Here is a 72,089-nt window from a genome sequence, read left to right on the forward strand (position 1 = left end):
GGAGTAGAGGGAGAAGGGGAGCTCAGTCTGGGAAGGCCTCTTGGAGGAAGTGAGTTTTAAGTAAGGTTTTGAAGAGGGGAAGAGAATTAGTTTGGCGAGGTGAGGAGGGAGGGCATTCCAGGACCGCGGGAGGACATGGCCCAGGGGTCAACAGTGGGGTAGGTGAGACCGAGGGACGGTGAGGAGGTGGGCGGCAGAGGAGCGGAGCATGCGAGGTGGGCGGTAGAAAGAAAGAAGGGAGGAGAGGTAGGAAGGGGCAAGGTGATGTAGAGCCTTGAAGGCTAGAGTGAGGAGTTTTTGTTTGGAGCGGAGGTTGATAGGCAACCACTGGAGTTGTTTAAGAAGGGGAGTGACATGCCCAGATCATTCATGCAGGAAGATGAGCCGGGCAGCGGAGTGAAAAATAGACTGGAGCGGGGCGAGAGAGGAGGAAGGGAGATCAGAGAGAAGGGTGACGCAGTAGTCTAGCTGGGATATAATGAGAGCCCGTAGCAGTAACGTAGCCGTTGGGTGGAGAGCAAAGGGCGGATCTTGGCGATATTGTAAAGGTGAAACCGGCAGGTCTTGGTAACAGATAGGATGTGTGGGGTGAACAAGAGAGACGAGTCAAGGTTGACATCGAGATTGCGGGCCTGAGAGACGGGAAGGATGGTCGTGCCATCCATGGTGATAGGAAAGTCTGGGAGAGGACTGGGTTTAGGAGGGAAGATGAGGAGCTCAGTCTTGCTTATGTTGAGTTTTAGGTGGCAGGCCGACATCCAGGTGGAGACATCCTGGAGGCAGGAGGAGATGCGAGCCTGAAGGGAGGGAGAGAGGACAGGGGCGGAGATGTAGATCTGCGTGTCATCTGCATAGAGATGGTAGTCAAAGCCGTGAGAGCGAATGAGTTCACCAAGGGAGTGAGTGTAAATGGAGAACAGAAGAGGGCCAAGAACTGACCCTTGAGGAACTCCAACAGTTAAAGGATGGGAGGGGGAGGAGGCACCAGCGAAGGAGACCGAGAAGGACTGGCCAGAGAGATATAAGGAGAACCAGGAGAGGACAGAGTCTGTGAAGCCAAGGTGAGATGAGGTATGGAGGAGGAGGGGATGGTCGACAGTGTCAAAGGCAGCAGAGAGGTCAAGGAGGATTAGAATGGAGTAGGGGCCATTGGACTTGGCAAGAGGGAGGTCATGGGTAACCTTAGAGAGAGCAGTCTCGGTAGAGTGGAGGGGATGGAAGCCAGATTGGAGGGAGTCCAGGAGAGAATGGGAGTGAAGGAATTCTAAGCAGCGATTATAGACGACTCGTTCTAGGATTTTGGAGAGGAAGGGTAGTAGGGAGATAGGGCGATAACTGGAGGGGGAAGTGGGGTCAAGAGCGGGTTTTTTTAGGAAGGGGGAGATGTGGGCATGTTTGAAGGCAGAGGGGAAGGAGCCATTGGAGATTGAGTGGTTAAAAATAGAAGTTAAGGAAGAGAGGAGGGCAGGGGCGATGGTTTTAATAAGGGGAGAGGGAATGGGGTCCGAGGCGCAGGTGGAGGGGGTGGCACTTGCGAGGAGGGAGGAGATCTCCTCTGAGGATACTGCAGGGAAGGATGGAAAAGTAGGGGAGAGTGTTGGTGAGGGGGAGGTGAGAGGCGGAGGGGTGACTTTCTTGGTGCTGATTTAATCCGTCTGACCTCAAACCTGCTCCCCAGTCGTAACGCTTGGAAGCCTTAGACTGCTTGAAATTCCTAATTCTCATTCGGAGCCCTAAACCAAACTGAACACTAGTCCTTCTAGGCCCTTAGCTACTAGGGTTTCCCGATTTGGTTGAACCTCAATATGCTTGAAGTCTTGATTCCAACCCAGGTAGAATTTGCTCTGTGTTCAAATCCTTCAGCACCTGTTGCTACTGTGGGTCCTGTTCTCCCTCTGTGTCCTCGAGTGGATCCAAGGCCTAATCCCACTGAACTCTAAGATGATCAGACTCCTGTCGGTAGAAGGCCTAATAGCTCTGGGTCCTTCATCATCTCTGGGCCCTCCTAGGCCTGAGCCCTAATTTGATCTGCCCTCAAGCCCTCTCTGAGTGTCAGTGATTCTCCTCCCTAAGATGCTCAGCATGTCAACCTCTCACTGTGATCCCAATATTTGGGAGCCCTCAACTGACTTAGAGATAGCTCAGTTTTACCAAGAGCCCTAACTCGACTGAGCAGAAGAGAAGAATCAAACCTCTGACCAAGATTAGAACTGTGTCTTTGTTAAACACTTGAATCCTTAGCCTTCCCCAGCCCTCCATATATTGCCATAAACATGAATCCTTCTGAGCCTTTAAATTCTCTGAATCTAAATTCATCTGATCCCTGACTCTGCTCTGAGACTCAATGCTTCTGAGTCCTACACAACTTTGAAACCAATGGTTTAATTTCCCCCACCCTGCCATCTACAGATTTAAACACACACACACACACACACACACAAGCACACACGCACAGACACACACACCCCGTACTCACAGGTACTCGCACACACTCACAAACTCTCACACCCCATCTCACATGGGTACGCAAACACACTTCTCTTCAAATCTTTCAAAGCACTTCCTTCTGATATTCTCTTGTCCTGTCACTTATCCAATGGACAACAGCAAGAATATCCCTCGTCTTTTCCTTTGGAAGCCTGCTTATACATCTGGCAATTCACATTCCACGTAGGTTTCCATTTAATGCTTCATAACTTTTAGCACTCTCTTTCTGGCCCGTGAGATCGAGGAAACTGTACGATAATGGTCTCTGGGGACTGTTAATAACCACCACAGCCCTCCAGTAGCTGCTGGGACCATGAATCCTCCTGAACCCTGAACTGATTCATCTGAGCCCTCCAAACCACCCTAAGCCGCAGCCATTCAGAGCCCTCATTAGCCCAAATTCTGAATTCCTCTTAGCCCTAAACAATGCTTGGGCATAATCTTTACCTGCCCTGAACCAGTCTGAGCCTTTGTCTCCCTGACCCTGAATCCAAGCTGCGGGTTCACCTCTCTGGGTGACTTCAATTGTTCCATACCCTAAGAAGACACTCTAAGATATCAGGCTTCATTTTGGCCATGAGAACAGTCAGAGACCTCAGTCTGGGCAGAGGCCAAAAACTGGGCAGAGGCCTGATCCTTCTGAGCCCCCTTTTGAGTGGGGGCTCCTTCTTCTGAGATCTAGAGCACAGTTTGCCTTGATGGTCCTCTGCCCTCCACCGCTCTAAGGCCTATCTGTCTGAACCTTAGTCTGCCCTGACTTTCAACCTCTCGGCTGAGATTACCGCTTTCAGAGCTGTGTCATACTCTGGGGCCTGATTATTCTATGCCCTTCAGTTACCCAGAGCCCTAACTGATTGTTCTATGCCCTTCAGTTATCCAGAGCCCTCACGCTTCTGGATATAAATCTGCATGGAGCCCAAATCCCCTGGAACCTGAAACGGCTCCAAACCCTCTATTTGCTCTGAGCTCTAAAGCGTTCTATGGGTTAATCCTACATGAGCCCTCAGACAGATTTGAGTATACTTGCCCTTGAACCCTGAACCCGTGGTTTGGGCCTAATCCTCCGGAGCACAAAAATGGGTCTCATTCATTCATTCATTCATTCATTCATTCATTCATTCGTATTTACTGAGCGTTTACTATGTGCAGAGTACTTTACTAAGTTCTTGGAATGTACAATTCAACAACAGATAGAGACAATCACTTCCTAGTGATGGGCTCACAGTCTAATCGGGGGAGGCAGACAGCAGAGCAAAATGGAAGGAAAAAACCAAGAAAACCTCATCAAGATAAACAGAATCAAGTGGGATGTACACCTCATCAACAAAATCAATAGAGTAATCAATAATACATACAAATGAGCAAAGTGCTGAGGGGAGGGGAAGGGGGAAGAGGTAGAATCAGAGGGTCGGGGGGGAGGGGGAGCAGAAGGAAAGGGGCGTTCAGTCTGGGAAGGTCTCTTGAAGGAGGTGAGCTCTCAGTAGGACTTTGAAGAGGGGAAGAGAGCTAGTGTGGTGGATGTGAGGAGGGAGGGCATTCCAGGACAGAGGTAGGATGTGGGCCAGGGATCAATGGCGGGATAGGCGTGAATGGGGGACAGTTAGGAACTGAGTGGCAGAGGAACGGAGTGTTCGAGGTGGGCAGTAGAAAGTAGGGAAGTGAGGAAGGAGGGGGCAAGGTGATGATGAGCTTTGAAGCCAAGAGTAAGGAGTTTTTGTTTCGTGCGAAGGTTGATAGGCAACCACTGGAGGTTTTTGAGATGGGGAGTGACATGCCCAGAGCATTTCTGTAGGAAGATGACCCGGGCAGCAGAATGAAGAATAGACTGCAGTGGGGAGAGTCAGGAGGATGGGATATCTGAGAGGAGGCTGACACAATAATCCAGTTCGGGATATCATGAGAGCTTGTACCAACACTATAGTCATTTGGATGGAGAGGAAAGGGCGAATCTTGGCCATATTGCAAAGGTGACACCGGAAGATGTTGGTGACTGATTGGATGTGTGAGGTGAATGAGGGAACTGAGTCAAGGATGACACCAAGGTTGCAGGCCTGTGAGACAGGAAGGATGGTTGGACCGTCCTTAGGGACAGGGAAGTCAGGGAGAGGACAGGGTTTGGGAGGGAAGACAAGGAGCTCAGTTTTTGACATGTTGAGCTTTAGCTGGTGGGCAGGCATCCAGGTGGATAGGTACTGGAGGTAAGAATCGATTAGAGTCTGGAGGGAGGAAGAGAGAACACGGGAGGAGATGAAGATTTGAGTGTCATCTTCATAGAGATGATAGTTGAAGCCACGGGTGTGAATGATTTCACCAAGGGAGTGAGTATAGATGGATCACTAAAGGACTGAATCAGTCCTGATCCTGATTCAGAAACTCAGAGAGACATTTGAGCGCCAATCCTTCTGAGCCTTGCAGTGTCCTGAGCAGAAATCCTTCTGAGCCCTAAATGGCTTTTGGCTCCACTCCCTCTGAACCTTCAACCCATCGGGCCTCTGATTGGGCTGATCCTCCAGGTCACCCTGAGGCCTAAGACTTCTACTAATCTCGGTCCAGAATTGCTCCCGATCCTAATCCGCCTGGCCACAAACCTAGTCTCCAGTCCTAATGCTTCAGTGTCCTGTAGAGTTTGAAACCTCAAATTCTCATTCTGAGCCCTCCAGTACTCTGAATCCTAATGTGGCTGCACGTTGCATCTCTCTTCAGTGGCAATCCTTTTGAGCCCTAACCCACTCTGCATCCAAGTTATTCCACTCCCTTAAAACAACTCCAGGTGCTACTCCAGTTGACCCCCAACCCACTATGGGCTCCAAATCCTTCAGAGCCCCCAAACGCCCTGGGCCTTCTGGTAGTTTTCTGTGCCCGAAATCAACCTCAGTGCTAATCCTTCTTTGACCTTAGTCACATGGGCGTCCTGATTTGATTGAAACCTAATGTGCCTGAGACCCTGATTTCAGCTCAGGTGCAATTCGCCCTCAGTCCTAATTCTTGGGTGTCTTCCGCTGCTCTGGGCCCTCTTCTCCTTCTGTGCCCCCAAAGGGCTGCAAGGCCCAATCCCATTGAGCTCTGAGGAGATCAGAATCCTGATGGTAAGAGGCCTAATTGCTCTGGGTCTTTAAACGTCTCTGAGCCCTAACAGACCTGAGTCCTAATTTGATCCGTCATCCAACCCGCTCTGAACACCAACAGTTCTCATCCTTAAAACGCTAAGTATGTAATACTCACTGTGTCCCCAGTTCTTTGGAGTCCTCGATCAACTCTATATGGGCCCTCATCTGCTTTAAGTCCTAACCAGGCTGAACCCTACAGAAAGATCAGTCCTCTTATCATGACTGGAACTAAGTCTCGGGGGACTGATAAACACCCAATCTCTTAACCTTCCCCAGCCCTCCATTAATTACAGTGAGCCCAAGTCTACCTGAGCCTTTAAATGCACTGAATCCAAATCCATCTGACCCCTGACATGCTCCCAGCCTCAGAGCTTCTGAGCCCTACATAATTCTGTACCCAATGCCTTAACCCCTGCCCGCTCTTCCCCACCCCACCCCAGATTCGTGAGGGAACACACTCCTACACACACACACACACACACACACACACACACACAATCAGAAGGACTAAATCTCTGGAGAAAATACTAATGCTAGGGGAAATTCAGGGAAAACGTAGAAGGGGCAGACCAGTAGGTAGATGGGTAGACACCATAACAACACTAATGGAAAACCACTGGAAAGGTTGCAGATTATGGCAGAGGATAGGACATTTTGGAGAAAGTATATCCATGGAGTCACTACAAATTGGAAATGACTTGATGGCACTTAATTATAGTAATGATATCATAATGATAATAACATTGATAATTAAAGATGAAGAGATAGAGGTGTAGAGACACAAGGAGTTCCAGGCAATGGGCTCAGCAGGATTAGGGCCCCGGGTGATATTCAGTCCAAAAACCTGAGTTCTAAGTGAGCTTGAGGGTTCAGAATTGATTGGGTGTCTACTGGCTGAGGGCCCAGGGCAGCCTGGGGCACCAAGGGATTACCACCCTTAATCCAATTAGGTCTGAGATAGAGTTGGGAACCCTGGGCAATATGTGCTTTGAGGATCTTGGGCCCTGAGCTCTGAAAAGTAGAGAATTCCGAGCTAGCTGGGGTTCAGGCCAATTAGGATTCAGAGATCTTAGGTCTCAGAGATGTTAGGGAGGAAAGAATTAGGTTTCCAAAGACTTGGGGCCCAGTGTCACAAAAGCCAAAAAGGTGCAGGACCTCCGGAGAGTTTTACGGCTCAAAAAAGAAGAAAGGGTAAGCGTTGTTTTGGACTCAGACTAATTTGGATTCTGAGCAGTTGGCAGGCTCTGGAGGGTCAGGGCCGACAACAGTTAAGAGCTCAGAAGTTTTCGGGATAGGAGCAGTTGAATGGTCCAAAAGATTTGAGCGGAAGTATGTGTGTCTGTCATTTCATGACATTTTGTTTGTGTGCCTGTGAATTTTATGTGTGTGTGCATGTGTGCGTGTGTGCGTGTGGGCGTGCGTGCGTGCGTGTGTGTGTGTGTGTGTGTGTGTGTGTGTGTAAGACTATACAAATCTGTAGGTGATGGGGTGTGAGAAGAGTGGGCAGAAGTTAAGGAGTTGGGTTTAGAGTTGTATAGGTCTCAAAAGTGTTGGAAGGGTGTTCTCGGTCATAGGGATTCAGATTCAGAACACTTAAAGGCTCAGGGGCATTCGTGTTCACAGCTGATAACGGAGGGCTGGGGAAGGCTCAGGAATCGGGCGTTTAATGATCTCCAAAGACTTAGGTCCAACCGTAGTCCGAGGATTTTTCCTTCTGAAGGACTCTGAGAGGTCGATGAAGGTCTCTGCTGTCTGAGGACTCCAAGGTGGGTGTTACAATCTGGGCCAGGAAAGGGGCTCAAACAGTGAGAATGCAAAGCCAGCGAAGGCATCTTCCAAAGATGGAGGGCCTGAAGAAGAAGAAACAGTGGCATCTGAGTGGAATGGGTGTCTTGAGCAAGTGAATGTTCAAAGGAATTAAGGTGCTGTGTGGTTGGTTGGGGTGTCAGAAGGATTAGGGCCCCGATGGGTGAAAGTTTGCCAGAGGGCTCCAGTTGAAGAGCACTTTTAATGAGGCAAAGATTTAAGATTCAGAGCACTTTGAGGGCCCCAGGGATTCAGGCCCAGAGTGGTTTCAAGGTGGCCGAAAAGATGCGGACTCAGAGTGGTTTAAGAACCTAGATGGATTGGGATTCAAAAGAGGTGCATTGTGATGAAGAATTAAGCATCAGAGAGGTGTAGAGTTCGGAAGAACTGTGTAGCTCAGTACTGTTTGAGGGCAGCGACCGATGTGGAGGTACAAGGATTTATGGGTTCTGGGCTCGGTGGGATTGGGGCCAGTGCTATTTTTGGTCCAAACGACTGAATCCAAAGTATTATTGAGTGTTCAGAATTCCACGGGATGAGGGCCCAGAATTGTCCCCCATCAGTGGATTAGGTCTGAGGAAGAGTAGAACACCCTGGGTGATGAGTGCTCTGAGGGTCTTGGAGAGCCCGAAACATGTGGGCTCTGAGAAGCTAAAAATGGTGAGTGATTTGTGGTTTGAGGCTCCTGTGGCTTCCTTGGCTTCAAGTATCATCTCAGTGTGGATGAAATGTAAATCTATATCTTCTCCCTTTTTCTCTCTCCTTCTCTCCTTCTCACATCTCCTCCTCCCTTCAGGACCCCTCTACTTGGATATTCTCCCACCACCTAAAACTCAACTTGTCTAAGACACAGCTCCTTATCTTCTCTCCCAAACCCCCTCCTCTCCCAAACTTTCCTAGTATTGTTGACTGCACAACCATCTTTCTTGTCTCACAAGCAGGCAGACTTGATGCTATCCTTTTCTCTGCTCTCTCATTCACCCCAAATATCCAATCCTTCCTCAAAGCCTGCCCAGCTCACCTTCACAATATCACTAAGTTCCACCTTACCTCTCCATCCAAACCGTTACCACGTTAGTGCACTCTCTCTTCCTATCTCAGCCAGAGTACTGCATCAAGCCCCTCTCTGACAACCCAACATCCTGTCTCTCCAGTCCTACTTCAGGTCTTACTTCATTCCACTGCCTGAATTATCTCTCATGTTCAGGGCATGTCAACCTCCTCCTCAAAAATCTCTAGGGGTTGCCTTTCAACCTCTGAATCAAACAAAACCTCCTCACTATTGGCTTTAAAGCTCTCCATCATCTTGTACCTTCTTATCTCCCCTCCCTTCTCTCCTTCTACATCTCACCCCACAGAATCCTCTCCTTTGGTGCTAACCTTCTCACTGTGCCTCGACCTCTCCCAACTCATACAGAATCATCTCCTCTGGTGCTAACCTTTTCAATGTGCCTTGATCTCTCCTGTCTTGTTGCTGACCCCTGGCCCACATCCTACGCCTGGACTGGAATGCCCTTCCTCCTCAAACCCCCCAACAATCATTCTTCCTCCCATTCAAAGTCTTTCTGAAGGCACACCTCCTTCAAGAGGCCTTCTCAGACAAATTCCCATTTTCCTCAGATTCTGCTGCCTTCTGAGTCACCTCAATTAACTCCCTTTGCTCTTACTCCCCTTCCCCCACAGTACTTGTATATATATATATATATATATATATATATATATATATATACATGTATATACATATACGTGCATAAATCTATAATTCTATTTCGTTATATGATGTCTGTTCACTTTTTTGATGTCTGTCTCCACCCCACCCCCCATTTAAACTGCAAACCCCTTTTGGGAAGGGATTGTCTCTCTTTATTGTTGCATTGTAATTATCAAGACTTAGTACAGTGCTTTGCAAACTCAAAGTGCTCGATCAATACGATTGAATGAATGATTAAATAATGAATTCAGGATTTGGGGTTCAGGCCAATCAGGACTCAGAGATCTTAGATCTCAGAAGCGTTTGGGAGGAAACAATTAAAATTTAAAGCGAATTAGGACTCAGGAAGACGTGGAGTCCGATTCCACAGTGACCCAGAAGGAGGAAGGCAACAGGAAATTTTGAGGGCTCAAGGCACTAGGAGGATTAAGCTCTGTTTATTTAGGACTCAGAGAGATATGGATTCAGAGCACTTGGCGGTATCCAAAGGGTGAGGACACATGGCAGTTAAGGGCTCAGAAGGTTAGAGGTCGGTGTGGTTGAATGGAACAAAAGATTGGAATAGAGGCATGCATGAGTGTGTGTGCGCTCAGCAGGGTGTGATTGAATGTGTGTGTGCATCTGTTTGTGTGTGTCTGTGAGTAAACGTGTCTGTGTGTGAGAGAGTGTGTGCCTGTGTGTGCACACGAGTGTGTGTGTCTGTGTGTCTGTGTGAGTGTCTGTGTGTGTGTGTGTCGGTAGGTCCGTAGATAGCAGGGTGAGGGAAAATTGGCAGGAGTTAGGATACTGGATTCAGAGTTGTCTAGTGATCAGAATCATTGAAGCTCGGAGCTGTGTCAAGGGTCAGACTCATTCGGATCCAGAGTTTTTAAAAGGCTCAGGAGGATTCATGCTCGCAGCAGTTCATGGAGGCCTGGGAAAGGCTAAGAATTCGGGTGTTTCATGGTCTCCAAAGAATTAGTTCCAACCGTGCCCATAGGATTGGTCCTTCTCTAGGGTTCAGTTGGATTAGGGCTCCAAGTGGAGGCAGGCACACTCAAAGTTGCTTGAGGGCTCCAAAGGATAAATTTCACAAGCTGAGAATTTCCCGCGGTGAATTTCACATGTTGAGCATCTTAAGGATGAGTATCACTGGGATTCCGAGAGGACTGGAGGACAGAATGAATTAGGGCTCAGGCCTACTGAGGCCCAGAGACGTTTAAGGGTCCAGAGCCGTTAGGCCTCCACCTGTAAGGAGTCTGATTGACTTAGAGCTCAGTGAAATTACTCCTCGGAGTCACTCGAGGGCACTGAAAAAGAACAGGACCCAGAGCCACGAAGGGAACCTAAAGACTGGGACTCGGAACCAATTCCATCTGAGCCACAGTCATGGCCTTGAACACTTTAGGCTGCAATCACATTGGGAGCAATGGTGGTTAAAGGCTCAGAAGAATAAGCACTGAGGTTGTTTTAAGGTACAGAAGGCTATGAGGAGGGCCGAGGACATATTGGGGCTATGATGGATTAGTAGTTGAAAGTGACTTGGGGACCAAAAGGTGTTGCTCCCAGAGTGGTTTTAAGGGGGCAGAAGAACAAAGACTTGGGAGTGAGTTAGAGCTCAAAAGGATTGTGACTAAAGAGAGATGCAGTGTGCAGCCAGATTAGAACTCAGAAGGCTGCAGGACTCAACATGAGAATTAGGGGTTTCAAGCAGTCTTGGGCTCCAAAGCTTTTGGACTGGGAGTGAGTAGGTTTGAGTCCAGAGGGACTAGGACCGGAAGCAATTTGGCGCGGAGATTATTAGGATTCTTGGGGCTTAGAGGGGTTTGGCCTGGAGGGACGGCCAAATTGGAGGTCAGATGCTTTTAGGGCTCAAAGGGGAGCAGGGTCCACATCCATTTAGGGCTCAGAAGGATTAGTGCTCGGGGCATAGCAGGGCTCAGAAGGATTGGCACTCTTGGGCCTCTGTGGGCTTCCGCATCAGGATCAGGACTCGGGAAGGAATAGGAGCTGGAAGTGGCTTGGGGCCAGCAAGGATAGACCATCAGAGTAGTTTGAACGCAGAAGAAAAGCTAAGACGGTGGCGGAGGGCGCCAAAGGATTAGGACTCAGAGTGAATTCCCCCTGAGCCCAAATTAGGAAATTGAGCTCAGTAGGGTTCAATCAGTTCTGCTTCCACTGATTCAACTGTGCATCTCTATGAAGAAGACACCGAAATCTTTATCTTCTCCCCTGTTCTCTCTCCCTCCTGCCAACCTCATATCTTCTCCTGCCTTTAGAACAACTCTATTTGGTTGTCCTCCCGCCCCCTTAAAACTCAATATGTCCAAGACAGAGCTCCTTGTCTTCCCGCCCAAACCCTGTCCACTCCCTGACTTTCCCATCAAGATGGATGGCACAAGAAACCTTACCCGTCACACAAGCCCACAACCTTGATATCATTCTCCACTCAGCTCTCTCATACACCCTACATATCCAATCCGTCACCAGACCCTGCCAGTTTCACCTGCACAACATCACCAAGATCTGCCCTTTCCTCTCCACTGAAACCCCTACCATGTTAGTGTAATCACTCATCCTATCCCAACTAGAATACTCCTTCAGGCTCCTCTCTGACCTCCCAGCCTTCTTTCTCTGCCCACTTCAGTCCATACGTCTCTCCACTGCCTGGATTATCTTAGTACAGAATCATTCAGGACCATGTCACCCTCCTCCTCAAAAATATTCAGTGGTTGTCTATCAACCACTGGATCAAACAAAAACGCCTCACTTTTGACTTTAAAGCTCTCCATTCCCTTGCCTGTTCTGATCTCCCCTTGCCCTCTCCATCTACCTCACTGCCCACTCACTCCTCTCCTCTCGTGCTAACCATCTTACTGTGCTTCGATCTCACTCGTCCCGTCACCTCTCCCTGGTCCATGTCCTACCTCGAGGCTGGAACCCCCTCCCTCCTCAAATCTGCCAACATCACTCTTCCCCCCTTTCAAAGCCCTACTAAAGGAAAATCTCCTACCACGGACCTTCCCAGACTATGACTCCTTTTCTACAGCTCCCACATGAGGGTACAGCCTCTTCCACTCCTACAATTTCAATTACCATCTCTATGGAGATGACATCCAAATCTACAACTCCTCCTCTGTTTTCACTTCCGCCCTCCAGGCTCACATCTCTTCCTGCCTTCAGGACACCTCCGTTTGGATGTCCTCCCTCCCCCTAAAACTCAACTTGCCCAAGACACAGCCCCTTAGGATCCCTCCCAAACTCTGTCCTCTCCCAAACTTTTCCAACCTGAGTGGATGGCACAACCATCCTTCCTCTGACACACACACCTACAATCTTGGGGTCACACTTGACTCAGCTCTCTCATTCTCCCCACATAACCAATCCAACACCAAAGTCTGCCAGTCTCACCTGCACAACATCACCAAGCTCCACCCTTTCCTCCAAGGATTAGGCTGAGGGAATTGCAGGATCCGAGAAGGAATTCTGAATCATTATCAAGATGAAGCACTTTTTCTGTCTCCAGAGGATTAGGCCTAAATCGTGCATTCCGAGTTTTAGGGGAAGTAGACTGAAATCCATTTGAAGGCTCAGGTTGGATTAGCCCTCAGAGCCCACTGGGGCTCTGAGAGATAGGGGGCTCAGAGCTTTTTAGGCCTCCACAGGATTTGGTCTCTGAGAGGATTTATCCTCAGAAGTGTGAGGCTCCGGGACTCTTAAGGGCATGGAATCATCAGGGCCAAGAACGTGGCAGAGCTCCAAATGCAAGTAACTTCACTGGAGAGAGGTTGAAAGTCAGCAGAGTAAGGCTCAGGCAGATGGAGCTTGGAGTTGTGTAAGGCAGAGAACAATCAGAGCCCAGAGTGTTCTAGGGCTCAGAGGAAAGGGATTGAGTGATGTGAATGAGAATGTAGAGCCAATGAGTATACCACCCAAAGGAGTAGGGCCAGAAATGGATAAGGGCTAAGAGGATGGGAGAGCAGAGACTATGGCAGCGGGGCAGAATGGGTACTTTGAGCAAGTGAGGGTTTCAATTAATTAAGTTGCTGAGCGGGTCGGGGCTCAGAAGAATGAGAACTTGGCCCAGTTTTGGGGTCTTAAGATTGAGGACTCCAAGTGTTCTGAAGATTAAAGTCATGCAGAGAGGTGACCTCGCCACTTGGATTTGGGGTCACGAAGAGGAAGGCTCAGAGCAGTTGAGGGCTGGGAAGGATTAGGGCTTGTTGTGTTGTTTAGGGCTCAGGGGAAATTTCTGGGTTTAGGGCTCAGGGGAAATTTCCGGGTCTGCGCCATTGAGGGCTTTGTGTGGTTTTTTGGGAGCTCGGAAGAATTAGGGCTCAGGTCACATGTCAGGGTCACTAGCATTTGGATTCAAGATGTAAAAGGCTCAGAAGGATTCAATCTCTGGGTAATATAAGTTGTGGAGCATTATGGGTCCTGGTGGTAATAAATGGCCCCCAAAGGAAATTATGGTACAGTTTTCTTGGTCCCACAGCAAGATCAGCAAGGTACTGTTCAAAGTCATACAGCATCGCATGGAGACCTACATGGAATGATGTTGAAGCAGGATTCCAAAGGAAAAGATAAGGGCCGTGAAATGTCATTGCTGACGTCCATTCGATAATTGATAGGACAAGAGAATATCTGAAGAAATTTGGCTTGGGCTTTATTGATTATAGTAAGGCTTTTGACTATGTGGATCACGAAAAACTCTGGAGCACATTAAGGAAAATGAGCTTGCCAGACTATTTAATGGCATTGATACGGAATCTGTATTCTGAATGGGAGACTCCAAAAAGAACAGAACATGGAGAAACAGATAGGTTTCCCATCAGTAAGGGGGGAAAAAAATGTACCTTATCACCTCCTCGCTCCATCCTTTATTCTGAATACATCATAAGTGAAGCCAGAGTGGATGAAGAAGAGCAGGGACTAAAGACTGGAGGAAGGAATAGAAACAACCTTGATTACACTGATGCTGCAACCCTATGAGCAGGAAGTGAAGATCTGAAGGGTTATATGAAAGGTTAAGGAACAACAGGAAAATGGTGGAGCCCCCTTGTGAATGTCAAGAAAACAAAGATCATGACAACTGGAAGTCTTAACATATTTGTAGTGGATGGAAAGATTGAAATAGTTGACAGTTTTTCTCTCCTGGGTTAGACATTCAATAATAAAAAGGAACAAGTAGTCAAGAAATACGTAAAGGATTCATGTTGGGAAGGATTACTGTGAAGAACCTGGAAAATGTCAGGGAATGGTCTGTAGCAAGATTGCCACAAAATTCCAAGTTTTCAAGTCTATAGTATTTCCAAGTGACAATGTAGGTATCAGAATGCTAGATGGTGAAAAAAGCAAGATAGAGAAAACATCGATTCCTTTGAAAGGAGGTGATGGAGATGTCTTTTGAGGATACCTCGGATTGCCAGAAGAACAACCAACTGGATTTGGAACTCATTAAGCCAAAGTAGTCTTTGGCAGGCCAAGTGACTCGATTTGCATTGGCATATTTTGTACACATTAACCAGAGGACTTATTTTCTGGGGAAGACACTAATGTTAGGAAAGTCCTGTGGAAAATGTGAAAGAGGCAGGCCATCAGCTAGATAGGTGGAGACCTTAACAACGATAACTGATGTACAGTTGGAAAGGTGACAGGTTATGGCAGAGGACGGGATGTTCTGGAGAATGTATACCCGTGCTGTTGCTATGAATCAGAAAAGACTTGGTGGCCTTAAATAATAGTGATAATGAGGACTTACTTCCAACAGATGGTAGAGGATCCAACGTTCTGTCTGGCTCAGCTGGATTCTGGCTCAGAGTGCTTCTTAGGTCATGGTGAGTTTAGGGCTCCGAAGGATTGGAGTGCAGTGAGTCCGCTATTCTGAGCAGCTTAGGGATCAGAAAATCTGGGACTCAAAGAGGTTTCATTTAGGTCTCAGGTGTCAGATGACTCAAAGTTTGGGGTGGGCATCCAGGACAGGAAAATGGCTTGAAGAGCAAGAACACAGAACCATTTAGGGCACCTTCTGAAAGAGTAAGGCCTAAAACAGATTGAGCTCGAGAGGATGGGAGATCAGAGCCAGTGGCATCCAAGCAGGAAAGGGCACCTCAAACAACTGGGGTTCAAAGGAATTAGGAAGCCGAGCTGGTGAGGGCTCGGAAGGATGAGGAGTCCTTTCATTAAAAGTTCTCCAGAGGAATCTGGTTGAAGAGCACATCGTGGGAGGCGAGTGTAAGGGTTCAAAGTGGTTCAAGAACCCCAAGGTTCTAAACCCCAGAGTGGTTTCGAGAGAGCCGAAAGGATCCAGGAGAGATGCTGTGTGCCGAAGGATTGAGCACTGGAGAGGTGTAGGGCTCGGAAGACCTTTGCAGCTCAGAGCAGTTTGAGGGCTGCAACAGATGAGGAGGCACAAGGAGTTGTGGGTTCCGGGGTCTGTGGGACAGGGGCCCAGTGCAATTTTTGGTTGAAAAGATTGAGTCCTAAGCAAGGATGAAGATGGAGAGTTGATTAGGCATCTGCTGGATGAGGGCCCATAGCAGCTTAAGATGTACAGGAAATGCCCCCTATGAGCTTGTGAGGTCTGAGAATGAGTCAGACACCCTGGGCGATGAATGCTTTAAGGGTCTGAGGGTCTGAGAGGGTCAGAAACATGTGAGCTCTGAGAAGCTGAAAATTGTGAGCAATTGGGGCTTGAGGCCAATTAGGACTCACAGGTGTTGGGTCTCAGAGAGGTTGGGGAGGAAATAATTAGGATTTGGAGTGGATTGGGGCTCAGGAAGCCTTAGGGTATGATTCCAGGAGGGCTCAGAAGGAGCAGGGCCCCAGAGGTGTTTTAGGGCTTAAAGCAGTAAGATGGGTGAACGCTGATAACGGATTTGGATTCAGAGCACTTGGAGGCCTCCAAAGAACCAGTAACCTCAGAGGTTAAGGGCCCAGAAGGTTTAGTGGTCAGTGCAGTTGAATGGTCGGGAAATTTGGTTTGAATAAAGGTGAGTGTGTGTCCATGTGTGAGGGCTTATGTGAGTTTTTGTGTGTGCGTGAGTGTGTGAATGTGTGCACGTGCGTGTGTGCGTGCGTGTATGTGTGTGTTTGTCTTCCTGTACGTCTTTGTAGGTGACAGGGTGGGGGAAGCATGGACAGGAGTTAGGCTGTTGGGTTCAGAGTTACGTAGAGCTCAGAAAGAAGCATTGGGACTTGGATAGGTGTCAGGAGTAGGATGGGTGTCAAGAGTTAGATGGATTCAGATTCAGTTCACTGAAAGGCTCAGGAGGGCTGGGGAATACTCAGGGTTTGGGTGTTGATGGAAGGTCCCGAAAGACTGAGGTCCAACCAGGTTCCTTTGTCCATGGTCCATGCTTCATTATTCTGCATGTCTCAGTTGCGTTAGGGATTGAAGCAGAACAGGGCAGAATCAGAGTCAGTTGAGGTAAACAATCATTAGGAACACAGTGAGTTTTGCATACTAAGTGTTTTATGGATGAGAACCGTTGGGGCTCAGAGAGGACTGGAGCACAGATTGAATTAGGGTGCAGACCTACTAGGACTTAGGGATATTTAAGGTCAAAGAGCAGTTAGGTTAAATGGTCCAAAAGATTCGAACAGAGGTATGTGTGTCTGTCCATTCCCAAGGCTGTGTGTGTTTGTGTAATTGTGTGTGTATGGTGGCAAGGGAAGGCATGGGTGGGTGGGTGGGGGTGGGCGTACCTGTGGGTGGGTGTGAGTGTGTGTATATGTGTCTCCTCATACAATCAAATCTTTAGGTGGCAGGATTGGAGAACAGCTGGCAGGAGTTAGGGGAATGGGTTCAGAGTTCTGTAGGGCACAGAAGCACGGGGGCTCGCAGTGGTGTCAGGGATTGTATGGATTCAGATTCAGAACACTTAGAGGCTCAGGAGGATTTATGTTCACAGCCGTTAATGTTGGGCTGAGGAATGCTCAGGGATCAGGAGTTTAATGGTCTACAAAGACTTAGGTCTCACCATGATCAGAGGGCTGTTCCTTCTGTAAGGTGTCGAGAGGTCCATTAAGGGCTCAGGTGCCTGAGGGTTCCGCGGTAGGTGTTGGGATCCAGGACAGTAAAGGGACTTGAAGGAGGAGAATACAGAGCCAATGAGGTCACCTTCCAAAGATGGGGGGCTTGAAGCAGATGGGGGGCCAAGAGGAGGAGGGAGTAGAGCCCATGGTACCTGAGCAGAACGGGCGCCTTGAGCAAGTGAGGGTTCAAATGAATTAGGAGGCAGAATGGCTGGGATCACAGATTGATTAGAACTCCAATGGGTTAAAGTTTCCCAGAAGGCTCTAGGTGGAAAACGCTTTTAGGGATGCGGAGGTTTAGGACTCAAAGCCCTATAAGGGCTCCAGGGATTAAGCCTCAGTGTGGTTTGAAGAGGGCCAAAAGGATGTGACCGTTTTGGGCCCAGATGGATTGGGAGTCAAGAGAGATGCAGTGTGTCGAAGGATTGAGCATCAGAAAAGTGTAGAGTTTGGAAGAGCAGCTCAGCACGTTGGAGGGCTGAGATGGATGTGAGGCACAAGGATTTGAAGGCTCTAGGCTCAGTGTGGGACTCGGGCCCCATACGATCTTTGGTCCAAAAGCTTGAGTCCTAAGCAAGGTTGAGGGTTAGGAATTCTGCTGGATAAGGGCTGAGAGCCCCTTGGATCCCCAAAGAATTGCCCTCCACAAAGGGATTAGGTCTGAGAAAGAATAGGCACCACTGGGTGATGAGTGCTCTGAAGGTCTTGGCGGGTCAGAAACACGTGGGCTCTGAAAACTTGGGAATTACAAGCAATTTGGGGTTGGAGCCTCTTATGGCTCCCATGATTTCAAACACCAAGTCCATGTGGATGACTCCTAAATCTATTTGTCTTCCCCTGTTCTCTCTCCCCCTTCCAGGCTCGCATCTCCTGTCTTCAAAACACCTCTGTTTAGATGTCCTCTGCCACCTAAAATTTAACACGTCCAAGATAGACCTCCTTCCGACTCCTCCCAAACCCTGTCTTCTCCCAAACTTTCCAATCACAACCATCATTCCTGTCTCAAAAGCCCCCAGCTTTGGTGCCTTCCTTGATTCCACTCTATTATTCACCCCACATATCCATTCCGCCACCAAATCCTCCTGGTCACACCTTGACAGCATCACATAGATCAGCCCTTTCCTCTCCATCCAAACCCCTACCACCTGATCATAATCACTTATCTTAGGCCAACTGGTATCAGCCTCCTTTCTGACATCCCAAACCTCCTGCCTCTCCCCACTTCAGTCCATATTTCACTCCACTGCCTGGATTATCTTTCTACAGAAACGTTCAGGGTATGTCAAGTCCCTTCTCCAAAATCTCTGGGTGGTTGCATATCAACCTTTGGATCGAACAAAAACTCCTCACTATTGCCTTTAAAGCTCTTCTTCACCTTGCCCCTTCTAATGCACTTCTCTTCTCCCCTTCTCCAACCCAGTCAAAACTCTCCAATCCTCTGCTGATAGCCTTCTCACTGTGCCTCAATCTTTTCTGTCTCATTGCGGACACCTGGTCCACATCCTACCTCTGCCCTGAACACCATCCCTCCTCAAATCGACCAACAATCAGTCTTCCCCCCTTCAGAGCCCTTCTGTAGGCACATTTCTCCAACTAGGCTCCCCAAACTAATCCCCTTTTTCCTCAGCTCCTACTTCTTTCTGCATCACCTCGACTCACTCTCTTTGCTCTCCCCCATTCCCTGCCCCAAAGCACATAAGTATGTAGGTAGAAACCTATAATTCTATTTATTTATCTTCACGCCTGTTCACTTGTTTTGATGTCTGTCTCCTCCACTTTATACTGTAAACCCACTCTGGGCTAGGATTGTTTCTCTTTATTGCTGTATTGTACTTAGCAAGCAGTAATAAAGTGCTCAGCACTGCTCTGCAACCGTGGTCAAATTGATCCTTTAGCAGGGTACAGCTGGGTTCATTCATTCATTCATTCATTCATTCAGTCAGTCAGTAGTCAGTCAGTCAGTCAGTCAGTCAGTCAGTCAGTCAGTCAGTCGTATTTATTGAGCACTTTCTATGTGCAGAGCACTGTATTAAGCCCTTGGAATGTACAATTCGGCAACAGATAGAGACAATCTCTGCCCACTGATGGGCTTACAGTCTAATCAGGGGAGACAGACAAAAACAATAGCAATAAATAGAATCAAGGGTTTGTACATCTCATTAACAAAAGAAATAGGGTAATAAAATATATGCAAATGAGCAGATGAGCACAGGGGGAGGAGTGGAGGGAAAGGGGAGGAAAAGGGGCTTAGCTGAGGGGAGGTGAAGCGGGGACAAAGTGGCAGCAGAGAGAGCAGAGGGAAAAGGAAAAGCTCAGTCAGGGAAGGCCTCTTGGAGGTGGTGAGCTCTCAGTAGATCTTTGAAGAGGGGAAGAGAGTTAGTTTGGCAGACGTGAGGAGGGAGGGCATTCCAGGACATCGGGAGGACTTGGGCCAGGGGTCGGCGGCGGGATAGGTGAGAACTAGGGATGGTGAGGAGTTGAGCAGCAGAGGAGTGGAGCCTATGTGTTTAGGACTCACTTAGAATTGATTGAGGTTTAGGGACAGAGTGGGTTTTGCATGGTGAGAGACTTAGGGATGAGAACTTCTGGGATTCCGAGAGGGTTGGAGTATAGATCGAATTAGGGCTCAGCAATATATAAGGATCCAGAGCCATTAGGCCTCTAAGCATAAGGAGTCGGATTGTCTTAGCACTGGCAGAGATTAAGCCTCAGAGTCCCTCGAGGGCCCAGGAGGAGAACCGGGCCCAGAGTGGCGATGGATGTCAAAAGATTAGGACAGAGTAAATTCAACCTAAGCCAAAATCAGGGCCTCGAGCACATTAAGATCAACTGAATTGGGGCCTCCCAGTGGTAAGGGCTCACTCAGAAGGATTATCACTCAGGTGGGTTTAGGCGCAGAAGGCTAATGGGAGAGACAGGGCATTTTGAGGCCCTGAAGGGTTAGGAGTCTAAAGCGGCTTGGGGGCCACCAGGAGTAACACCACAGTTGTTTTAAGGGAGTGGAAGAACTAACACTTGGGATGGTTTAGGGCTCAGAAGGAGTGCGCCTGAAGCAGATGCAGTGTGCAGTTGGATTCAGACTCAGAGCAATATATATCTCAAAAAAGAGAATTATAGGTTTCAAGGGGTATAGAGCCCTGAAACATTAGGACTGGTTAGCAGGTTTGAGGCCAGACAGATTAGAGTCGGTAGGAGTTTTGGGCTGAGATTATTAAGATTCTTTGGACTCCGAGGGAGTTAGCCCTAGGAGCAGCCTGGAGGTCAGCCGAATCACAGTTTCAATATATTTGGGGCGCAAAAGGAGCAAGGCAAAAAGCCCTCAAGGGCTCATGATTAGCATTCTGAGTTCTGAGAGAATGATTGGCCCTCGTGGGCCTTTCTGGGCTACCGAAACAGTATGACGATTCCTCCAAATACCCTCCCCAAACTAATCCCCCTTTTCCTCAGCTGCTGCTTCTTTCTGGGTCACGATGACTCATTCTCTTTGCTCTTCCCCACCCCCTGCTCCACAGCACATAAGTAAATAGGTAGAAACGTATAATTCTATTTAGATGTCTGTGTCCTCCACTATTAACTGTAATTACACTGTGAACTAGGATTGTTTCTCTTTATTGCTGTAATGTATTTAGCAAGCACTAGTGCAGTGCTCTGCACTGCTCTACAACCATGGCCAGAGATTTGATCCTACTTTCAGATGCAGCCGGGTTAGGGCTCCAGGAGGATTAGGGCACACTCAGAGTCGATTGAGGGCTCCAGAGGACTAGGGACAGAGTGGGTTTTGCACGCTCAGTGTCTTAGGGATGAGAATTTAGATTAGAGAATAGATTACGGATTAGAATCGGTAGGAGTTTGGGCTCAGATTATTAAAATTCTTTGGACTCCGAGGGAGTTAGCCCTCAGAGCAGCCTGGAGGGTCAGCCCAATCACAGTTTCGATACACGTGGGGTTCAAAAGGAGCAAAACAAAAAAGCCCTCTAGGGCTAAGAAGGATTAGCACTCTGAGTGCTGTAGGGGCCAGAATGATTGGCCCGCGTGGGCCTCTCCAGGCTTCTGAAACACAATGAACACTTGGCTGCCTTTTGGGCTCTGTAGGATTCAGCCTGAAGCCTGGGATCAGGGCTTGAGGGCCAATAGACTCAAATCAGTTTGAGGGCTCAGGTAGGACTAGCTCTCAGAACACCCTTAGGATTCAGAGTGATTAGAGGGCTCAGAGTTTTTTAGGGCACTGAAGGATTTGGTCTCCAAGTGGATTTATCCTCTGGAGCATGAGGGCTGAAGGCTTCTGAAGAGCGTGGAATGATCATGGCCCAGAGAGTGGCAGGTCTCAGAAAGTGGTAACCTTAGCAGAGAGAGGTTGAAAGTCTGAGGGGACTAAGGGACAGACAGGTAGGCTTTGGAACAGCATAGGGCAGAGAGTGATCAGGGCCCCTAATAGTCTAGGTCTCAGAAGGAGAAGCTCCCACGGAGCGGGCTGGGGCCCAGAAGGATCATGCCTTGGCCCAGTTGGGGTGTGAGCAGGATCAAGGCATCTGACTGTTCTCGGGGCTGAGAAGAGCTCTGAGGACTCAGAGTGTCTTCCTAGGGCTCAGGGCAATTAAAGTCACGCAGAGAGGTGAGTCCACCCCCTGGATTTGGGCTTTAGGAAGATGAAGGCTCAGAGCAGTTTAGGGCAGGGAAGCATTAGGTTTGAGCATTGTTTAGAGGCCTGGGGAAATTAAGAATCTGGGCAAATGAGGGCTCAGACCGACTGGGGCTTAGAGTGGTTGGGGGGGCTCAGAAGAATCTAGGCTCAGGGCAGCTGTTAGGGGTTAGAGAAATTCAGATTCAGAGCATTAAGAGGCCAAGCAGGATTCAAGATCCCAGCAGCTAACAAAGAGCAGCAGAGCTTTAGGGGTCCGGGTGGTTATTAATGATCCCCCAAGACAATCACTGGATAGTTTCCTTGATCTCATGGACCAGAAAGAGACTGCTAAAAGTCATACAGCATAGCATGGAGACCTACATGGAATGGGAATTGTCCAATGTTCAAGTGAGGTTTGGAAGGAAAGGGCTAGGGATGTGAAATATTACTGGTGATGTCTGTAGGATAATTGAAAGCCCAAAGAGAATATCGGCAGAATGACAGCCTATGCTTTATTGGTAAGGCCTTTGACTGTGTGGATTCCATTAAACTCTGGAGCACATTAAGGAAAGCAGACTTGGTAGACCATTTAATTGCATTGATACAGAACCTTTTACCAAACAGGAGGCTACAATAAGAACAGAATATGGTGATCAAGATTGGTTTCCCATTAGTAAGGAGCAAAGACAAGGATGTGTCTTAATGCCTTATTCTCTTCATCCTTAATACCAAATCCATAATATGAGAAGCCGGATTGGAGGAAGATGAACGGGTGATAAAGACTAGAGGAAGGAGTATAAGCGGCCCTCATTATGCTGATGCTATTATGCTACCAGTAGAAAGCGAAGATTTGAAGGACTTCTTCTCAAAAGTTAAGGAACAAAGAAAAAGATAGGCCTCCATTTGAATGTCCAGAAAACAAAGATCATGACAACTAAAAGGTTTAATATATTTGTAGTGGATGGAGAGAAGATCAATATAGTTGAGAGTTATTTTCTCCTGGGATCGATGATCAGCGATACAGGAACTAATAGTCAAGAAACACAGAAGGCCTTGATTTCAGCCCAGGTGGAATTCTCTCTGAGTCCTAATCGTTTGGTGCCTTATGCGGCTCTGGGCCCTGTTCTCCTTCTGTGCCCTTGAGGGGTTATGTGGCATAATCTAGTGAGCTTTAAGTTAATCAGACTCCTGAAGCTTAGGGGCTTCATGGCTCTGGGTCCTTACACATCTCTGAGACCTAAGAGGCCTGATCCCTATTTTAATCTGTGCTCCAGATTTTTCTGAGCCCCGGTGGTTCTCATTCCTAAAATGCTCAGCGTGTAAAATTCACTCTGTCACCAATTTGGTGGATCCCTCAAATGATTCTGAGGGTGCCCTCATCCTCTCAGAGCCCTACCCTGGCTAAGTTCCACAGGAGGATGAATCCTCTTACTACGGTTGGAATTAAGTCTTCTGAGGCCATTAAAAACCCAATCCCTGAGCCTTCTCCAGCCCTCCATTAATTGCTGTGAGCACAAATTCTTCTGAACCTTTAATTGCTCCCTCTCCTAAACCAACCAACCCTTGACACAGCTCTGAGCCCTAACACTTCTGACCCCTACAAAATTCTGAACTAAATGACCTAAGTACCGCCTGCTCTTTCCATACCCTGCCACCTACAGACATGGACACACACACACCCCCACACACCACCCCCCATACACACTCTGTCTCTCATAAGCACACACAATAACTCACACACACACCCTTACACACAGACACCAGCACATCTCTATTCAAAACAAATTTTCTGACCTTTCATTTGCATCAACCTCTAAAACTCCTGAGCCCTTAACTGCCCCAGGTGCTTACCCTTTGAAATTCTCCAAGTACTCTGAATCCAAATCAGTGTGAGCCCTTTACAGCACTCATCCCACCTACTGCTGTGAGCCACAAAAGTCCCTGGAGTCCTGCTCCTTCTGCGACTCTGAGAGGTTGGAACCCAAGTTTCCCGAAACCTAATTGCTTCCTCCCAAATTACTCGAGGTGCCGGTTCTGCTCAGGTGCTCTTTGCACCAATCGCTCGTCCTTCTGGGCAACGGTCTGCTTCGGGTCGCCCTCCTTTGGATAAATGCACATGGAGTCCAAATTATTGGAACCCTAAACTGCTCTGAGACCTAAGCCTCTCTGAGACATAAGGGGTTCTGAGGGGATCAGGGGGCAATTCATCGACACCTCAAGGCACTCTGGGCTCTCATCCAGAGAACGCTTAAGCAATTCTTAGCCCTCAACCTCGCTTAGGACTCAAGCTTTTAGATTGAAAATTGTACTGGACCCCAGTCCCGCAGGGCCCAGAAACCAGAACTCCTTGGGCCTCCGCATCTGCTCCAGCCCTCAATCTGCACTGAGTTGCACAGTTCTTCTGAGCCCTACACCTCTCTGATGCTCAATCCTTCGGCACACTCCATCTTCCAATCCAACTGGGCCCTAAACCACTCTGAGTCCTGATCCTTTCCACTCCTTCAAAGTCACTCTGTGACTCTGAATCCTAACCAATCCCATCCCACAAAGTGCTCTTCACCTGGAGCCTTCTGGAGAACTTGTAGTCAAAGGAACCTCAGTTTTTCTGAACCCCCAACTGCCCAGCAACCTCATTATTTTTGAAACCCTCACTTGCTCAAGGTGCCCGTTCTGCTCAGGTGACATTGGCTGTGCATCCTCATCTTCTTGGCCCCAATCTACTTCTGGCCCTACTTTTGCGGAAGGTGCCCTAGATGGCTCTACATTCACGTCATTCAGTCCCCCTCCTCTGATCTCTACAACACTCTGGGCTCTGACTGTTCTCTGTCATACACTGCTTTGAGCGCTATCTGTCTGAGCCTCACTCGGCTGACTTTCAACCTCTCTCCAATAAGGTTACCACATTTGGACTTCGGTCACCTTCTGAGCCCTGATGGTTCAGTGTTCTTCAGAGCTCTGGAGCCATCACACTTCTGAGGATAAATCCTTTTGGAGACCAATTCCTCTGGAGGCCTAGAAAGCTCTGAGCCACCTAATCACTTGGAGCCCTAAGGCGCTCCCAGGGCTAATCCAACCTGAGCCCTCAAATGGATATCAGTCTAGTTTCCCTCGAGGACCGAACCCACGATTCAGGCCTAATCCTCTGGAGACCGAAAGAGTGCTTCGTCTTGATCCTGATTTGGAATTCCGGAGAGCCCTTTGTGAACCAATCCTTGTGAGTCCTGCAATTCCCTGAGCATTACCCTTAGAAGAAAGGGTGGATCTTGGCAATTTTTTCTGAGAGAGACTGGCAGGCTCTGGTGACAGATTGGTTATGTGTAATGAATTGAGAGAGCAGAGTCAAGGATGACTCTGTGGTTGTGGGCTTGGGTGAGAGGAAGGATGGTTGTGCCATCCACAGTGTTGGACGAGTTTGGGAGAGAACAGGGATTGGGAGGGGACAAAAGGAGCTCGGTCTTGGACACGTTGTGTTTTAGGGGGGCGGGAGGACACCCAAGTAGAGGCATCCTGAAAACAGGAGAATATGTAAGTTTGAAAAGAGGGAGGCAGAACAGGGGAGGAGATATGAATTTGGGTGTCATCTGCATAGAGATGATAGTTGAAGCTGCCAGAGTGAAAAAGGTTGCACCCTAATGTGCTCAAATTTTGAATTCCAACTCAGGTGGAATTCACTCCGAGCCCTATCCTTTGGCACCGTCCTAAATTATGGCCTGAATTATGGACCAGAGAGGCAGGAGGTTGTGTTGTCAGCGAGGGGGCTGATGCAGTAAACTGGTCGGGATAAGAAGAGGGATTATGCTAACACGTTAATGGTTTGGATTATGAGGAAAGGTGGATCTTAACAACTATGTGAAGGTGAAACCTGCAGGCTTTGGAGATGGATGGATATTTGGGGTAAATGAGAGAGCAGAATCAAGGATGACATCAAGTCTGCTGGCTTGTGAGAGAAGAAGGATGGTTGTGTCATCAACAGTGTTGGGAAATTTTAAGAGAGGACAGCGTTTGGGAGGGAATATAAGGAGATTTGTTTTGGACATATTGAGTTTTACGCATCAGGAGGATGCGACCCGGAGGGAAGGAAGAGAAAAGGGGAGAAGATATAGATTGAGGTGTCATCCCCATTGAGATGATACTTGATGTTGTGGGAACCATAAGAGCCTCCAACCGCAGTTCACTCAGAATTCTCAATTCCTCAGAGCCCACATGTTTCTGACCCCCCAGCATCCTCAGAACACTCATTTCCCAGGGTGCCCCACCCTTTCTCAGACCTAATCCACTGATGGAGGGCAATTCTTGCATGCCCTGAGCTGCTCTGGGCCCTCACCCAGAGGAATTCCAAGTCCTCAACCTTGCTTAGGACTCAATCCTGATAATGGCATTGGGTCCCAGGCCCGCTGAGCCCAGAACCCAAAAATCTTAGTGCCTCCACATCTGTCGCAGCCCTCAAACTATGCTAAGATACACAGTTTTTCCAAACTCTATACCTCTCTGATGCTCAATTCTTTGGCACACCGCATCTCTTTTGAATCCCAATCCAACTGGGCTCTTGTGGGAAGAGTGCCCTATCTGTGAATTTGCCCTTCTTCCATTGGAGCAGCCTACAGCAAGGACATAGCCCTTCCTCCTCTTGAACAACACCCAGCAAGGACACAGAACTGCTACACTATAAGAAAGTGGAATGGAAACTGTTCCAATCCGATAGACATCCTGGGAACACAGGGAGAGCTAACCAGTATGAGAGGGCTTCACTCACCAACTCATGATAAGCAGGTTATTTAAAAGGCATTGCTGCAATCACTGTAGGCATTTAGGCTGAGCCCTGCAGTGCCTGCTCTGCTGATTAGGACTCAGGCCCCTTCCTTTGCTTGCTTTCTGCACTACAGCTATGTGAGTACACAAACAGCTATGTGAGTACACCCAATAAAGAGAAAGAACTGATCACTCTGTCTCCGTGTCTGGTGTTAAGCTCAATGTAACCCAATATAAAGAACCCGAATTATTTTCAACTCTCACTTGCTCAAGGTTCCTGTTCTTCTCTGGTGCCATTGGCACTCCTCCCCCATCATTTTGATGCCAGACTGCTTTGGGCCCTCCATCTTCTGTAGGTGCCCTCAGTAGCTTTGTGTTCTTGTCGTTTGAACCCCTTTCCTGCCCCAGGTCCTAACATCTACTTTGGAGTCCTCACACTCCCGAGCCCCTAATGGACCTCTCTGAGCCCTACAGAAGGAACAATCCTCTGACCATAGTTGGATCTAAGTCTGTGGAGACCAGTAAACACCCTAACCCTGAACCTTCCCTGGCACTCCAGTAACACTAATTGAGTTAATGAGCACAAATCCTCCTGAGACTTTAAGTGTTCTGAATATGAATCCATGTGATCCCTGGCACCCCTCCGAGCCCCAACATTTTTGAGCCCTATACAACTCTGAGCCCAGTCCCCTAACGTCCGCTCATTGTTCCCCGAACCTGCCACCTAGAGATTTCTTTGGCAACACACACATTCCACACATTCACACACACACACACACACACTTCACAAACACACAAACATCACGAAAGGAGAGATGAACACACTTCTGTTCAAATCTTTTGAGCCATTCAACCGCCCTAATCTCAAAATCTTCTGAGTCCTTAACTGTCGTGGGCACTGACCCTCCAGAAGGCCTCCAAGTGTTCAGAAGCCAAATCAGTCTGAGCCTTAAACAGCGCTCAATCCTCATAATGCTTGGACCTGGAAAACCTCCCTGGAATGTTGTTTCTTCTGGGCCCTTGTGGCATCAGTTCTCATGTCTTTGGAAACCTAATTGTTTCCTCCCCAGCATCCACAAGACATAAGACTTCTGAGTCCTAATAGGTCTGAACCTGAACTAGCTTAGAGTTCTCTACTTTTCCGAGCTCTGGGCCCAACACCCTCAAGGCACATATAGACCAGGGTGCCTGACTCTACCTCAGACCTAAATCTTCAACTCCCCATGCTGCTCTGGGCCCTCAGCCAGTAGACAACTAAAAGATTCTGAACCCCCACCTGCTCTAGGACTCAGGTTTTTGCACCAGATATTGCCAGGGGCCCTGGTCCTGCTGAGCCCGGAGCCCAGAACTCCTTGGGTCTCCACATCCGTCACAGCTCTCCCACTGCTCTTGGCTGCACAGTTCTCCCAAGCCCTACTCCTCCCCGATGCTCAGTCCTTTGGTACACTGCATCTCTCTCTTGAACCCCAATCCATCAGGGCCGTAAACCCCCTTGAATCCGAATCTTTCACCTCCCTTGAAACCACTCAGGGGCTCAATCCCTGGGACTCTTAATGCCCTCTGAATCCTAAACCTTCACATCCCTCAAAGTGCTTTTCAACCCAGAACCTTCTGGCATACTTCATCCCAATGGAGTCCTAATCCTACTGTGCCCACAGCCGCTCAGTATCCTAATGCCTTTGAGCACTCACTTGCTTGAGTCACCTGTTCCGCTCAGGGCCCTTTGGCTTTGATCTCTAATCCTTTTGGGACCTGAGCTACGCAGGCTGGGCAAGACTAAGGAAATGGGTGTTTAACAGTCACCAAAGAAATAGTTCCAACCCTGGTCAGAGGATTGATTCTTCTCTAGGGTTTATTTGGATTAGAGCTCCAAGCAGAACTGGGCACACACAAAGTTGGTTGAGGGCTCCAAAGGATTTGGGACACAGTGAGTTTCAAAAACTTAGCATCCTTGGGAGGAGAACCACTGGAGCTCAGAAAGGGTCGGAGCACAGATTGAATTAGAGCTCAGGCCTATTATGGCCCAGAGATGTTTAAGGAGCCTGAGCCATTAAGTCCCTAACCACCATTAGTCCGATTGCCTTAGAGCTCAGTGGGATTACACCTAGGTGCCACTTGAGAACACAGAAAGATAACAGGTCCCCAAGATGCGGACGACACCTAAGCGTTAGGTCTCAGAATCAATTCTACCTGAGCCAAAATCAGGGCTTTGGACATCAACTGGTAATAGGTAATGAGAGCAGCTAAGGGTTCAGAGGGATTAACACTAAAGTTGTTGGAAGGTGCAGAAGGCTATGAGGAGGACCCAGGTTATTTTGGGTTCTGAAGGATTAGGCGTCAAAAGCGGATGGGGGTTAGAAATAGAAGAACCATTAAAAGAACTGTTGGAAATGGAAGAATTATGCCTAGAAAGATACTCTGAATCCTCAAACTTCAATTTAGCCCCTGCCAACCCCAAATCTGGGCCGAAGCCTCATCCTTCTGAGCCCCGTCCCACTCCGTGGGGGCTCCTCCTTTTGAGATCCAGACCACAGTGAGCCCTGATGGCCCTCTGTCCTCCACCACTCTGAGTCCTACCTGCCTGAGCCTTAGTCAGCTCTGGCTTTCACTTTCTCTCTGCCGAGGTTACTGCTTTCAGAGCTCTGCCACGTTCTGGGGCCAGATTTTTCTAGCTATCTTCAGAGGTCCTGAGCCTTTGACCTCCTGAAGATAAATCCACCTGAAGCCCATATCCTTCGGGACCCTAAACCTCTCCGAACCCTCTATTTGCTCTGAACCCTAAGGTGCTCTGAAGGCTACTCCTACCTGAGTCCTCAGGTGGATTTGAGAAGCAACGTGGCTCAGTGGAAGGAGCCTGGGCTTTGGAGTCAGAGGTCATGGATTCGAACCCCGGCTCTGCCACTTGCCAGCTGTGTGACTTTGGGCAAGTCACTTAACTTCTCGGTGCCTCAGTTCCCTCATCTGTAAAATGGGGATTAAGACTGTGAGCCCCACGTGGGACAACCTGATTCCCCTGTGTCTACCCCAGCGCTTAGAACAGTGCTCGGCACCTAGTAAGCGCTTAGCAAATCCCAACATTATTTTTATTATTATGAATTAATGAACCTTAGAAAAGTTGCAGATTATGAGAGAGGAGAGGACCTTCTGGAGACAGTATATCCATGGAGTCTCTCTGAACTGCAAAGGAAAAGACGACATTCAATAAGGATAAAGTAAAAGTAGTTTCAACAGTTGGTAGAGGATCCAATGTTCTGTCTGGCTCAGGTGAGTTTGAGTGCCATTAGGCTCAAATCCAAGTTAGGGCTCAGGTAGGTTTAGCCCTCAGAGTGCCTTAGGAATCAGAGCAATGAGAGGGCTTAGAGCTGTTAGGCTTTGGGTTCCAAGTAGATTTACCACCAGGAGCGTGAGGTCTCAGGGCATCTGAAGAATATAGATCCAGCAGGGCCCAGAGGGTGTCAAGGCTCTGAAAATTTTACCTTTTGGTGGAGAGAGGTTAAAAGTCTGAGTAGACTCAGGTTCAGATGGACAAAGCTGTAGGGGAGAGAATAATTAGGTCCCAGAGTGGTCTATGGCTCAGAAAATTGAGACTCAGCAGAGTAGGTTGGGGTACAGAAGGATCAGGCCTCAGCCTAGGTTGGCAGTCATCAGGATTAAGGACTTCAAGGGATAAGAAGAATCCTGAGGACTCAGAGTGTCTTTCTGGGGCTTGGAAAGATTGAAGTCATGCACAGAGGTGACCCCACCATTTGGATTTGGGATAAGGAAGATGAGGGTCCAGAGAAGGATTAGGCCTTAGCGATGTTTAGGACTGAGGGGGAATAAAGAGTTTGGGAAATTGAGGGCTCAGAATGACTGGAGCTTAGAGTGGTTTTGGAAGCACAGAAGAATCTGGGCTCAGGGCAGCTCTCAGGGGTGAGAGAGATATGATTTAGGAGCACTAACGGGCTCAGGAGGATTCTTGCTATGAGCAGCTAACGTAAGGCGTCGGAGGGTTAGGGGTCCGGGTGGTGGTGAATGGTCCCCAAAGACAAGTAGCAAACACTTTCCCTGATATCACCGGTCAGCAATGTACTGCTTAAAAGTCACATAGTATCTCACAAAGACCGACAGGAAACATGAATTGCCCTAGCAGGGAGTGAGAGTCAGAGTTCTTCCATTTCTAACGGTTCTTCTAACGGGTCTTCTAAAGGTTCTTCTAAGTTCTAATGGTTCTTTCTTTATTGTTCTTATGGTTTGTAACCATCTAGCTCCTAGTCCACATTTTCCCCGGAATTCCCCTAGCATTAATGTCTTCTCTAGAAGGTTTGTCCTCCTGATGATGAGTCCAAAAGATGCTAATCTAAATTGACACTGTTGGCCTTCCAAAGGCCCTTTTGGCTTAATTTGCTCCCCAATCCATTTCCATGTTTTTCAGGCAGTCCATGGTATTTACAAAACCCTTCTCCAACACCCCATTTCCAAAGAATCAACATGCCTTCAATCATGCGTTTTCACAGTCTGGCTTTTTTGATCCATACGTTGTCACTGGAAACACCATAGAATAGACAATTTGGATTTTTCTGGTAATTCTTACATCAGTACATTTCAGGACATTTTCCAGGCTCTTCTAGATAGTCTTCCTAATGGGAATCTCTGCTGTGTTTCTTGACTTTTAGTTCCTTTATCATTGATTGCTGTCTTTCCCAAGAGAGAAAAATTGTCCCTTATTTTGATCTCTCCATCGGGTACAAAAACATTCAAACTTTCAATTGTCATTATCTTTGTTTTCTTGACATTCACTTGAAGCCCCATCTTTTCCCCTGTTCCTTAACTTTTGAGAATAAGCCCTTCAAATCTTCACTTTCTACTAGTAGGGTAGTAGCATCAGTTTAACAAAGGCTGTTTATACTCCTTCCTCCAACCTTTACTTCCTGTTCGTCTTCATCCAATCCAGTTCCTCTCATGATGGATTCGGTATAAAGGGTGAAGAGATAAGGTGATGAGATACATCTCTATCTTTCCCCTTTACTAATGGGAAACCAATCTGCATCACCATATTCTGGTCTTATTGTAGCCTCCCGTTCAGATACAGGTTCTGTCTTACAGCAATTAAATGGTCTCTCAAGACTGTTTTCCTTGATGTGCTCCCGAGTGTTCCGGGATCCACATGGTCTAAGGCCTTACTTTAGTCAAGAAAGCACAGGATGATATCCTCTTGAAATTCTCTTGTCCTTTCAATTAACCAGTGGATATCAGCAGTAATATTATGTGTCTCTGGTCATTTCTTTAGGAGAGCCCACTTGAACATCAGACAATTCACATTCCATGTAGGTCTCCATGCGATGCTGTATAACTTCTAACAATACCTTGCTGGCCCGTGAGATGGAGGAAACTGTAAGGTCATTGTTTTTGGGGACCATTAATAAGCACTCGGACCCCTAAACCTCTGCAGCTTTTTGTTAGCTGCTGGAATCATGAATCCTCTTGTGCTCTGTAGTGCTCTAAATCCAAATCTCTCTAACTGCTGAGAGCTACCCTGAGCTCAAATTCTTCTGAGACTCCAAAAGCTCTCTAAGCCCCAGTCAGTCTGAGCTCAGACTCTTCATTTCCCTTGAGCCCTAAGCAATGCTCGGCCCTAATCCTTCCCAGCCCTGAACAGCTCTGAGACGCCGTCTCTCTAACCCCAAATCCAAGGGGGTTGGGGGGCTTACCTCTCTGAGTGACTTGAACTGCCCTGAACGCTAGGAAGACAATCTGAGTCCTCAGACCTCTTCTTAGCCTGGAGAGCAGTCAGAGACCTTGATCCTGCTCACACCTCAACAGGGTCAGGGCAGGATCCTTCTGCACTCAAATCTACCCTGCTGGGGCTCCTCCTTCTGTGAACGTGAACACAAGGGGCCTTATGCCACTCTGGGCCCTATCTGTCTGTGCCTTAGTCCCCTCAGACTTTCAACCTCTCTCTGCTGAGGTAACCGCTATCCGAGCCCGAGAAGAGATATAGATTTCGGTGTCATCCACAAGGAGAAGTTGACCTCATGGGAGCCCACGTGTTTCCAACTTCCCAAGACCCTCAGAACACTCATTGCCCAGTGGTGCCCTATTCTTTCTCAGACCTAATCTGCTCTTGGAGGGCAATTCTTCAGGGCTCCAAGCGTCTCTCAGCCCTCATCCAGCAGAATTACTGACCCACAGCCTCGCATAGGACTCAAGCTTTTGGACCCCAAATCATAAAGCACCCCAGTCCCCCTGAACCCAGATCCCAGAAATCCTTGTGCCTCCACATCTGTCGCAACGTGCTGAGTTGCTCTTCCAAACCGTACACTTCTCTGATGTCCAGTGCTTCGACACACTGCATCTCCCCTGAATCTCAATCCATCTGGGCCTGAAAATGCTCTGAGTCCCGATCCCTTCGGCCCCCCTGAAACCACTCGGAGGCTGAATCCCTGGAGTCCTTAAGGCGTTATGAGTCCTAAAGCTCCGCATCCCTAAAAACGCTCTTCACCCACAGCCTTCTGGCAAATTTTAACCACTGGAGTGCTAACCAATCTGAGGTCCCAGCCATTCTGCCTCCTAATTCCTTTGAACCCTCACTTGCTCAAGGCACCCGTTCTGCTCCGGTACCATTGGCTCTACTCCCCCGTCCTCTGGGCCCTGATCTGCTTCAAGTCCCCCATCTTTGGAAGGTGCCCTCATTGGCTCTGTATTCTCCTCATTCAAATGAACCCTTTTCCTGCTCTGGTCCCAACCCCTACCTCAGAACCCTCGGGCATCTGAGCCCCTAATGGACCACGCCGAGCCTTACAGTGACGACAGTGGGATCTAAGTCTTTGTGGACCATTAAACACCTGAGCCTTCCACAGCCCGCCATTAGTGGCCTGAGCCTTTAAGTGTTCTGAATCTGAATCCATACGATCCCTGACCGCACCAAGCCCCAATGCTTCTGAGCCTTGCAGAACTCTGAACCCATTCTGCTAACTCCTGCTTGCTCTTCTCCCACCCCACCACCTAAGGATTTATTTGTATGTCAACACACACATATAAACACACTTACGCCTCCCATATGTAAGCCCCCAAACACACACACCCAAACCACTACCTCTCTCTCTCTCTCTCTCACACACACACACACACACACACACACACACACACACACACACACAGCTACACAGATTCACACAGCCTTGGGAATGGACCTTTTGGACCACTTAAACTAACAGCTCTCTATCTTTAAACAACTTTGGGGTCTAGTAGTCCTGAACCTTAATTCACTCTATGCTCCAGCCCTCTCTGAGCCCCAACGGTTCTCATCCATAAAACACTCAGTGTGCAAAACTCACTGTGTCCCCATCATTCGTAGGCCTCACCGACTCTGAGTTTACCCTGATCTGCTCAGAGCCCTAATCCAGCTGAGACCTACAGAAGGATGAATCACGGACAGTGGACCACAGAACCCATTCGGAATTAAGTCTTTGGTGACCTTCAAGCACCCGATCCCTGAGTATTATCCAGCTCTCCTGAGCCTTTCAGTGCTCTGAATCTGAATCCATCCCACTCCTGACACCCACTCAAGTCTCAACCTCTGAGCCCTGCCTAACTCTGTACCCAGTGCCCTAACTGTTGCTCACTCTCCCCTACCCTGCACCCACAGACACACACGGGAACACAGACACACACACAAAACGTGTAGAAAATGTGCCAATCTAAATCGAGTCACCTGGGCTACCAAAGACCACTTTGGCTTGATTAGCTCCAAAATCCATTGGGTTGTTTTTCTGGTGATTCGTGGTATCCACAAGAGACATCTCCATCACCTCATTTCAAAGGAATCGATGTTCCCTCTATCCTGTTTATTCACCATCCAGAATTCTAATCCCCACAATGTTTCTTGGAAACACCATAGACTTGAAAACTTGGAATTTTGTGGCAATTCTTACTACGGACCATTTCCTGACATTTTCCAGGTTCTTCATAGTAAGTCTTCCCAACGTGAATCCTCGATGTATTTCTTGACTACTTGTTCCTTTTTAGTATTGAATGGCTAACCCATTCTTCTCTCCATCCATGACAAATATATTGAGACTTTCAGCTGTCATGATTTTTGTTTTCTTGCCATTCAAAAGGAGGACCCAACCTTTTACCTATTGCTCCTTAACTTTTCATACTAAGCCCTTCAAATCTTCACTTTATGCTCATAGGGTCATAGCATCAGCATAACCAAGGTTGTTTTTATTCCTTCCTCCTGTCTGTAGCCCCTGCTCTTCTTCATCCAATCTGGATCCCCTTATGATGTATTCACTATAAAGGATTGAGAGAGGAAGTGATAAGACACATTTCTTTCTTCCCCCCTTACTAATGGGAAACCTATCTGTTTCTCCTATTCTCTTCTTTTTGGATTCTCCCATTCAGGAGACGGATTCCATTATCAATGCCATTGAATAGTCAGGCAAGCCCATTTTCCTTAATGTGGTTCAGAGTTTTTCATGATCCACACAGTTAAAGGCTTTACTATAATCAATAAAGAACAAGCCGACTTCCTTTGGATATTCTCTTGTCCTTTCAATTATCCAATGGACATCGACAATGACATTTCACATCCCTCATCTTTTCCTTTGGAATCCTGCTTCAACATCATTTTATGTAGGTCTCCTTGTGATGCTGTATGACTTTTAACAGTACCTTGCTGTTCTTGCTGTGAGATCAAGAAAACTGTATCATAATTTCCTTTGGGGGCCATTAATAACCACCAGGACCCCTAACTCTCCACAGCCTACATTAACTGCCTATAGATTCAATCCTCCCGAGCTCTTTAGGTCCTGAATCCAAATGCTAATGACTCCCAACAGGTGACCTGAGCCCTAATTCTTCTGAGCTCCCAAAACCACACAAAGCTCCCAAACCAACCTCCTAAACCAAACCAGCTTCCAAAACCAACCTCACTGGAGCAGACCCGGAAATTTCCCCTGAGGCCTAAACAATGCATGGCTCTAATCCTTCCCGGCCCTGAACCACTCTGAACCTTCCTCTTCGTGACCCTGAATGCAAGTGGCGGGGTCACCTCTCTGTGTGACTTTCATCTTCAGAACACTTGGAGGCCTCAATCTTACGACTCCCAAACTGGGTCAAGTTCTCAACCTTCTGAGCCCTGACCTGCTCCATAGGGGTTCCTTCTTCTGAGTCTTAGGCCACTCTAGAACCTGATTGTTCCCTGCCCAATACTGTTTGGAGCCTTATTCATCTGAGCCTTAGTCCACTCTTTCTTTCAGCCTCTCTCCACCGAGGTTACCACTGCAGGGCCATGCCTTTCTCTTGGCCTGGACCTAAGTGTGACCTTCAGCTGCCTTGACCCCTAATGCTACTGAGGATAAATCTGCTTGGAGCCAAACATTCTGAGCCCTAAATCGCTCTGAGCCCTAAGGTGTTCTGAGGGCTAATCCTAACTGAGCCCTCAAACACCGAAGCCCCAAATGGCCCTTTCCAAGTTACTGATTTTCATTTCTCATCCCTAAGCCACTTAGATTAGCAAACTCATTGAGCCCTAATCCTCTTGAGCCACAAACCCACCCTGTCCCCGTGCTCTCCCATGCCCTGTGAGAAGCTCTGAGCCAGAACCCTGCTGAGCGCGAAAGAACATCGAACCAACCTCCAACTGTTGGAACCAAGTCTTCATTATTATTATGATTTTGTGCCATCAAGTCGTTTGAGATTCATAGCGACTCCATACTGTCTTCGGAATGTTCTGTCCTCTGCCATAATCCACAAACTGTCTGACGGTTCTTCCGATATCACTGTTACGTCTTCAGCCATCTAAGTGCAGGTCTGCCTCATCCACCTTTTCCCTGGACTTTTCCCAGCGTTAGTGACTTCTCCAGAGAATTAATCCTCCTGATCTTGTGTCCAAAATATGCAAATCCTAGTTGAGTCATGTGGCTTTCCAAAGACCTCTTTGGCTGAATATTTTCCTAAATCAAATTTGGATGTTTTTCAGGCAGTCCATGATAGTGGCAAATGCCTTCTCCAAAACCACATTTCATAAGAATTTTTGTTCTTTCTGTCCTGCTTTTTCATTGTCCAGTTTACTGAGCCATACACCGTCACTAGAAACACCATAGAATTGACAATTTGTATTTTTCTGACAATCAGCAGGATTGGGGTTCTTCCCAGGATCTTCATAGTAACTTTTTCTAAACTGAATCTTCAACCTATTTCTTGACTATTAGTTCTTTATTATTGATTATTGATTCCCGGAGAGGAAATGTGTCACCTATTTCAATCTGGTCTCCATCCACTACAAATGTGTTATAACTTCTTGTTGTCTTGATCTTCACATTCTTGACTTTAAAATGTAGGCCCCATCTTTTTTTTTTCTGTCCCTTAACTTTGAAGAATAAGCTCTTCGAATCTTCACTTTCTGCTCATAGGGTAGTATCGTCAGCATCATGAAGCTTGTTTCTGTTCCTCTAATCAATTAATCACATTCTGACTTCCTTTTGACATTCTCTTGTCCTTTCAATTATCCAACTGACATCAGCAATAACTTCTTGCAGCCCTTGGCCTTTCCGGCTGGCCTGTGATATCAAAACAGGTGAATAGGCATCTATATAAATAAAGAGAATTATAAATATATACATATATAAAGAAGTACTGTGGGTCAGGGAGATGTAAGGTGGTGGGGGAGAACACAGGGCCGGAGGAGAGGTGACATAGAAGGGAGGGGAAGCTGAGGAAAAGGGAGCTTAGACTGAGAAGGCATCTTGGAGGAGGTGCATCTTCAGTTGGTCTCTGAAGGGGAAAAGAGTGATTTTTGGCAGATGTGAGGAGGGAGGGCATTTCAGACTAGATGTAGGATGTGAGCCAGGGGTCAGTTATGAGACGGGTGAGATCGAGGCTAAGTGAGAAATTAGTACCAGAGGAACGTAGTGTGTGGGTTGGGATGTAGAAGGAGAGAAGGGAGTTGAGATAAGCAGGAACAAGGTGATGGAGAGCTTTAAAGCCAAAGGTGAAGAGTTTTTCTTTGACCTGGAGGTTGATAAGCAACCACTGGAGATTTTAGAGGAGGAGGGTGACAAGCCATGAAGATTTCTGTAGAAAGATAATCCAGGTAGGAGAGTGAAGTATGGACTGAAGTGGGAAGAGGCAGAAGGTTGGGAGGTCAAAAAGGGGGCTGATGCAGTAATCTGGTCGGGATAGGATGAGTGGTTGTAGTACAGTGGCAGTGGTGTGGACAGGGAAACCAATCTGATTCTCCATATTCTGTTCTTACTGTAGACTCCTGCTCAGGATGCAGGTTGCAATTAAATGGTCTGGCCAGCCCATTTTCCTGAATGGGCTCTGGATTTTTTCGTAATCCATTCAGGTAAATGTCTTGGTGTTGGTGAGCAGGTGAAAGAGGTGGGAGTTGGTGAGGGATTGATGAAGGAATGAATTAATGTGGAGTGAACTAGAGAGTCATGTCAAGGATGACACCAAGACTGCGAGCTCGTGAGACACAATTGGACAGAGCTTGGGAGGGAAGAGAGGGAGGTCTGTCTTGGACATAGTGAGTTTGAGGTGGTGGGAGGACGTCCAAGTAGGGATGTCCTGAAGTCAGGAAGAAATGTGAACCTGGAGGGAGGGAGAGAGAATAGGCAAAGAGGTGCTGATTTAGATGTCATGGTAGCTGAGCTGGTAGTTGAAGCTGTGGGAGCGGGAGCCATTGTACCCTAATGTGCTCGAGGTCCTAATGCTGGCTCAGGTGGAATTCACTCTGAATCCAAATCCTGGGTGCCCTCTGCCCTCCACCTTTGCTTTCCTTCTCCTTTAGAACAACTCCAGGTGGCAATCCCTGCTCAGTGTAGGTGATAGGCATCAGAGGGATATAAGGTCAGAGCAAGACAGGACTCAGAAGTGCTTAAGCTACAAAGAATTAAAGTAGAGCTATAGAGGATTAGGGTCCCGGTCGGTTATCATCGGTCCTTAAAGACAATTATCATACAGTTTCCTTGATCCTTGATCTTACGGACCAGCAAGGCAGTGCTAAAAGTCATGCAGCATTGCACAGAGATCTAGATGGAATGTGAATTGTCAGATGTTGAATTAGGATTCTGAAGGGAAGCACAAGGACCGTGATCTGCTTTTGCTAATGTGAAGCAGCGTGGCTCAGTGGAAAGAGCGTGGGCTTTGGAGTCAGAGGTCATGAGTTCGAATCCCAGCTCTGCCACTTGTCAGCTGTGTGACTGTGGGCGAGTCACTTAACTTCTCTGTGCCTCAGTTCCCTCATCTGTAAAATGGGGATGAAGACTGTGAGCCCCACGTGGGACAACCTGATTCCCCTGTGTCTACCCCAGCGCTTAGAACAGTGCTGGCACATAGTAAGCGCTTAACAAATACCAACATTATTATTATTATTATTGTTAGATAATTGAAAGGACAGGGGAATATCCAAGTGAAGTCAGCATGTACTTCCTTGATTATAGTGAGGCCTTCAACTGTATGGATCATGAAAAACTCTGGAGCACATTAAGAAAAATAGGGTTGCTGCTCCATTTAATCGCAATGATATTGAATCTGCATGCCGGACTGGAGGCTACAATAAAAACAATATATGGAAAAACAGATTGGCTTCCCATTAGTAAGGGGGTGAGATATCGCCTTATCTCTTCATCCTTAATTTTCTTTGTTATTATTATTAGGATATTATTGTTATCACAATTGAGTACCATCATGTCATTTCCAATTCATAGTGACTCCAATGGAGTCACTATTTTCTCCAGACTGTCCTTTCCTCTGCCATAATCTACAACCTTTCTAATGGTTTTTCCATTACCGTTGTTACGGTGTCTACCCATCTACCTACTGGTCTGCCCCTTCTATGTTTTCCCTGAATTTCCCTTAGCATTAGTGTCTTCTCCAGAGATTTAGTCCTCCTGATTATGTGTGCATGTGTGTGTGTGTGTGTATGTGTGTAGGAGTGTGTCCCGGCACGAATCTGTAGGTGGCAGTGCGGGGGAAGAGTGGGAAGGAGTTAGGGCATTGGGTACAGAGTTATATAGAGTTCAGAAGCTCTGAGGCTCGGACCATGTCAGGGGTCAGATGGATTTGGATTCAGTGCACTTAAAGGCTCAGGTGGACATGTGTTCACTGCAATTAATGGAGGGCTGGGGAAGAATAAGAAATAGTTCCAATCGTGGTAAGAGGACTGATCGTTCTGTAGGGTTCAGCCTGGTTAGGGCTCGGAGCAGATGAGAGCCCACTCAGAGTCGGTCGAGGACTCCGAAGAACTGGGGACACAGTGAGCATTACTCACAGAGCGTCTTAAGGATGAGAACTGTTGGGACGGATCAAAGTAGGACTCAGGCCTGTTAGGGCCCAGAGCGATTAGGCCTCTTACCATCAGGATTCTGATCTCCTCATAGCTCAGTGGGATTGGGTCTTGCAGCCCCTCGGGGGCACAGAAGGAGAAGAGGGCCCAGAGCAGTGGAAGACACCCAAGGGTTAAGACAGAGGGCAAATTCCACCTGAGCCTCAGGCACATTAGGTTTCAATCAAATCAGGAACCCCATGTGACTAAGGTCAAATAAGGATTAGTACTGAGGTTGATTTCAGGCACAGAAAGCTATCGGAAGGACCAGGGCATTTTGGGGTTCTGAAGTATTTGGAGCCCATACCAGGTTGGGGGTATGGAGTAGTTTGAAGGGAATGGAATAACTTAGATGCGGAGTGGGTTAGGGCTCAAAAGGATTGCCACTGAAGAGAGATGCAGCGGGCAGCCACATTAAGATTCAGAATACTGGAGGGCTCAGAATGAGAATTTGGGGGTTCAAATTCTGTAGGACACTAAATCATCAGGACTGGAGAGCAGGTTTGTGGCCAAAAAGATTAGGACCGGGAGCAATTTTGGACCGAGATTAGTAGGATTCTTAGGCCTCAGAGTGGCCTGGAGGATCAGCCTAATCAGAGGCCCCATGGGTTGATGGTTCAGAGGGAGTGGGGCCAAAAGCTGTTTAGGGCTCAGAAGGATTTCTGCTCAGGGCACTGTAAGACTCAAAAGGATTGGGGCTCGAGTATCGCTCTGATTCAGTCCTTTACTGATCCATCTAAAGTCATTCCCTTGGTGAAATCATTCGTACCCACCACTTCAACTATCATCTCTATGCAGATGACTCCCAAATCTCCATCTCCTCCCGTGTTCTCTCCCCCTCCCTCCAGGCTCGTATCTCCTTCTGCCTTCAGGACATATCCACCTGGGTGTCTGCCTACCACCTAAAACTCAACATGTCTAAAACTGAGCTCCTTGTCTTCCCTCCCAAACCCTGTCCTCTTCCTGACTTCCCTGACACTAAGGACGGCTCGTCCATCCTTCCCGTCTCACAGGCCTGCAACCTTGGTGTCATCTTTGACTCTGCTCTCTCATTCACCCCACACATCCAATTTGTCACCAAGACCTGCCAGTCTCACCTTCATAATATCACCAAGATCTGACCTTTTCTCTCCATCCAAACCGATACCTTGCTGGCACAAGCTCTCATAATATCCCAACTGGAATATTGCGTTGGCTTCCTTTCTGATTGCCCATCCTCCTGTCTCTCCCAGCTCCTGTCTATTACTCATTCCGCTGCCCAAGTTATCTTTCTACAGAAATGCTCTGGGCATGTCACTCCCCTCCTCAAATATCTCCAGTGGTTGCCTATCAACCTTTGTATTGGACAAAAACTCCTCACCTTTGGCTTCAAACCTCTCCATCACCTAACCCCCTCCTCCCTCACCTCCCTTCTCTCCTTCTGCAGCCCACCCCATCCATTCCGCTCCTCTGCCGCTAAACTCCTCATGGTCTCTAGTTGGCGCCTGTCCCACTGTAGACCCTGGTCATGTCCTACCACTGAAATGGAATGCCCTCCTACCTCATATCTGCCAAACTAACTCTCTTCCTCTCTTCAAAGGCCTACTGAGAGCTCACTTCCTTCAGGACTCCTTCCTAGATGGAGACCTTCCTTTCCCTTTGCTCCTCCTGCCCTCTTCATTCCCCTTACTCCCTCCTTCTGCTCTTCCCCCTTCCCCTTCCCACAGCAATTATGCATGTTTGTATGTATTATTTATTGCTCTATTTCTTTTATTAATGATGTGTATGTATCAATGATTCCATTTATCTTGATGATATTGATGCCAGACTACTTGTTGTGTTTAATTTTGGTTTGTTGTCTGTCCTCCCCCTTTAGACTGTGAGCCCCTTGCTGGGCAGAGATTGTCTCTATCTGTTGCCAAATTATACATTCCAAGCACTTTGTACAGCGCTCTGCACATAGTAAGCACTCAGTGAATATGATGGAATGAATGAATGAATGATCCACCAAGCCCATTTCCCTTATTGTTTCTTGTGATCTATGCACCCAAAGATTTTACTATAATCAATAATGCACATGCTGACTTTCTTTTGATATTCTCTTGTCCTTTCAATTATCCAATGGACATTAGCAATAATATCTAATGTCCCTTGTCTGTTGCTTCAGAATCCTGCTGGAACACTGAAAATTCAAGTTCCATGTAGGTCTCGATGAGATGTTGTGTGACTTCTGGCAGTGTCTTTGTGGCCTCGGAGATCAAGGAAACTGTAAATTAATTGTCTTTGGGAACTGTTAATAAACACCCGGACCCCTAAACATCTGCAGCCCTATGTTAACTGCTGGGATCATGAGTCCTCCTGAGCTCTTAAGTGCCCTGAATCCAAATCCCTCTGATCCCTTTCATTCATTCATTCATTCATTCATTCATTCATTCATTCATTCATTCATTCATTCATTCATTCATTCATTCATTCATTCATGCATTCATTCATTCACTCATTCATTCATTCAATAGTATTTATTGAGCACTTACTATGTGCAGAGCACTGTACTAAGTGCTTGGAATGAACAAGTCGGCAACAGATAGAGACAGTCCCTGCTGTTTGACAGGCTTACAGTCTAATCGGGGGAGACGGACAGACAAGAACAATGGCAATAAATAAAGTCAAGGGGAAGAACATCTCGTAAAAACAATGGCAACTAAATAGAATCAAGGTGATGTACATTTCGTTAACAAAATTAATAGGGTAATGGAAATATATACAGTTGAGCAGACGAGTACAGTGCTGAGGGGATGGGAAGGGAGAGGGGGAGGAGCAGAAGGAAAGGGGGAAAAGAGGGTTTAGCTGAGGAGAGGTGAAGGGGGGGTGGTAGAGGGAGTAGAGGGAGAAGAGCAGCTCAGTCTGGGAAGGCCTCTTGGAGGAGGTGAGTTTTAAGTAGGGTTTTGAAGAGGGGAAGAGAATCAGTTTGGCGGAGGTGAGGAGGGAGGGCGTTCCAGGACCGTGGGAGGACGTGGCCCAGGGGTCGACGGTGGGATAGGCGAGACCGAGGGATGGTGAGGAAGTGGGCAGCAGAGGAGCGGAGTATGCGGTATGGGTGGTAGAAAGAGAGAAGGGAGGAGAGGTAGGAAGGGGCAAGCTGATTGAGAGCCTTGAAGCCTAGAGTGAGGAGTTTTTGTTTGGAGCGGAGGTTGATAGGCAACCACTGGAGTTGTTTAAGAAGGGGAGTGACATGCCCAGATCGTTTCTGCAGGAAGATGAGCCGGGCAGCGGAGTGAAGAATAGACTGGAGGGGGGCGAGAGAGGAGGAAGGGAGATCAGAGAGAAGGCTGACACAGTAGTCTAGCCGGGATATAACGAGAGCCTGTAGCAGTAAGGTAGCTGTTTGGGTGGAGAGGAAAGGGTGGATCTTGGCGATATTGTAAAGGTGAAACCGGCAGGTCTTGGTAACGGATAGGATGTGTGGGGTGAACGAGAGAGACGAGTCAAGGATGACACCGAGATTGTGGGCCTGAGAGACGGGAAGGATGGTAGTGCCATCCACTGTGATAGAGAAGTCTGGGAGAGGACTGGGTTTGGAAGGGAAGATGAGGAGCTCAGTCTTGCTCATGTTGAGTTTTAGGTGGCGGGCCGATATCCAGGTGGAGACGTCCTGGAGGCAGGAGGAGATGCGAGCCTGAAGGGACGGGGAGAGGACGGGGCGGAGATGTAGATCCCTGACACCTCCCCTGAGCTCAAATCATCTGAGTCCCCAAAACCACTCTTAGGCCTAGTCCTACGGAGCCCTCATTTACCTAGATTCTGAATTTTCCCTGGACACTAAACAATGCTTGACCCTAATTCTTCCCAGCCCTGAACAGTGGTTCCGAGCCCTCATCTTCCTGACCCCTAATCCAAACAGTGGGGTCCACCTCTTTGTGTGACTTCATTACACTGAGCGCTAGGAAGACACTCTGAGTCTTCAGGCTTCATTTAGCTCCGAGAACACTCCGAGGTCTCAATCCTGCCGACCCTGAAATTGGGCTGAGGCTTGATCCTTTTGAGCCTCAATGTGTCCCACGGGGGTTTCTCCTCCTTCTGAGATATAGACCGCAGTGAGCTCTGATTGTTCTCTGCCCTCCCCCGCTCCAAGCCCTAACTCTCTGAGGCATTAGTCCACTCTACTTTTACTTCACCCCCTCTTTGCCAAGGTTTCCACTTTCAGAGCCCTGTCACCTCTGGGCCTTGGTCATGATACCCTGAGCCCTCAGGCTCCTGGAGATAAATCTGCCTCTCTGAGCTCTCTAATTGCTCTGAGCTTCAAGGTACTCTGAGGGCTAATCTTAGCTGAGCCCGCAAATGGATTTGAGTGTACTGTAACTCAAGTCCTGAATCCAGGCTTCAGGCCTAACCCTTCAGAGCCTGAAAGAGTGTATAATGTTGGTCCTGATTGGAGAGGCCCTCAAGGGTGCAATCTTTCTGGGCCCTGCAAAACCCTGAGCCCTAATCCTTCTGAGCCCTAGAGGACCTCTGGCCTTGCCTCTTTTGAACCCCAAACACATTGGAACGCTTATTTGCCTGACTCTCCAGGCCACTCTGAGGTTTAACCCCTTGGAACCCTAATAATCTCAGCGGAAACTGCAGCAAGGTCTAATCCACCTGGCCTCAATCCTAATGGTCCCCAGTTCTACCATTTCAGAGCCCTAGAATGTTCAAAACCCTTAATACTCATTCCTGAGCCCTCCAGCACTCTGAGTCCTAATCCAGCTGCACACTGCATCTCTCTTCAGTAACAATTTTTTTGATCCCTACCTCGCTCTGAGACTAAATTCTTCTGCTCCCTTCAAACCACTCTTGGTGGCCCCAAAGCCATCTGCACTCCTAATCATTCAGAGCCTGAAAATGCCCTGGGTCTCCCGCTAGCTTTCTGTGCCCTAAAGCAACCTCAGTGCTAATTCTTCCTGGACCTTAGTTGCTCGGGCATCCTGATTTGCTTGAACCCTACTCTGCTCGAGGCCCTGATTTTAGCCAGATGGAATTTGCCCGGAGTCCTATTCCCTTGGCAGCCTCCACTGCTCTGGCCTCAACTCTCTTTCTTTGCCCTCGAGGGACTCCAAGGCCCAATCCCGATGAGGTTTGAGTCAGTTGGAATCCTGATGGTTAGGGGATTCCAGTGGCTCTGTGTCCTTAAATGTTTCTGAGCCCTAAAAGGCCTGAGCCCTAATTTGACCTGTCCTCCAACCTGTTCTGAACTCCAACAGTTCTCACTTCTAAAACGTTCAGCATGTGATGCTCATCGTGTCCCCAGTTGTTCGGAGTCCTCTACTGACTTCGAGTGGGCCTTCATCCACTCGGAGCCCTGTCCAGGCTGAATCCTACAGAAAGATCAATCCCCTTACCACGGTTGGAACTAAGTTTCTGGGGACTGTTAAACATCCAACCTCTTAGCCTACCCCAGGTCTCCATTAATTGCAATGAACACTAGTCTGCCTGAGCCTTTAAGTGCACTGAATACCAAGCCACCCAACCCCTCCTGACTGGCTCTGAGCCCCAAAGTTTCTGAGCCCTATATATCCCTGAACCCACCACCCTAGCTGCTGCCCAGTCTTCCTCACCCCCGCCACCTACAGATTCCTAATCGGACACACACACACACACACACACACACACACCTAAACACACACACAGATACACACACACTCACACCACAAACACACACACTCACACACATTCACACACACCCTCACACCGGACATATACTTGCCTTTGTTCAAACCAAATCTTTTTGAACCCTCGGCCACACTGATCTCTAAACCTTCTGAGCACTTAACTGCCGGGAGTATTGACTCTTCAGAACTCTCCAACTGCTCGAATCCAAATCTGCCAGAGCCTTAAATAGTGCACACCCTTCTACAGCTTTAAGCCCCAAAACTACCCTGGGGCCCTGCTTCTTTTGGGCTCTAATGGAATTGGATCCCGAGTCTTCCTGAGTCCTAATACACTATGAGGTCTAATAGTTTCCTCCCTGGCTACAATGAGATCTAAAAACTCTGAGTCCTAACTAACCTCAACCCCACATCACTTGCAGTCCTCAACTTCTCAGACCCCAAGTGTGTTCTGACTCCCCCCGCCCCCCCGAGACCTTCAGGGCACTCATTGCCCAGCGTGTCCTACTCTTCCTCAGATTTAACCTGCTCAGGGGGGCAATTTTTCCACGCCCCAATCTGCTCTGCGCACCCAGCCAGTGGACGCCTAACCAATTCTCAACTGTCAACCCCCCTTAGACTGAAAATCGTACTGGGCTCTAGTACTCCTTACGCCTCCACATCTGTCTCAGCCCTCAAACTGTGCTGAGCCAGATGAGTAATCCTCTCTCTTGAATCCCAGTCCATCTGGGCCCTAAACTGCTCAGAGTCTGGATCTCTTCAGCTCCCTTGAATACATTCTGGGGCTTAATTCATTCAATCATATTAATTGAGTGCCTACTGTGTACAGAGCACTGTACTAAGTGCCTGGGACCCTTTAACTGTTTTGAATCCTAAGCCTTCTCTTCCCTCGAGGTGCTCTTCACACAGAACCTTTTGGCCAACTTTTACCCGAAGGAGTTCTAAAGCTTCTGAGCCCCCTACATCGCTCTGCCTCCTAATTCCTTTGAATCCTAATTGCTCAAAGCTCTTCTTGTGCTGAGGTGTCATTCGCTCCACTCTCCCATCCTTCTGGACCCCAATCTGCTTTGGGTCCTTCCCCTTCAGGAGGTGCACTCCAAGGTTCTGCATATTTGTCATGCAAGCCTCATCCTTCTGAGCCCTAGACAACTCTGGGCCCTGATTGTTCTCTGCCCTATGCTGTTCTGTGCCTAAGCTGTCTGAGCCTTAATGTCCTCACTTTCAAAGTCTCTCTGCCAAGGTTACTGTTTTGGGAGCCATGCTATGCTCTGGGGCCAAATTGTTCCATGCCCTTCTGGCACCCTGAGCCCCAAGCCTCTTAAGGATAAATCCGCTTGGAACCCAAATCCTTCCGAATCCTAAACCTCTCAGAGCCCTCTTATTATTCTGATCCCTAAGGAGCTCTGAGGACTAATCCTACCTGAGGCATCAAATGGATCTGATCCTATTTTTTTTCGATTCTTTAACCCAGGCTTTCTGACCTAATCCTTTGGACCCTGAAAGAGCAACTAGTCCTTAGCCCGATTTGGAGGCCCGCAGAGACCCTCGAGGGTCAATCTTTCTGAGCACCGCAATGCCCTGAACACAAGTCCTTCTGAGCCCTAAAGGGCTTTTTGGCCCTGCTTCCTCTGAGCCCCAAACGCATCAGACCTCCAGTTGGGCTGACCCTCCAGGCCACTCTGGGGCTTAACCCCTCAGAGCCCTGAGAATCCTAATAATCTCAGCCCTAAACTGCTCCTGCTCCTAATCCATCTGGCCTCAAACCTGCTCCTCAGTCCTAAACCCTTTGAAGCCTTAGACTGTTTGAAATCCCTAATTCTCATCCTGAGCCCTACCATGCTCTGGGTTCTAATCCAGATGCACATTGCATCTCTCTTCAGTCACAGTGCTTTGGAGCCTTAACTCAGTCCAGGTCTTCGGTTCTTCTGCTCCCTTAAATCAACTCCTGGGGCCTCTCATTTCAGCCCCTAAGCCGCTTTTGGTTCCTAATCCTTCAGAACCCCAGATTGTTCTGGATCTCCATGTAGCCCTCAGCGCCCTACGCCAAACTGAGTGATAATCCTTCTAAGCCTTTAACGACTCGGGGGACCTGATTAGGATGAACCCTAATGTAGTTGAAGTCTTGATTTTGGCTCAGGTGGAATTTCCTCAGAATTGAACTCCTTTGGCGCCCCATGCCACTGTGGATCCTGTTCTCAGTGGGATTAGACCTCAGAGCCCCAAGGTAATTGGACTCCTGATGGTAAAAGGCCTTATGGTTCTGGGTCCTTCAACAGCTCTGAACCCTTATAGGAATGAGCCCTAATTAGAACTGTGCTCCAGCCCTCTCCAGATTCCCAAAGGTACTGACCCTAAAGATGCTCATCATGTGAAACTCACTGAGTCCCCAATCCTTTGGAGCCCTCATCCGACTTTGAGTGTGTCCTCATCTGCTCAGAGACCTAACCCGGTTGAGCCCTACAGAAGGATCAGACCTCTGACCACCAGAGGAACTAAGTTAGTGGACATTGTTAGACACCCAAATATCCAGTCTTCCCCAGCCCTCCACTAGCTGCTGTGAGCACAAATCCTCCTGAGCCTTTAAGTGCTCTAAATCAGAATCCATCGAAACGTGACATGGCTCCAAGCCTCAATGCTTCTGAGCCCTAGATAGTTCAGAATTCAACGCCCTAACTCCTGTCCACTATTCCCCTTCCCAGCAACCTGCAGACCCAACATCTCTGAGACCTAAGATACCTGAGGCCTAATTGGCCTGAACTCTAAATAACTTGGAATTCTCCACTTTTCAGTGTCCACACATTTCAAGACCCTCCAAACATATATCACCCAGGGTGACTGATCTTATCTCAGACTAAATCGGGCTGTGGGAGTGCAATTCTTCAGCCACCCAAGCTGCTCTGGGACCTCAGTCAGTTGACACCTAAACAATTCTGAACCCTCAACCTCAATGAGCACTCAGGTTTTGGTACCAAATATCACCCAGAGTCCCAATCCTGCTAAGCCCAGACCCCGGAACTCCTTGGGTCTCCACATCCATCTCAGCCCTCTCACTGCTCTCAGGTGCATAGTTCTTCCCAAGCCCTATGCCTCCCTGCTGCTCAGTCCTTCAGCATACTGCACTTTGCTTGAATCCCAACCTACTGGGGCCCTAAACTGCTCTGAGTCCCAATCCTTTCAGCTCCCCTGAAATCACTCGGGGGCTTAATCCCTGGGGCCCTTACTGCACTCTGAATTCTAAACCTTCTCATCACTCAAAGTGCTCATCAACCCATAGCCTTTGGCGAATTTCATGCCAGTGGAGTCCTAATCCTTCTGAGCCCGCAACGCTCAGCTTCCTAATCTCTTTGAAATCTCACTTGCTCAAGTCACCCATCTTGCTCAGGTACCAATGGCTCTGATCCCTCATCCTTCTTGGCCTCGATCTACTTTGGGCCCTTCTCCTTCGGAAGGTATCCTCAATGGCTCTGTGTTCTCTTGGTTTGAGTGTCTTTCCTGTCCTGGGTCCCAACACCTACCTCTAAGTCCCCAAGGACCTAAGCCCCAGATGGATCTATACAAACCCCTGATTATCTGATCCCTAAGCAGCTCAGAGTAGCAATCTCACTGTATCCCAGAGATTCAAAGCCACTCCATTGATATACTGTCTCTAGAACATCCTGTCCTCTCTCATAATCCACAACCTTCTAAATGATTTCTCCAGTTTCATTTTTAAGATCTTTAGCCATCTAGCTGCTGGTCGACCTCTTCCGTATTTTCTCTGGACTTTTCCTAGCACTGGTGTCTTCTCTAGAGAACTCCTCCTTCTGATGATGTGTCCAAAATATGTTCATCTAAGTCGAGTCATTTGGCTTTCCAAAGACCCCTTTGGCTTAATTTCCTCCATAACACATTTGGTTGTTTTTTCAAATGGTACTCACAAAAGCCTTCTCCAACCCCACATTTCAAAAGAATCCATGTTATTTTCTAACTTGTTTTTTTCACTGTCCACCTTTCTGATCCATACATTGTCACTGGAAAGAGCATAGAATTGACAATTTACCTTTTACTGGCAGTTCTTGCTTCAGCCCATTTCATGGTGTTTTCAAGGCTCTTCTAGCAAGTCTTCCTGTGGGAATGACTACTAGTTCCTTTATTACTGATTATCAATCCTAGGAGAGAAAAAATTGTCAACTGTTTCAGTCTTCTCTTCATCTATTATAAATGTGTTAAAATTTCCCACGACATGACCTTGGGATTCTTGACATTCAGATAGAGATCCCATCTTTTTGCTCTGTTCCTTTACTTTTAAGAACAAGTCCTTCAACCTTTACTTTCCCCTCACAGGGCAGAGACATCAGTATAATGGAAGTTGTTTATAGTCTTTCCTCCAATCCATACTCCCGATTTGTCTTCATCCAATCTGGTTTCTTTCATTATGGATTCTGTATTAAGGATGCAAAGATAAGACAATAGGATACATCCTTGTCTTTCCTCCCAACTAATGGGTAACCAATCTAGTTCTTCATAATCCGTTCTTACTGATGCTTCCCTTTTTGTTCGATACATAGGTTGATACACAACCCCTGGAGATTTTTGAGGAGAGGGTTGACATGCCCAGAACGTTTCTGTAGAAAGGTAATCTGGACAGCAAAACGAAGTTTAGACTGAAGTGGGGAGAGACAGGAGATTTAGAGGATTTACAGGAAGCTGATGCAGTAATCCAGTCGGGATAGGTTGAGTGACTGTATTAAAATGGTAACGGTTTGAATAAAGAGGAAAGGGCAGATCTTGGTGATGTTGTGAGGGTGAGATTGGTAGGCTTTGGTGATGGACTGGATATGTGGGGTGAATGAGAGAGCAGAGTCAAGGATGACACCAAACTTGAGGGTTTGTGTGACGGGATGGATGGTTCTCTATTAAGTCTTTAGGGATAGTTAAACAGCCAATCCCTGAGCCTTCCCCAGCCCTCCAATAATAATAGTTATAGTATTTCTTAAGTGCTCACTATGTGTCAAGCACTATTCTAAGCCCTGTTCTAAGTGCTGAACTTCTGTGCTTACAAATACACCTGAGCCTTTAAATGTTCTGAGCCAGAATCCCTACGACTCCAGACACCGCTCCGAGCCACAACACTTCTGAGCCCTATGCATCTGTGAATCCAATACCTTAAATCCCATCCTCTCTTAACCCACCCTGCCACCTACAAATACTTACAGGGACACACACATACACACTCGCACATGCACGCGCACACACACACACAGACAAAAACAGAAACAGATTCGCAAATATACATCCCTTCGGAGCTCCATTCAAATTTTTTGGATCTTTCAACCGCACCAATCTCTAAACCTTCTGAAACCTTCTGCACCCTAACTGCCTCCGGCAATGACCCTGTGGAGACCTCCAAATGCTGAAAATCTGAATCAGTCTGAGCCCTAAACAGTGCTCACTCCTCCTTCTGCATTGAGCTGTAAATCATGCTCCTTCTGGACCCTCGTGGAATCGGGCTCTGAGTCTTCGGAAACCTAATCATTTCCCCCCCAACATCTCTGAGACGTACAATCACTGAGTCCTAATTGGCTTGAACCCCAAATAGTTCAGAATTCTCTACTTCTCAGGGCCCACAGGTCTCTGACCCCCCAAGACCCTCGAAGGACTTATCGCCCAGGTGTCCGACTCCATCTCATTTACATAATCTGCACGCAGTGCAGTTCTTCTGTTCCCCAAGCTGCTCTGGGCCCTCATCAAGCCAACACCTAACAATTATCAATCCTCCACCCCGGCTTTGGACTCGAGCTTTTTGACAAAAAATCACAATGGGCCCCAATCCTGCTGAGCTAGAGCCTAGAAATTCTGATGCCTCCATATCCATTGCAACCCTCAAACTGTGCTTTTTGAGCTGCTCAGTTCTTCTGAGCCCTACACCTTGCCTATGCTAATCTTTCGGCACACTGCATCTCTCCTGAATCCCAATCTTGTATTTATTCATGCACTCATTCATTCATTCATTCATTCATTCATTCGTATTTATTGAGCGCTTACTATGTATCGCCTCCTGTATCTCATGAGAAGATACAGGTTTGTATCTCCTCCTGCCTCCAGGACGTCTCTACCTGGATGTCTTCCCGCCACCTAAAACTCAACATGTCCAAAACTGAACTCCTTATCTTCCCTCCCAAGTCCTGTCCTCTTCCTGACTTCCTTATCACTGTGGATGGTACGACCATCCTTCCCGTCTCTCAAACCTGCAACCACGGTGTCATCTTTGACTCTGCTCTCTCATTTACCCCACACATCCAATCTGACACAAAGACCTGCCTGTCTCACCTTCATAATATAGCCAAGACCCGCCCTTTCCTCTCCATCCAAATGGCTATTTTATTGGTATAGGCTCTCATAATACCCCAACTGGATTATTGTGTCAGCCTTCTCTTTGATCTCCTTTCCTCCTGTGTCTCCCTGCTCCAGTCTATTCTTCATTCCGCTGCCCAGCTCATCTTCCTGTAGAAACACTATGGGCATGTCACTCCCCTTCTTAAAAACCTCCAGGGGTTGCCTATCAACAAAACCAAAAACTTGCAGGAAACAAAAATTTCTCCCTCTAGGCTTCAAGGCTCTCCATCACCTTGCCTCCTTCCTACCTCTCCTTCCTTCTCCCTTTCTACTGCCCACCCCTCACGCTCTGCTCCTCTGCTACCCACCTCCTTACCGTCCCCCATTCTCACCTATCCTGCCATCAATCCCTGGGCCATGTCCTCCCGCTGTCCTGGAATGTCCTCCCTCCTCACCTCTATCAAACTAATTCTCTTCCCCTCTTCAAAGCCCTACTTAGAGCTCACCTCCTCCAAGAGACCTTTCCAGACTGAACTTCCCCTTTTCCCTCTGCTCCCTCTGCTGCCCCTCTAAGCCTCCTTTCACCTCCCCTCAGTTAAGGCCCCTTTTCCCCCCATTTCCCTCTGCTCCTCCCCCTCTCCCTTCCCCTCCCCTCAGCACTGTGCTCATCTGCTCAATTGTATATATATTTTTATTACCCTATTTATTTTGTTTATTAGATGTACATACCCTTGATTTTATTTATTGCTATAATTTTAATGAGGTGTACATGCCCTTGATTCTATTTATTGTTATTGTTTTTGTCTGTCTCCCCTGATTAGACTGTAAGCCATCAGTGGGCAGGGACTGTCTCTATCTGTTGCTGATTTGTACATTTCAAGTGCTTAGTACAGTGCTCTGCACATAGTAAGCACTCATTAAACAGGAATGAATGAATGAATGAATGAATGAATGAATGAATGAATGAATGAATGAATGAATGAGCTCTGCACTTGGAATGTACAATTCAGCAACAGATGGAGACAATCTCTGCCCAGTGATGAGCTCACAGCCTAATTGGGGGAGACAGATAGACTAAAGCAAGACAACATAATCATGATAAATGGAATCAAGGTGATGTACACCTTCTGGTCTCCAAACCACTCAGAGTTCGGGTCCTTTCAGCTCCCTTGAAATTACTCTGGGCTTAATCCCTGGGGCCCTTAAACTGCTTTGAATCCTAACTCTTCACATCCCTAAGAGTGTTCTTCACCCAGAGCCTTCTGGCTAACTTTTCCCATCTGGGTCCGTCCTAATCCTTCTGAGCCCCCAACTCCTAGGCATCCTAATTCCTTTGAATTCTCAAATGCTCATGGAGCCCTTTCTGCTCAGGAGCCCTTTTCTCTGATCCCTCATCCTGCTGGGACCCAATCTCCTACAAGGCTTTCTCCTTTGGAAGATACCCTCGCCCAAATAGAGTCCCCACATGTGTCTCAGAGACGTCAGATGTCGAGCTCCAAGTGGATCTCTCCTAGACCCAGATTTTCTGATTCCTAAGCCTCTCTGAGTAGCAAACTCACCCTGTCACAATCCTTCCAAGCCTGAACCCCACTCTGAGCCACGGCTCTCCCATGCCTTCAAAGCACTCTGACCCTGAACCCAGCAAAGCCCAACAGAATGTCAGATCCTCTACCAACTGCTAGAACTAAGTCTTCATTATCATTGTTCTTATTATTACTATTAAATGCCGTCCAGTCCTTTGTGATTCACAGTGTCTCAATGGGTACACTGTCTCAGGAACGTCCTGTCCTCTTTGGTTCTCCCAGCTGCTCTGAGACCTCACCAAGCCAACACCTAAGAATTATCATTCCTCCACCCCACTTCAGACTCTAGCTTTTTGACCAAAAATCACAATGGGTCCCAGATCTGCTGAGCCAGAGCCTAGAAATTCTTATGCCTCCATATCCGTTGCAGCCCTCAAACTGTTCTACTGCTCTGCCATAATCTGTGACCTTTCAAACGGTTTTTCCATTATTGGTGTAACGGTCTCCACCCAACTAGCTGCTGGTCCGCTTCTTCCACATTTTACCTGGACTTTCCTAGCATTAGTGACTTCTCCAGAGAATTAGTCCTCCCGATGATGTTTCCAAAATATGCTGATCTAAGTCTAGTCATTTAACCTTCCAAAGACCCCTTTGGCTTAATTTGCTCACAACTCATTTTCTGCACAGTCCAAGGTTTTTGCAAAAGCCTTCTCCAACACCACATTTCAAAAGAATCGACATTCCTTCCATCCTGTTTTTTCAGGATCCAGCTTTCTGATTCCTACACTGATACTGGAAAAACCATAGAATTGACCATTTGGATTTTTCTGGAAATTCTTACAGCAGCACGTTTTGTGACTTTTTCCAGGTTCTCCATTGCTAGTCTTCCTAACATGAATCTTTGGTGCATATTATTTTATTATTGATTGTCAATCCCAGGAGAAAAAAATGGTCACCTATTTTGATCTGCACTCCATCCACTACAAACTTCCAGTTATCTTGTTCTTCGTATTCTTGAAGTTCAAATGAAGGCCCCATCTTTTTGTTCTGTTCCTTAACTTTTCAGAATAAGCCTTTCAAAGGCTTGTAAGACAGTAGCATCAGCATAACCAAGGTTCTCTTATATTCCTTCTTCCAATCTCTACTCCCCATTCACCTTTATGAACTCTGGTTTCTCTCGCTATGGAATCGGGAATTAAGGATGAAGAGATATGATTCTTTTGGACTTACAAGGTTCTTATAAGGACTCGGGTGGGTAAAAGTTTGCCAGAAGGCTCTGGGTGAAGAATACTTGGAGGAATGTGAAGAGTTAGGATTCAGAGCAGTTTAAGGGCCCCAGGGTTTGAGATAAGAGACAAGGTACATCCTTGTCTTTCCCCCTTTCTAAAGGAAAACCGATCTGTTTCTCCCTATTCTGTTCTTATTGAAGCCTCCCGTTCAGGATACAGGTTCCATATCAATGCAATTAAATGGGCCAGCAAGCTCATTTTCTTTGATGTGCTCCAGAGATTTTTCATGATCGACACAAACAAATGCCTTACTATAATCAATAAAGCACATGTTGACTTCCTTTTGACTTTCTCTTGATCTTTCAATTATCCCATGGGTGTCAGCAGTAATAACTCATGTTCCCTCAGCCTTTCCTGCTATCCCATGACATCAGAACAAGTGAACGGGCATCAAAATAAATAAATAGAATCATAGGTATGCATATATATTCATAAGTGTTGAGGGGCAGGGAAAAGGAGAAAGAGCTCAGGGTGTGAGTCGAGGAGATGCGGAAGGGAGTGGGAGCTGTGGAAAAGGGGTCTTAGTCTGGGAAGTCCTCATGTAGGAGGTTTTCCTTCAGTAGAGCTTGGAAGGAGGAAGAGTGATGGTTGGCAGTTTTGAGGAAGGAAGTCTTTTCAGCCTAGAGGTAGGTTAGGGGTCAGGGGTTGGCAATGAGATGGGTGAGATCAAAGCACAGTGAGAAGTTTAGCAACAGAGGACTAGAGTGTGTAGGCTGGAATGTAAAAGGAGAGAAGGGAATTGAGATAAGAAGGGGCCAGGTGATGGAGAGCTTAAAGCTAAGGAGTTTTAATTTGATCAGGAGGTTGATAGGCAACCACTGAAGATTTTTGAGGAGGAGAGTGACATGCCCTGAACGCTTCTGTAGAAAGATAATCCAGGCAGTGGAGTGAAGTATGGACTGAAGTGGGGAGATGCAGAAGGTTGGGGGGTCAGAAAGGGGGCTGATGCAGCAATCCAGTCAGAACAGGATGAGTAGTCGGAGTAATGTGGTAGTGGTTTAGATGGGGAAGAAATAGTGGATCTTGGCGATGATTTGCTGATGAGACTAGGAAGAATTGGTGATAGATTGGATATGTGAGGTGAATGAAAGTAAGGAGTTAAGAATGACACCAAGGCTGTGGGCTTGGGAGACAGAAGAAGACAGGGTTTGGGGCGGAAGTTAAGGAGCTCTGTCTTGGACATGTTGAATTCTAGGTGGACTTAGAAAATCCAAACGGGGATGTTCTGAAGGCAGGAGGAGATGCAAGCCTGAAGGCTGGGGGAGAGAGAACAGAGGAGGAGATATAGATTGGGCTGTCATCCACGTAGAAATGATAGATGTAATCGTGGGAGTGGGAGCAGGTGACCCCTAATGTGCTCGTCATCCTAATTCCAGCTCAGGTGGAATTCACTCAGTCCTAATCCCTTGGTGCCCTCTGCCCTCTGTCTTAGTTTCTCTTCTCCATTAAAACAATTCCAGGTGGCAACTCTGGTGGGCCACTTTTGACTCCAAATCCTTCAGAAAACTGATCCTGATTCAGAAGCCCAGAGAAAACCTCGAGCACCAATCCTTCGGAGCCCTACCGTACCATGAGCACTTATCTTTCTGAGCCCTAAATGGCTTTTGGCCCTGCTCCTTCTGCGCTCCAAAAGCATCAGGCCTCCATTTAACTGCCCCTCCTGGCCGCTCTGAGGCCTACTCTCTCGGACCCTAAGAACCCTAATAATCTCAGCCCATAACTGCTCCCAACCCTAATCTGTCTGGCCTCAAACCTGCTCCCCGTTCCTAATGCTTCAGAGCCCTAGGCTTTTCCGAACCCTTAATTCTTATTCTGAGCCCTACAGTGCTCTCTGAGTCCTAATCCGGTTACGCACTGCTTCCGTCTTCAGTCCCAATCCTTTTGAACCCTGTCCCATTCCAAGACTTAGTTTTTCTTCTCCCTTAAAACAACTCCAGGTGCCAATCCATGTCGCCCCCAAGCTACTTTTGACTTCTAGTCTGTCAGAGACTGAAACTGCCCTGGATCTCTCTGTAGCCTTCTGCACCCTAAGACAACCTGAGCACTAATCCTTCTGAGTCTTTAGCCGCTCAGGTGTCCCCATGCGGTTCACTCACCCATTCAGCGATATTCATTGTTTGCTTACTGGGTGCAGAGTTCTGTACTTAACACTTGGAAAGTACAGTTCAGCATTAAAGAAAGACAATCCCTGCCCACACCAGATTTGCAATCCAGAAAGCGGGAGACAGATATCAAAACAAGTAAGTAGACATAAATATAAATGAATAGAATTGTAGATACATACACATCAAAATAAGTAAACAGGCATTAATATTAATAAATAGAATTATAGATATATAAATATTTACACAAATGTTGTTGGGGGGGAAGGTGGGCAGATGAAAGGGAGTGAGTCAGAGTGATGCGGAGGGGCAGGGAAGCTGAGGAAAATGAGGCCTTAGTCTGGGGAGGCCTCTTGGAGAAGGTGAGCCTTCAGTAGGACTTTGAAACAGAGGAAGGTGACTGTTTGGCAGATTTGAGGAGTGAGTGAGTTTCAGGCCAGAGGTAGGACATGGGCCCAGGGTCAATGGCAGGACAGTTGAGAATGAGGCACAGTGAGAAGGTTAGCACCAGAGAAGCGCAGTGTGAGCGCGGGGTTTGTTGAAGGAGAGAACGGTCATGAGGTAAGAAGGGGAAGTGTGATGGAGAGCTTTGAAGAGAGTAGTGAGGAGTTTTTGTCTGATACCGAGGCTGTTAGGCAACCATTGGAGTTTTTTGAAGAGAAGGGTGACATGTCCAGAACATTTCTTCTAGAAAGATAATATGGTCAGTAGAATGAAGTATGGACTGAAGGGTGAGGAGACCTGATGTTGGGTGGTCTTAAAGGAGGCTAATGTAGTAATCCATTTGGGGTAGGGTGGATGACTGTACTAACGTGGTGGTGGTTTGAATGGTGTGAAAAGGACAGATTTTGGTGATGTTGTACTGGTAAAACAGGAAGGCCTTAGAGCCAGATTGGATGTGTGGGGTGAATGAGAGAGCGGAGTCAAAGATGTCACCAAGGTTGCGGGCTTGTGAGACGGGAAGGATGGTAGTGCCGTTCCCAGTGACAGGAAAGACAGGGATAGAACAGGGTTTGGAAGAGAAGATAAGGAACTCTGACTTGGACATGTTGCGTTTGAGGTGGCAGGAGGACATCCAAGGAAAAATGTCCTGAAGGCAGGAGGAGACTTGAGCCTGGAAAGAGGAAGAGAAAATGAGGGAGGAGACATAGATTGGGGTTTCATCCGCTTAGAGATGATACTTGAAACCAGGGGAGCAATTGAGTTCACCAAAGGACTGAGTATACATGAAGAATAGAAGAGGACCAAGAACTGACCCATGAAGAACCCCTACAGTTAGGGGAAGAAAGGGGGAGGAGGAGTCTGCAAAGGAGACTAAGAATGAATGGCCAGAGAGACATGAAGAGGACCACGAGAAGACAGAGTCAGTGACACCAAGGTTGGATGATGTGTTGTTGAGAAAGGGATGGTCCATAGTGTGAAAGGCAGCTGAGAGGTTGAGGACGATTAGAATGGAATAAGAAACATTGAACCCAGTTGTGTCTGAGGTCCTGATTTCAACCCAGGTGGAATTCTCTCTGAGTCCTAATCATTTGGTGCCTTCTGGCACTCTGGGCCCTGTTCTCCTTCTGTGGTCTTGAGGGCCACTGTGGCATAATCCAGTGAGCTTTAAGGCACTCAGACTCATGAAGCTTAGGGGCTTCAGGGCTTTGGGTCCTTAAACATCTCTGAGCCCTAATAGGTCTGACCCCTATCTTAATCTGTGCTCCAACTTTTTCTGAGCCCCAGTGGTTCTCATTCCTAAGCTGCTCAGCGTGTGAAACTCACCTGTCCCCAGTTTGTTGGTTCCCTCAACCGATTCTGAATGTGCCCTCATCGTCTCAGAGCCCTACCCTGGCTGAGCTCTACAGAAGGATGAATCCTCTTCCTACGTTTGGAATTAAGTTTTGGGGCCCATTAAAAACCCGATCCCTGCGCCTTCCCCAGACCTCCATTAATTGCTGTGAGCATGAATCCTCCTGAACCTTTAAGTGTTTTGACTCCTAATCCAGCCAACCCTTGACACAGCTCTGAGCCCCAATGCTTCTGACACCTACAAAATTCTGAACTAAATGCCCTAACTACAGCCTGCTCTTTCCATACCCTGCCACCTTCAGACATGGACACACACACACATATCCACACCCATACACACACACACACACAAACTCTCTTTATGTCTCACACACACTCTCACACACACTGAAGCTCACACACACACACCCTAACACACGGACACAAGCACATCTCTATTCAAAACAAATTTTCTGACCATTCAATTGCATCAACCTCTAAAACTCTTGAGCCCTTAACTGCCACGGGTACTGAGCCTTTGGAGCTCTCCAAGTACTCTGAATCCAAATCAGTGTGAGCCCTAAACAGCACTCATCCCTCCTACTGCTGTGAGCCACAAAGGTCCCCTGAGCCCTACTCCTGCGTCTCCGATTGATCAGAACCGAAGTCTTCCCGAAACCCAATTGCTTCCTCCCAAATTACTCGAGGTGCCTGTTCTTCTCAGGTGCTCTTTGCACTGATCCCTTGTCCTTCAGGGCAATGGTCTGCTTCGGGTCGCCCTCCTTTGTATAAATGCACATATAGCCCAAATTATTGGAACCCTAAACTGCTCTGAGACCTAAGCCTCTCTGACACATAAGGTATTCTGAGGGCTAATCCTACCTGAGCCCTCAAACAGATTTGAATCTGCTTGCCCTTGAGTCCTGAATCCACGCTTCAGGCCTAAACCTCTGGGGCCCAAGAGTGCCGAGTTAGGATCCTGATTCAGAATCCCGGAGAGGCCCTCGAGCACCAATCCTTCTGAGCATTGCAATGCCCTGAGCACAAACCCTTCAGAAGTGTAAATGGTTTTGCCCCTCCGCCCTCTCCACCCTAAACTTGTTGGATCTCTGATTGGGCTGATCCTCCAGGCTGCTCTTTGGTCTAACCTGTCAGAGCCCTAAGAATCCCTAATAATCTTAGCCCAAAACTTCTCCTGATCCCAATCCATCTGTCTTCAAACTTGCTCCCAGGTCCTAATGCCCCAGAACTCTAGACTGCTCAAAACCCTTAATTATCCTTCTGAGCTCTAGGGCGCTCTAAATCCTAATCTGGCTATCCACCACATATTTCTGCAGTCGCAATTCTTTTGAGCCCTAACCCCACTCTGTGTCTTTATTCTTCCGCTCCCTTAAAACGACTCTGGGTGCCACTCCTTGTGGTCTCCAAGCTTCTCCAAGCTGTCCCTTCAGACCCCCAAAATTCCCTGGGCCTCCCGCACCTTGAAACAACCTCAGGACTATTCCTTCTGTGCCCTTAGTTGCTGGGGTTGATTGAACCCATATGTCCTTGAGGCCCAGATTTTGGCTCAGATGAAATTTGCCCTGAATCCTAATCCTCTGGGGCCCTATGCTGCTCTGGGCCTCATTCTCTTTTAGTCTCCTCAAGGGAATCCGAGGCCTAATCCCACTGAGCTCTGGGGCATTCTGATTGTTAGAATTCTGGGGAATTCTGACTATTAGAGGCCTAATGGCTGTGGGCCTTAAACATCTCATAGCCCTAACAGGCCTGAGCCCAAATTTGATCTGCTGCACCTCTGTGACGCTCAGTGTGTGAAACTCACTGTGTCCCCAATTCTTTGAAGCCCTTGACCGACCTTGAGTGTGCCCTCATCTGCTCGGAGCCCTAACCAGGCTGAACCCTACAGAAGGATGAATCCACTTACCATGGTTGGAACTAAGTCTTTGGGGACCATAGAACTTGCCTTCAAACATGCCCATGCCTCCCCCATCCTAAAAAATCTTTCTCTCGACACCATTTCCCATTCCAGTTATCACCCTATCTCCCTCCTACCCTTCCTTTCCAAACTCCTAGAATGAGTCATCTACACTTGCTACCTTGAATTCCTCAACTCCAGCTCTCTCTCGGACCTCCTCTAATCTGGCTTCCCTCCCCGCCATCTACTGAGACTGCTCTCTCAAAGCTCACCCATGACCTCCTTCTTGCCAAGTCCAATGGCTCCTATGCTATCCTAATTCTCTTCGACCTCTCAATTGCCTTTGACATTGTCGACCATCCCCTTCTTCTCCACACCTTATCTCATCTTGGCTTCATGGACTCCATCTTCTCCTGGTTCTCCTCTTACCTTTCTGGTCGTTCATTCTCGGACTCCTTCGTGGCTCCTCCTTCCATCCACTAAGTGTAAGGATTCCTCAAGGGTCAGTTCTTGGCCCTCTTCTGTTCTCCATCTATACTCACTCCCTTGGTGAACTCATAAGCTCCCACGGCTTCAACTATCATCTCTATGCAGATGACAACCAAATCTACATCTCCTCCGCTGTTCTCTCCACCTCCCTTCAAGCTCATATCTCCTCCTGCCGCCAGGACATCTCCACCTGAATGTCTTCCTGCCACCTAAAACTCAAAATGTCCAAACCTGAGCTCCCAATCTTCCCTCCCAAACCCTGACCTTTTCCTGACTTCCCTGTCACTGCGGTCAGCACAACCATCCTTCGCGTCTCTCAAGCCCGCAACCTTGGTGTCTTCCTTGACTCAGCTCTCTCATTCACACCACACATCCAATCCATCACCAACACCTGCTGGTCTCACCTTTAAAATACTGCCAAGATCCACCCTTTCCTCTCCATCCAAATGGCTATCATGTTGGTACAAGTTGTCATAATATCCTGGCTGGATTATTCTGTCAGCCTTCTCTCTGATCTCCCTTCCTCCTGTCTCTCCCCACTCCAGTCTATTCTTCATTGCACTGCCCGGATCATCTTGCTGCAGGAACGCTCTAGGCATGTCACTCCCCTTCTTAAAAGCCTCCAGTGGTTGCCTATCAACCTCTGCACGAAACAAAAACTCCTCACTCTTGGCTTCAAGGCTCTCCATCACCTTGCCCCCTCCTAGCTCACCTTTCTTCTCTCTACTTCCCACACCGGACGCTTCACACCTTGGCCGCTCGACTCCTCACTGTCCCCCATTCCCACTTATCCCGCCGTCGACCTCTGGCCCACGTCTTCCTGAGCAATACAGTGAACCTGAGACCTAAGGTCTCTGAGACCTAATTGTACTCAATCAAATTGTTCGCAATTCTCATTTTCTAAGAGCCCACTTTTTCTGAACCCCTTCTCCCCAGCCCCCACCTCCAGACCCTCAGGACATTCATCACCCAGGGTGTACTACTCTTTCTCAGACCTAACCCACTCACAGGGGGGAATATTCATCGACCACCCCCCGGCAAGGCACTCTGGACTCTCATCCAGAGAACGTTTAAGCAATTCAGAGCCCTCAACCTTGCTTAGGACTCAAGCTTTTATATTGCAAATTGTACTGGACCCCAGTCCCGCAGAGCCCAGAAACCGGAACTCTTTGGGCCTTCACATCGGCTGCAGCCCTCAATCTGCACTGAGCTGCACTGTTCTTCCGAGCCCTACATCTCTCTTGATGCTCAATCCTTCGGCACCCTCCATCTTCCAATCCACCTGGGCCCTAAACCACTCTGAGTCCTGATCCTTTCCACTCCTTCAAAATCATTCTGGGATTTTGAATCCTAACCAATCCCATCCCCCAAATTGCTCTTCACCCGGAGCCTTCTGGAGAACTTTTAGCCAAAGGAACCTCAGTCTTTCTGAACCCCCAATCGCCCAGCAACCTCTTTACTTTTGAAACCCTCACTTGCTCAAGGTGCCTGTTCTGCTCAGGTGTCATTGGCTGTGCGCCCTCATCTTCTTGGCCCCGATCTGTTTCTGGCCCTGCTCCTGCGGAAGGTGCCCTAGATGGCTCTACATTCTCGTCATTCAATCCCCCTCTTCTGAGGCCTGGAACACTCTGGGCTCTGTTTGTTCTCTGCCCCACACTGCTTCCAGCCCTATCAGCCTGAACCTCACTCGGCTGACTTTCAACCTCTCTCCAATGAGCTTACTGTATTTGGACCCCTGCCACATTCTGGGTCCCGATGGTTCAGTGTCCTTCAGAGCTCTGGAACCATCACACTTCTGAGGATAAATCCTCTTGAAGACTAATTCCTTCGGAGGCCTAAAAGGCTCTGAGCCACCTTAATCACTTGGAGCCCTAAGGCGCTCCCAGGGCTAAACCAACCTGAGCCCTCAAACGGATATAAGTCTAGTTTCCCTCGAGGACTGAACCCATGATTCAGGCCTAATCCTCTCGAGGCCAAAAGAGTGCTGCATCTTGATCCTGATTTGGAATTCCGGAGAGCCCCTTGTGAACCAATCCTTGTGAGTACTGCAATTCCCTGAGCATTATCCTTAGAAGAAAGGGTGGATCTAGGCAATGTTGTGTAGAAGAGACTGGCCGGCTCTGGTGACAGATTGGTTATGTGAAATGAATGAGAGAGCAGAGTCAAGGATGACTCTGTGGTTGTGGGCTTGGGTGAGAGGAAGGATGGTTATGCCGTCCACAATGTTGGAAGAGTTTGGGAGAGGACAGGGTTTGGGAGGGGACAAAAGGAGCTCTGTCTTGGAAACGCTGAGTTTTAGGGGGGCGGGAGGACACCCAAGTAAAGGCATCTTGAAAGCAGGAGGATAGGTAAGTCTGGAAGGAGGAAGACAGAACAGGGGAGGAGACATCAATTTGGATGTCATCGGCATAGAAATGATAGTGAAAGCTGCGGGAGCAGAAGCATTTTCCCCCTAATGAGCTCGAGTTCTGAATTCTGGCTCAGGTGGAATTCTCTTTGAGCCCTAATCCTTTGGCACCCTCCTAAATAATTGCCTGAATTATGGACCGGAGAGGCAGGAGGTTGTGTTGTCAGCGAGGGGGCTGAAGCAGTAAGCTGGTCGGGATAAGAAGAGTGATTGTTCTACCATGTTAATGGTTTGGATGATGAGGAAAGGTGGATTTTAGCGATATTGTGAAGATGAGATTGGCAGACTTTGGAGATGGATTGATTATTTGGGGTGAATGAGAGAGCAGAGTCAAGGATGGCATCAAGTCTGCCAGCTTGTGAGAGAAGAAGGATGATTGTGTCATCAACAGTGTTGGGAAATTTTGAGAGAGGACAGGGTTTGGGAGGGAAGATAAGGAGGTCTGTCTTGGACATATTGAGTTTTTGGTGGCAGGAGGATAGCCAAGTAGAGGGGTCCTGAAGGGAGGAGGAGATGTGACCTGGAAGGAGGGAAGGGAAAAGGGGAGAAGATACAGATTTAGATATCATCCACATTGAGATGATAGTTGAACCTGTGGGAGCTATAAGAGCCGTCAACCACAGATCACTCAGAATTCTCAATTTCTCAGAGCCCACTCGTTTCTGACCACCCTACACCCTCAGAACACTCGTCGCCCAGGGTGCCCTACTCTTTCTCAGACATAATCCACTGATGGAGGGCAATTCCTGCTTTCCCTGAGCTACTTTGGGCCCTCATCCAGGGGAATTCCAAGGCCTCAACCTCGCTTAGGTCTCAATCCTAATAATCGCACTGCAACCCAGGCCCGCTGAGTCCAGAACCCAAATATCCTTGTGCCGCACATCTGTTGCAGCCCTCAAACTATGCTAAGCTATGCAGTTCTTCCAAACTCTACACCTCTCTGAAGCTCAATTCTTTGGCAGCACACTGCATCTCTTTTGAATCCCAATCCATCTGGGCTCTTGTGGGAAGAGTGCCGTAACTGTGAATTTGTGCCTTCTTCCACTTGAGCAGCCTATAGCGAGGACCTGGCCCTTCCTCTGCTTGAACAACACCCAGCAAGGACACAGAATTGCTACACTACAGGAATGTGGAACGGAAATTGTCCCAATCTGAAAGACCTTCTGGGAACACGGGGAGGGCTGACCAGTATGAGGGGGCTTCACTCACGAACGCATGATAAGCAAGGTGTGTGAGGCATTGCTCCAATCATTAACTGTAGACGTTTAGGCCGAGTCCTGCAGTGTCTGCTCTGCTGATTAGGACTCGGGCCCCCACCTTGACTTGCCTGCTGCACTACTGAGTACACCCAATAAAGAGGAAGAACTGATCACTCTGTCTCCATGTCTGGTGTTCGGCTCAATGTCGCCCAATCTAAAGAACCCAAATTCTTTGGAACTCTTACCTGCTCAAGGCCCCCATTCTGCTCAGGTGCCATTGGCTCTCCTACCCCAACCTTTTGACCCCAGTCTGCTTTGGGCCCTCCATATTCTGAAGGTGCCCTCAATAGCTTTGCGTTCTCGTCATTGCTTTGTGTTCTCATTGTTTGAGCCCCTTTCCTACCCCGGGTCCTAACACCTATCTCGGAGTCCTCACATTCCTGAGCCGCTAATGGACCTCTCCAAGTCCTACAGAAGGAACAATCCTCTGACCATAGTTGGACCTATGTCTTTGGAGACCATTAAGTACCCTAACCCTGAGCCTTCCCTGGCACTCCATTAACACCAATGAAGTAAATGAGTACAAATCCTCCTGGGATTTTCAGTGTTCTGAATTCTAAATCCATATGACCCCTCGCACCCCTCCAAGCTTCAACATTTTTGAGCCCCATACAACTCTGAGCCCAGTCCTCTAACTCCTGCTCATTGTTCCCCCAACTTGCCACCTACAGATTTCTATGGCAACACACACATTCCACACATTCACACACATACACACATGCACCCGCCCACATTCACAAACACACAAGCACTCACAACATCATGAAAGGAGAGATGAACACACTTCTGTTGAAATTCTTTGAGGCATTCAACTGCCCCAATGTCGACATCTTCTGAGTCCTTAACTGTTGTGGGCACTGACCCTCCAGAAGGCTTCCAAGTACTCAGAATCCAAATCAGTCTGAGCCCTAAACAGTGCTCAATCCTCCCTCTGCTCTGAGCTGTAAAACCTCCCTGGGGTCTTGTTCCTTCTGGGCCCTCGTGGCATCGGTTCCCATGTCTTTGGAAACCTAATTGTTTCCTTCCCAGTTCCCGAGACCTAAGATTTCTGAGTCCTAATTGGCCTGAATCCCAACTAGCTCGGAGTTCTCTACTTTTCAGAGCTTTGGGCCCAACACCCTCAAGGCACATATAGCACAGGGTGCCTGACTCTATCTCAGACCTAAATCTTTGACTCCCCATGCTGCTCTGGGTCCTCAGCCAGTAGACAACTAAAAAATTCTGAACCCCCACCTACCCTTAGGACTCAGGTTTTTGCACCAGATAGCACCAGGGGCCCAGGTCCTGCTGAGCCCGGAGGCTGGAACTTCTTGGGTCTCCACATCCATAGCTGCTTCCCCGCTGCTCTTGGCTGCACAATTCTCCTGAGCCTTACTCCTCCCCGATGCTCAGTCCTTTGGCACACTGCCTCTCTCTCTTGAACCCCAATCTATCAGGGTCCTAAACCGCTCTGAATCGAATCCTTCCAGCTCCCTTGAAACCACCACGGGGCTTAATCCCTGGGGCCCTTAATGCCCTCTAAATCCTAAACCTTCACATCCTTTAAAGTGCTTTTCAACTCAGAACCTTCTGGCAAACTGCATCCCAACAGAGTCCTAATCCTCCTGGGCCCACAACTGCTTAACAACATAATGCCTTTGAGCCCTCACTTGCTCGAGGCACCTGTCCCACTCAGGTGCCACTGGCTCTGATCTCTAATCCTTCTGGGATCCGAGCTACCCAGGCTGGGCAAGCCTAAGGATACCGGTGTATAACAGTTGCCAAAGAAATAGTTCCAAACCTGATCAGAGGATTGTTTCTTCTCCAGGGCTTATTTGGGTTAGGGCTCCAGGCAGAACTGGGCACACACAAAGTTGGTTGAGGCTCCAAAGGACTGGGGACACAGTGAGTTTCACAATCTGAGCATCCTTGAGATGAGAACCACTGGGGCTCAGAATGGGCTGGAGCACAGATTGAATTAGAGCTCAGGCCTATTATAACCCAGAGATGTTTAAGGAGCTGGAGCCATTAAGCCTCTAACCATCATTAGTCCAATTCAGTAGGATTACGCCTAGGTGCCACTGGAGAGCACAGAAAGAAAACAAGACCTCAAGCCACGGAGGGCACCTAAGCTTTAGGACTCGGAATCAATTCCACCTGAGCTGAAATCAGGGTTTTGGACATCTAAGGGTTCAATCACACTGGTGACAAGAGCAGCTCAGGGTTCAGAGGGATTAACACTAAGGTTGTTGGAAGGTGCAGAAGGCTACAGGGAGGACCCAGGTTATTTGGGGGTTCTGAAGGGTTAGACGTCAAAAGCGGATGGGGGTTAGAAATGGAAGAACCATTAGAAGAACCATTGGAAATGGAAGAATTATGCCACTAACCTCCTCACTGTGCCTCGTTCTCACCTGTCCCCTGTCGACCCCTGGCGCATGACTTACCTTTGGCCTGGAATGTCCTCTGTCTGAACAACTACAAAACTGGCAATCTTCCCCTCTTCAAAGTCTCTTCCCCTCTTCAAAGTCCTACTTAGACCTCACCTCATTCAGGAGGTCTTCCCAGACTGAGCTCCCCTGCTTTTTCCTCTGCCCCTCCTCCCCTTCCCATCATCCCTACTCACTCCTTCTGCTTTCCCCCCTTCCCCTCCCCACAGAACTTGTGTACATTTGTACATATTTATTATTGTCTTCATTTTATTAATGATGTAATATATATATCAATAATTCTTTCTATCTGTTTTAATGCTACTGATGCCTGTCTATTTTGTTTTGTTGTCTGTCTCCACCATCTAGACTGTGAGCCCGTTGCTGGGTAGGGATTGTCACTATCTGTTGTCAAAACGTACTGTCCAAGCACTTAGTCCAGTGTTCTGCACACAGTAAGTGCTCAATAAATATAATTGAATTAAGGGATGGATGAATGAATGAAACTTAGAAAAGCTGCAGATTATGAGAGAGGAGAGGACCTTTTGGAGACAGTATATCCGTGGAGTTTCTCTGAACTGCAAAGGAAGAGACAACACTCAATAATAAGGATAATAGAGAAGTAGTTTCAACAGTTGGTAGAGGTCCAATGTTCTGTCAGGCTCGGGTGGGTTTGAGGGCCATTAGGCTCAAATCCAAGTCAGGGCTCAGGTAGGTTTAGCCCTCAGAGTGCCTTAGGAATCACAGCAATAAGAGGGCTCCGAGCAGTTTAGGACTCTAAAGGCTTTGAGTTCCAAGTGGATTTATCACCAGGAATGTGAGGTCTCAGGCTATCTGATCAGGGCCCAGAAAGTGGCAAGGCTCTGAAAGCAGTATCCTTGGTGGAGAGAGATTTAAAGTCTGAGTGGACTCAAGTTCAGATGGGCAAGGCTCAGAAAGCTGTAAGTGAGAGAACAGTTAGGTCCCAGAGTGGTCTATGGCTCAGAAGAACGAGATTCAGCAGAGCAGGTTGAGGTCCAGAAGAATCAGGCCTCAGCCCAGTTTGGCGGTCAGCAGGATTAAGGACCTCAAGTGTTCTCACGGCTAAGAAGAATCTTGAAGACTCAGAGTGTCTCTCTGGGGCTTGGAAAGATTGAAGTCATGCCCAGAGGTGACCCTGCCATTTGGATTTGGGATCAGGAAGATGAGGGTTCAGAAAAGGATTAGGGTTTAGCGATGCTTAGGGCTGAGGGGAAATTAAGAGTCTGGACGAATGAGGGCTCAGAACAAATGGAGCTTCGAGTGGTTTGGGGGGCTCAGAAGAATCAGGGCTCAGGGCAGCTGTCAGGGACTAGAGAAATTTGGATTCAGAGCACTAAAGAGCTCAGGAGGATTCTTGCTGTGAGAGCTTAATGTAAGGCGTTGGAGAGCTAGGGGTCCGGGTGGTGGTGAATTGTCCCCAAAGAAAATGAGCAAACACTTTCCTTGATATCGCGGGTCACCAGTGTACTGCTTAAAAGTCACACAGTATTGCACAAAGACCTACATGGAACATGAAATTGCCCGAGTAGAAGGTTAGCAGCAGAGTTCTGCCAATTCTAACAGTTCTTCTAATGGGGCTTCTAACGGCTCTTCCAAGTTCTAATGGTTCTTCCTTAATCGTTCCTATGGTTTGTAGTCATCCAGGTACTAATATGCCTCTTCCACATTTTCCCTGGAATTCCCCTGGCATTAGTGTCTTCTCCAGAAAATTTGTCCTCCTGATGATGAGTCCAAAAGATGCTAATCTAAGTCGAGATTAGACCCCTTTGGCTTAATTTGCTCCCCAATCCATTTCCATGCTTTTTGGGAAGTTCATGGTATTTATAAAACCCTTCTCCAGAACCACATTTCCGAAGAATCAACATGCCTTCAATCCTCTTTTTCACAGTCCATCTTTTTGATCCAAACGTTGTCACTGGAAGCACCAAAGAATTGACAATTTGGATTTTTCTAGTAATTCTTACATCAGTAAATTTTGGAACATTTTCCAGGCTCCTCTAGCAAGTCTTCCTAACGGGAATCTCTGCTGTGTTTCTTGACTATTAGTTCCTTTATCATTGATTATCGATCCCAAGCAAGAAAAATTGTCCCTTACTTTGATCTTCTCTCCAACCAGCACAAAAGCATTAAAACTTTCAGTTGTCATCTTTTCTTGACATTCAACTGAGGTCCCATCTGTTTCCCTGCTCCTTAACTTTTCAGAATAAGCCCTTCAAATCTTCACTTTCTACTAGTTAAGTAATAGCATCATTATAACGAAGGTTTGCTTATACTCCTACCTCCAACCTTTACTCCCTGTTGGTCCTCATCCAATCCAGCTTCACTCATTAAGGATTCGCTATAAAGGGTGAAGAGATGAGGTGAAAAGATACTTCCCTGTCTTTCCCCTTTACTAATGGGAAACCAACATGGGGCACCATATTCTGTTCTTATTGTAGCCTCCCGTTCAGAATCAGGTTCCGTATCAGTGCAATTAAATGGTCTCCCGAGACTGTTTTCCTTGACCTGCTCCCAAAGGTTGAGGGATCCACATGGTCTAAGGTCTTACTGTAATCAAGAAAGCACAGGCTGACATCCTCTTGAAATTCTCTTGTCCTTTCAATGATCCAGTGGATATCCACAGTAATATTATGCATCCCTCATCATTTCTTTAGGAAAGCCCACTTGAACATCAGACAATTCACGTTCCATGTAGGTCTCCATGCGATGCTTTATAACTTTTAGCAATACCTTGCTGGCCTGTGAGATCAAGGAAACTGTAAGGTCATTGTTTTTGGGGACCATTAATAAGCACTCGGACCCCTACACCTCTGCAGCTTTTTGTTAGCTGCTGGAATCATGAATCCTCTTGAGCTCTGTAGTGCTCTGAATCCAAATCTCTCTAACTTCTGAGAGCTACTCTGAACCGAAATTCTTCTGAGACTCCAAGACCTCTCTAAGCCCCAGTCAGTCTGAGCTCAAACTCTTCGTTTCCCTTGAGCCCTAAGCAATGCTCGGCCCTAATCCTTCCCAGCCCTGAACAGCTCTGAGGCCTCGTCTCCCTAACCCCAAACACAAGTGGTGGGCTCACCTCTCTGCATGACTTTAATATTCCTGAGCCCTAAGAAGACAGTCTGAATCCTCAGACCTCTTCTTAGCCCCGAGATTAGTCAGAGGCTTTGATCCTGCTCACACCTCAACCGGGCCAAGGCATGATCCTTCTGAGCACCAGCCCGCTCTGCCAGGACTCCTCCTTCTGCAACCTAGAACACTAGGGGCCCTATGACTCTCTGGGCCCTATCTGTCTGTGCCTTAGTCCCCTCAGACTTTCAACCTCTCTCTGCCACGGTAACCACTATCCAAGTTCTGCCACTCTCTGGGCCATGATCATTCCATGCCCTTCAGAAGCACAAATTCACTTGGAGACCAAATCCTTCAGTGCCCTAACAAGTTCTGAGCCCTCTAATTACTCTGAACCCTAAGGGTGCTTGAGCTATTTGTGCCTGAGCCCTCAAGCAGATTTGAGTCTCTTGGCCCTCAAGCCCTGAACCCAGGCTTCAAGCCTAATCCTACAGAACCCAAAAGACTACCTGGTCTTTATCCTGTTTAGAAAGCCCGGAGAAGTCTGTGAGGGCCAATCTTTTTGGCCCCTACAACACTCAGAGCGCTAATCCTTCTCAGCCCTAGAGGGTTTTTAGCCTTGCTCCTTTTGAACCATAAAACATATCGAAACTGCGATGGGGCTGACCCTTCAGGCCATTCTGAGGGCTAATCCCCTCGGAGTCCAAAGAATCCTAAAAATGTCAGCCCAAAACTCCTGCCGAATCTAATCTGTCTGGCCCCCAAACCTGCTCTCCAGTCCTAATGCTTTGTAGCCCTAGACTCCTTGAAACCTCTAATTTTCATTTTGAGTCCTGCATCACTTTGAGTTCTAATCCAGCTGCCCACTGCATCTCTCTTCAGGCACACCACTTTTGAGCCCTAACCCATTTCGAGTCTTAGTTCTTCCACTCCCTTCAAATAAATATCTGTGGGTGCTACTCTTAACTCCTTTAGACTCCTAGTCTTCAGGGCCTCCCCTTAGCCTTCTGAACCCTAAACCCACCTGAGTCATAATCCTTCTAAGGGAGCCCTTATTGCTTGGGGGAATCCCAATTCAGTTGATCCTAATGTGCTCGAGGCCCTAATTTTGGCTCAGGTGGAGTTTACTTTGTGTCCTAATCCTTTGACGTCCATCACCACTCTGGGCCAGGTTCTCCTCCTGTGCCCTTGAGGGGCTCTGAGATTTAATCCCTGTCAATTTGGAGACAATCAGATTCCTGATGCTTAGAGTCCTGATAGCTCTGTTGTCCTTATATATTCCTGAGCCCTAATTCGATCTGTACTCCAGCCGTCTCTGAACCCCAGAAGTTCTCAACCCTAAAATGCTCACTATGCAAAACCTACAGTTTGCCTAATCCTCAGGAGACCACAGTTGACTCTGAGTGTGCCCTAATCTTCTTGGAGCCCTAACTCGAACTGAATCCTATGAAGGATCAATCCTCTGACCATGGTTGCAGAGCAGTGCTGAGCACTTTACTACTGTTTGCTAAATACATCAATAAAGAGAAACAATCCCAGCCTACAATGGGATTACAGTCTAAAGTGGGGGAGAAAGACATTAAAACAAGTGAACAGGGATGAAGATGAATAAATAGCATTATAGGTTTCTACCTATATACCTATATATAAGTGTAGGTATATACCTATACCTATATATATGTCCTGTGGGGTGAGGGGTGGGGGAGGGCAAAAAGAGTAAGTCGAGGTGACATAGAAAGAAGCAAGAGTTGAGGAAAAGGGGGATGAGTTTGGGCAGGCTACTTGGAGCAGTGTGTCTACAGGAGGGCTTTGAAGGAGGTAAGAGTGATTGCTGGTGGAATTGAGGAGGGATGGCATTCAAGGCTAGAGGTTGGATGTCGGCCAGGGGCCGGCAATGAGATGGGAGAGATCAAGGCCCAGGGAGAAGTGTATCACCAGAGGAGCAGAGAGTTTGGGCTGGGATGGAGAAGGGGAGAAGGGAGATGCGGGAAGAATGGGCAAAGTGAAGGTGAGCTTTAAAGCCAATAGTAAGGAATTTTTTTTTTTGTTACAGAGGTTGGAATGTAACCACCCGGAGATTTTCGAACCACGGGGA

Source organism: Ornithorhynchus anatinus, chromosome Y2 (genome assembly GCF_004115215.2).
Source record: "Ornithorhynchus anatinus isolate Pmale09 chromosome Y2, mOrnAna1.pri.v4, whole genome shotgun sequence".
Lineage (NCBI taxonomy): Eukaryota > Metazoa > Chordata > Mammalia > Monotremata > Ornithorhynchidae > Ornithorhynchus > Ornithorhynchus anatinus.